Source organism: Pinus tabuliformis, chromosome 2_2 (genome assembly GCF_031772625.1).
Source record: "Pinus tabuliformis cultivar Carrire ecotype Pingquan chromosome 2_2, CPIR1, whole genome shotgun sequence".
Classification (NCBI taxonomy): Eukaryota; Viridiplantae; Streptophyta; class Pinopsida; order Pinales; family Pinaceae; genus Pinus; species Pinus tabuliformis.
The window spans coordinates 1,103,128,804-1,103,200,892 of NC_142300.1; the positions used below are offsets into that span (position 1 = coordinate 1,103,128,804).

Consider the following 72,089-nt stretch of genomic DNA (forward strand, 5'->3'; position numbering starts at 1 on the left):
TACTTTTAATTATTTTATTTTTCTCCAAAATTGATATAAAGTTATGTTACTTAATATGGACATTGAAATATTTTATTTATGGCTAAGAGTGAGAGGGAGATATTTTTACCACATGCTCATACTGGGTTGTAACAATTAATTAAGTGAGCACACTGAGAGTGAGATTTTTTTTTTTTTTTTTTTTCTGAATAAGACTATGCTATTATATTACAAAAAAGGCAAAAATTACATCATCAGTGTTACAACAGAGCCGAAGCCCTGTGATTCCTGTCGAAGGACTGATAGTAAGCTCAGGAATAATCATCTCCAAAATTACAAAAAACTGACACTTGAACCAAATCGACATTCATGAGACCGACATACATGCTTAGCTGAGACTGAAACACATGGAGACTGAAACAACTATAGATAGCCGTCACTGTAACAGAGAAGGACAGAATTACATAATGACAAAGGCCTGACATATATAAGATAGCGGTGAGAGCAGACAGTGAAAAAAATTCCTTGCTCAGAAACCTGTGGCAAATTGCAGAGAAAACTATTCATCATCAGTGGTGTGCGGGTCGTCCTCCGTTTTGCATCTGGGAGGCTGGTAGATGTCCGGTTCGATGGGTAGGTTGCGCTGCACAGGTACACTTGGGCCTGCCCCAGGATCTGGGGAGAAACTGTCTTGAACAGGGCGCAGCATGTCAATGGCGGGAAGTTGCATATCGACTGAGGGAGCCGACCCAGGAATCCGCGGAGGGCTGGCAGGAAGAGCCTCATCTTGACCTCGAGGATTTCTACAGTGCTCCACCGAAACTGTTACAAAGAAAGTAGAATTTGACAGTGTGCATGGAATGCGGTATCTTACCATAGGATGCTCAGAGTGCCCACATTCCATCCGTTCTTGGTGTTCCGCGGCTCTTCCTCCGCCCACTGCCCGTCCCCTGGAACGTCTGCGTTCGGAGGAAACCTCAATTGAGGAGGAGGGGGAGGGGGCTTGCCTCTGAATCGAAGCCCGGCCTCTATAACTCCCACGCCGACTTATCCCTCGTTGGCGCTCTCTCTGCATCCTTGAATTGGGCGGGTAGCAGGTATACTCACGCACAACGTCCCTCTGAACCAGAGAATGAGCCCACACCACCGCCGAGCACCCAATCCTTATACCAGACTGCGGGAGAATGACATACATCCCCGAATTGCTCGAATTGAAGGAATACCCCCTCGCGACCTCAGAACCTCCACAACCACCGTCAGAACCAGAGCAGGAGCTAATACATTGCGCCACCACGACCTCCCTCAGGACCAGAGCATGAGCCAACATGAATTGCGGGAGAATGACCGAGAAGCTTTGGCTTTGAAGCGCCATGTTCCAGTTACCAAGAAGGGCAGTAAATGCCGAAAGGACTCGACTGCCATGAACCATCACCTGCGACCTTAAATGCTGCACGCTGCTACACCTAATACAAATCCTCCTGGTATACGTGTCTCGTCCGGGCGTACAGATGCCCTTATGACGAGCCACGGACCTGCTATGCCGAATAACCACCCGCATCCGGGACTGAGTGTGAGATTATTGATGTTTTATAATATTTTTAATTAAAATCGACCAAATATGTATATTCACTTTTGTTTTTTTGTTGTAGCCAACATTGTTTTTTTTGTAAGTCAAGGTTTTTTCATTTATGAGACAAAATTACATCCACATATTAACAAAATGTTACCGATCTCACTCCTATTAGATTTGTTGGCTAGTAGGAAATTTCCAAAAATGCTAGCTCCAAGCCATAGATAGTTAGCTATCCAAAAACTAAGAGGGACAGAGTACCAGAAAACTAGTAAGCTTAAGATGCAACATATTTAAACTATTAGGTTGGAGAACTAGGGGGAGGTGGATGAAATAACAATGCACATGTTTTTCCATATGACTCAAGTAACCATCCATGTGATCCAAGCTTTCCTTTAGGCATAATTTATTACATTGGAGATGAGCCAAGCTATCTTGCATGTGCCATTGGTTCCATTGGATATCATTCATGAAGGAAATGAGTTCATTTATGTCATCATGTCTTGACTTTGAGAGCTACTCCATGGACACCTGATGTTGCATGTGCATGGTAAGCATTTCTTTGAACATTTTAGAATTTTAGCCATAATTTTTCACACAACATGCAAACCCCTTTGAGCCATGGTTTTCTTCATGTCGATTAGGAGAATCGGGATCCCGGTTAGGGGCAGGTCCCAGTGGAATTGTTGCCTCTAGAGGAGGGAGACTGTATTGACTCCTATCCCCACCACCTTGGCTGGACATAACCACGTTGGCATAACATTGCGTTATTGCCATAAACCCAAGACAACTAGAACTACAAAGAGACCCTGAGACTATCCACTAAGTAGAGAGACTTGTAGCTAGAACATAGTAGGTATTGTAGCCCTTGGGGAATCCCCAATTTTGAATGCGCCCAACCCATCTGATAAACTCAGGTAAGCAAGGTAGTTGAATGTATTTCAAACCAGTAAGAACAAACCCAACCACATCAGAGTCAGGGTCCTAAAAATACCACTGCCAACCTTGATCCCTATCCACCGCCATAGATAATGACTAAACACAAAATATGAATTACTTAATGGGCCTTGTGGTTGCACTTCCACATAGACACTTAGAACCTAGGAAAGTAATGAATTTTGCATTTCCCAACTTCCACAGTGACCTTGAGTGAATGGGTGAGCCTCCCCTTCTTAGATTTACCTAGTGGAACTAAGAGAGGTCTTAGTTAGGATGGGCTAAAGACCCATAATTGTACCCACAAATTTTCCCTCACCACATAAGACTCATAATTCACCAGGCCAAAGAACCTAGAGCGCAACGGTAACCACTAAATGGACTCCAACTGAACACACAATCTACATAACACCCAAATAGAACTAAAGATCCAAATAGAGAAAGGAATTCAGCTTACCTCTAAGACATCTTGAATATGAGGAGAGGAGCACCATTGTAGGTCTGTCACCGATGAAGGGAGTGTAGCTTCATCTCTCTGTAGCTTCCCAAAATGCATAAACCTTCCAAGTTTCAAGTCCCAGTTTTCACTTGCATACACATTTTTCCCTTGATAGTGCATGCAACACGAGCAATAGAATAGGAAAAATACCAATTATGCCAAACCTTAACAATTTTGCGGGGCTTGCATAAGGTTGACCCTTTTGATCCTCTGAACACCAGACCACCATTAATAACCAACAACCTCGACGGAGGACCTCAAACTACCTTCTTGAGCTTGACATGATTGATGTAACTTGGTCACACTCATTTTGTATGGAAGGAGCATGCCATGTCGCCCTACTCCCCCCGACCCTATTAAAGGCCTTAGGATCTAGTGGGGTGGTTGGCGCTCCTATCAATCCCACTCTTCATTTGATTTTCCACCCCCATTGGGGTATGGTAGTCGGCATTATTATTTTACTTAGAGAATATTTTATTTTTATTTAAAAAGGGACATGTGTCAACTCCACATTGAGCATGGACGGAATCACACATCGCCCTCATACTAGGTTGTAGATTGCACCTTTAGGGACATTTATAACTTTATTCTAAATTATTATTATTAGTATTAAAAGGAATTAATATATAACTTAAACATATATACATTCCTAAAACATGGAACAAGATTCTTGTCCATGTAGAATTACCCCCACTTTACCATGGACATTCTTCATCACCTTTGTTACAATATCATGGGCCAATATCGTGGCTTATCAATACCACATGCCCAAAAAATCATAACTCATTTCATATAACACTTGTTCATATGGCATTTTTTTTAACTAACCAATTTAATTAAAGAGCAAAAGGATATAACTACTTTGGAAATAAATCTCAACTTTTGATTTGCTTATACTATTAATAATATTTTATAATATTCCATAAAGGTTAAATCTCTACCATCCACCTAATCATTATTTATAATTGTATTAAAACTTTGGAAGCCCTATTCCAAAATAGACATTCATATCAGCATAATTATCATTAATCATAAAAAGAGTCAATATATAAGTTAAATGTATATACATTTAAGAGTCAATATGCTTTGTTCCAATACCATGACTTATCAATACCACATGCCCGAACAATAACTCACTTCATATAACACTTATTCATATGACATTAATTTTAATTAATCAATTTAATTAAAAGAGTAAAAATGACATAATTATTTTGGAGATAAATCCCAACCATTGATTTGTGTATACTACTATGAATATTCTAGAATATTCCATGGAGTTTAACATCCACAAAATATTTTAGAATATTCTTAATAACAATCACAAATCAAAGGTTGAGATTTATCTTAAAAGTAGTTATATTCTTTTTATGTGTTTAACTGAATTGATAAAAAAACAATGTCATATGGAATGAGTTATGACTTTAAGGCATGTGGTATTGATAAGCTATGGTAATTGTGACAAAGCTTATTTACAGGTTAAAAACTAAATAGTAAAGTGGGGGTGACTCTTCATGGTTAAGAATATTGTTACATGTTTTATTAAATGTATATATGCTTAAATAACATATTAAAATTCTTTTTATACTTATAATGATGATAATAATAATAATAATTTAAAACTAGCATAGATCCATCTTAACTTCGGATCTACCAAGCATCGAGATGCATCAAATATCTCAAGATGCAAACTTATTTTTGAGTGGAAAACTTGAGTAAAGGTTTGCACCTCGAGAGATTTAATTCCTCTCATCACTTGGTAGATCCTTAGTTAAGATGGACCAATGTTGGTTCTTAGTATTGGGCTCTATATTACGTCCATGAAATATTCGCACCAGGAAGATCCACCCAAAGGGATCACATCCTACCGACTCAACCACGGAGCTTGAACCTAAGAGTGTCAAGAGAATTGAACTCGTGACCTCTGAGTAACAAATGTGCTTTAACGATGAGACTCCACTAATTGAATTAACCCTCGAGGCTCATATTGTGCTCTATGTTACTTTCAAACTTTTATTATTTTTTAATTGAGACAACATGTAAATGTTTACAAAAATTACACCACTACAACATGGACCCCATATTGGGCTGTAGAGTGCCTCTTGGCACAATTACTTTTAAAATTTCATTATTTTTTAATTGAGCCAACATGTAAATGTTTACAAACATTTACACCACTACAATATATATATGAATGAAATGTTGTCCTATACATTATAAATTTAAATGTTTATACTAGTATAGAGACACTGCAACATCTCCTCCATATTTGGCTCTATATTACTTTTAACCTTTATTATTTTTTAATTGAGCGGCCAAGTAAATGTTTACAAACATTTACACCACTATAACATTGCCCCCCTATTGGGTTGTAGAGTGTCTCTAGGCGCAATAAAGTTATAATTTAGTTAATTTTTATTATTTGTTTTTAATCTTGGGAATATGAGATGTATCATGAAGTACATATTTTGATCATGAATGAATTCTTATAAATATTTATCAAACATTTAATTTATATAATTACACTAATTTTATTATATAGAAGATCATAAACTATATAGATTTATTAAACATTTTATTTTTAAGTTGTCTGTGATCCTCCAGGCTTGTGGCTTGAGGAGTCGCGACCCAGGGGCATCTAAGCTGTCAAAGTCACCCCGAGATCGCACCTAGCCTGGGCCACACCAGCCCTTAGTTGACTATATTTTTTAGTATGTCTCCTCCCCCTAGCACAGGGCACAACACCTCCTGTGAGGTTTGATCCTGGGTCGCTTTGTTGACGAAGCCCATCCCCAATCGGTTTTGCTAGTGAGACTTGACAAATTTATTAAACATTTTGAAATAATATTCCCCTTTATCACTAATTTAAATCTGATTTAAATACAATTTTATAAGAATAAATTATTATTTTTTCCAATTTCATATTTCAAAGAAAGTATTTTTAACCAAAAGAATTTGATTAATCTCTATGCCACACTTCCAATGTTTCTAATTCAAATCAACATTTAAGTTTCTTAATTTTTAATTTATTATAATAAAAGATACATGAAATATGTTGATTTTTATATAAGTATTTAATGTTAACATTTTTTAATACAAAATTTAAATTCAATGTGAAACCCGCTTGACACGTAGCTACTAGTAAATCTTTGGGGTAGCTTGTCCTCCTCTCCATAAACTGGATCTGGGGGATTTGAACCTTGGATATCTTAGTTTTCTCAAGACTCACATTACTTTGATCACCAATTGAGTTGCCCCCTTGAGACTCCAATTGGTTAGTTTTAATTATAGGCATTATGAAACATCAATAATTCCACTTTCATTATACTCACTAATTTCGTTAATATTACACCCAGTATGAAGGATATGTGGACTCTCAACTAGTATTTTGATGTCCATGTAAAATTACATAATTTTAGATCAATTTTAGAAAGAGATAACACACACACACACACACACACACATAGATTCAATTTTTGAATGTGAAGAGAATGCATATTTCTTATATTTTTAAAAATTATTACAATACTTAGAACTCAAATAAATTATTTGAATATTCATATTAACTAATTTACTTTTAATATTAAATTCATATATACATATATATTTTACTTGGAATGAAAGCACACGAAACCAGAGTACATGGTAAACTAGGTAAATTGTATGGGGCATCGCCCCAAGGGAATCTCTAGCTCTAGACCACCTGAGCTAACCCTTGGGGTTGTACTTTATTTTGGTCTAACCCACTGGGAGTTTGAACCCTTGGGGTTGTACCTTTTTTTTTGTCTAACCCACTGGGGGTTTGAATCTAGAATATCATGGAACATCAATTTATTGACCAATTGAACTACCCAGTGAGTTATATATATCTATATATACAACTTGAGTGGGCCTAATGGTTAAGAGCATGTGTTTCCTCCTAAGAGGTCACAGGTTCAAAACTAGGGGGGTAGAGTATGTATGCCTTTGTAGACTTAGCGGTCAAATCGCTGCATGGAGTTGGGTCCCTTGTCCAAGAAACAAGGGGTCTCATACACCAATTTGGTGTATGTGTAAATTTCAAAAAATCTCGTAGATGCAATGTTTGAATCGTGTTTTTGATGGTGGAAATAGATTCAACACCATCAAAAACATCTAAGACACCTAAAATTTTGAAGTTTAACAACTATAACTTGGATTTACAAAAATCCTTGCGGGATTTTCTCTAAATATGACCGGAATTTCCATAACTTTCCGGGCAACTCCTCCGCCTCGTTAAACTACGCGTAAAAATAATAAGGAGATGTGACATTAAATTCTTAATATATAATTAATATGTGACATTTACAAAATATTAATAATAATAACAAAAAATCAAATGTGATTATAAATAAAATATTCAATGAACAGGTTTAGTAAATATTATATATGGCTATAAAAATTATGCATAATTGAAAAAATATATAATTTTTTTCTATTTATATTTTGGTTTTTGGAGCATATTTTTCAAATTCAACAAAGATTTATTGGGACTATGTATTCTACACAAACCAAGTGCCCAAAGAGATTTTCAAAGCATTGTAGAAAGATATGTCTTAACCATAAATTTATAGAAAGATTAGATCTCTCCAAGTGAAAAAATAAATAAATTAAAAAACATCAAATCTCTAAATAATTTTTTTTACAAATTTTATATTCTTATAAAATTCCAAATTTACACCTCAAAAAATTTAAACCCTTTCAAAACTTATTTATAATTAAAATAAATTTTAAATTAAGAAACTATTATTTAAATTATATATGAGATCTAAGTGCATAATGGCCCACTAAAGCCCTTTAAGACCAACCTTGTGTGACCCATAAAGTATCACCAGATTTATGACTCTTCTAAAAAGTGGAAGAACCTTCCTTTTGAAGAGGAGATGAGAATTTGTTTTAATGTGGAATGGCCCACTACATCGATAACCATCCCAAGGAGCATAAGCCCTATAGATAAAAGAACATAATCATACGACCTATATTTTAGGGGTGAGACATGCGTTTTAGGTTCGAGGTCGTTTTCCATGATTGGTGATGGAAGTAGAGTTGTCAATTCGAAATGTATATTATTAGTCAAACTTGAGATTTCAATAAATTGCTGTTGGATTTTGACCAGAAAAACCCACCGGAAAAACTTCCAAAAAGTTTTTTTAGAAACAACTCCTAAATTATTTATTTAAATAAAAAAATAATTTAATTAATTGTAATTTATGTTTTTTTAATATTTATTTATTTTAATATTAAATATATATTTTAAGGTGTTAAATTTTATATTTAAAATATTAACAAAATTATAATCTTATTTAAAATTGTATTATTAAATTTTGATTAAAAAAATATTTTTTAAAATTAATAATTTTATATATAAATATAAAATTATATTTATTTATTTTTTAATATTTTTATAAATTTAATTATTTTAATTAAAAATTTTAAATTTATTTATAATAAAATATATATTATAAATAAGAATTATACAATAAATATAATTAATTTTTTTATATGATATTTCAATAGATGTATAATGATTATATGTAGTTTTAGAGAACTACATTGAATAATGGAAAACAACTCCAATGAATCATAATAAACCCCAATAATTTGTAATGAACGCTTCCAATTTCTTAAGTTGACCTCGAATGACCTTTTCTTTTAATGAAATTATAAAAGTCATTAAACGAAATGATTGTGATTTGAGTTAAAAGGCAGCAACTTAATCCATTCAACAAATATTAAACATTAAATATATAAGAATGTTTTTTTATATTTGTGGTCAATTGAGGTGAGATGGGAAAGGTTTTAGAAATGTTGGCTTTCCATTTATATGTTTTGTCTCTGTTTTTTTTTTTCAGAGAGAAAATCTATATATGGCCGAAGCTTTCATGATTACAATATGGCCGAAGCCAGTCAGAATACGGCCTAAGCCAGAATACAATAAGGCCGAACCCAGACAGAATACGGCCGAAGCCGACTGATACGGCAAAGCCGTCATATATCGCCGAAAGAAAGACCTCTGCAGGGTTCGAACACGACTGAGGGAGTGAAAGCCATCCGTCCCAGCCGTCATATCATGCACGTTATAAATATATAACGAATAACGAAACGATTAATCCAATTACTAACACACATCATTTTTATATAGTATTTTTACTGAAAAAGTGGGTTTCAAATATCCTAGTCGATATCTTTCTCATAGTATTTTTCTCATCATTTTCGTTTACAGTTGTCCTTCCGAGGTGAGATTTGGGGTGGCAGCCTTTACTTTGATGGGGATTTTTCTCGTTTTGAGATTCTCAAAGAGACCCCTTTATTAGGGTTGCTTTATTGCAGGGAGATCCTACATATTAAGGGTTTCGTAACTGTTAGAGGTTGTAATTGATTTGAGTTTCTTGATGGAGTTAAAATAAAATTAGAAAGTTTGGAACTGATGGAGTTAAAATAAAATTAGAATTGTTTTTGGCAATGTTCTAATCATGTGATTATATTAATTGTTTTTTCCTTTTATTGCAAGTTTAAATTGGATTTACTCACTTTGTACGAAGGCATCTTTTCTCAAGTTTCTATATGATATATTTTAAACACATATTTTCATAGTTAATATCTTAATGGAAGATTCTTTCACCCAATTAAAGTATAATGGTTGTTGGTTAACTAAATCTTTTTTTATGGAAATGTGGGCACATAAGTATTAAGAACCCTTTGGTTATGTTGTTGCAATGAACTTTCCTAAACAATCACCTATTGATTTGTCCTTAAAAATTAGAAGAAGGTGAGAGTAACAAACTAAACATGCACGTACAATGATGTGTGGTTTGACGGTAAGTCTACTTGGGCGAAGCTTGGGAGACCGTAGTTCAAATCTCATTGAGTACACTGGCCTGCTGTGGTGGATGCTCGAGAAGCAGATTCCCCACCCCCGCCTTGGCGGCACGAGAGTCTCGCTTTGCTAAAACCATAGGATCTTAGTATATTGACTTGCAGGTAGTTGGATGTACTCTTGGTGTTATAGTGGCAGCTACGAGGATTGATCCTGGGTCTCCCATAGATTAGGACTGGCAGTTACCGATTCACCATGTGGTTAAAAAAAAAAACAGACCAAACATGCACAATCGCAATTTTTTCTATTAGTATGAAAGCTAAGGACCAATGAAACATGGGCCAAATCAGAACATAAGATCTTTATATTTTTGAAGTTTGTAAAAAAAAAACATAGTAAGGCTCCAAGGGTGAGATGTTCAAGACAAATATGGAGTTCAATGTCTTCACACATCTATTAATAGAGGGAAACACATAGTCTTTCTTGACTACAAGGTTTGCCAGATCTATTTTTTCTTAACCCTTTGTCAATCTAGGCATGACTTGGTTGGTTGTTGGGTTAAACAAATTTGTTGCTATGGGAATTTTAAACACCCCAAATGTGCCTCCATCTTGAGCTATGTTGGTACCCATAATTGTGAGATTGAGCATGGTGATTAAAAGAAGCAATGGCTAGGGTAAAACCGTAGTCATGAAAGGCAACAAGTTCTTACATCATGTTGTCTTTACTTTTGAAAATAAAATTTTAATGGGAAAGGAAAGCAAGCTCCAATAACTTATTCTTTAAATAAATATTAGATAACTCCTCGAGAGGTTAAATTTACATGTGAAACTTTCCAATTTTGTTTTTAGTGGAAACATGGTAAATATACAATTCTTTCTTAAAAATATATTTTTGTTTTCTATCTTTTCGAATTAATACATCAAATTAATAACATAGTTGGTTATCTTATGGGCTCAGAGTAGTAGTTGGAGGGATTGGGAGGTAAGTTTCAAACTCTCCCCATCTAAGATCAATTCTCACAAAGTCTATTTGGCTTGTTGTGATGAGGCTAGAAGAGTAAGCGTCCCCTAGGTGTGCTACCCCCATGAATGTGCCTCTAAATGTCCTAGCCCTTGCTAAGCCATAAGTTATCTCGCTAGTGTTGGCTTCCACATTGTTGGTATTAGCATGGGGTTTCTAATGGGAGTTACTTCAATGATTGCCACTATTAATCCTTTTAAAAAAGGGTTGAGGTGGTTTGACAAGATGGTTGGGAGGTAGGTCTTGCACTCTCCCTAACCATGATTAAATCCTCGACGAGACTCTAGCCCACTATGATAAGGTTAGAAGGGTAGACACCCCCTATGAGTGGGACCCCTTTTTGGATGTCTCTCTAGATGTCTTAGCCTTTGCTAAGTCATTGGTTACTTGCCAGGTGTCAGCTTGAGTGTTGTTGTCACTAGCCTTAGGGGTTATAGTGGTAACCAACTAGATCTAAACCTAAGCCTCATCTAAGAAAACCTAATTAATTACCAATTTTTCTATTTCTTATTATTATTATTATTATTGTAAATAAAATTCTTTGTATTAAACTAATACCAAATTACATAATATCAGAATCCTTTTTCCATGGTATGCCAAACTAGAAACCAAACAAACAACAAAAGTTAACGCCTTTTATCCCAAATGTCCATATACTAACCACATACATACAAAAATGTCTACTAACCAAGACTTCATTATGCCATACATTATTCCATAGTAGGAACATAATTATATGCCTATCTAGATGTACTAGTAAATTCCAAATGAACTAGAAAAACCATAAGTTAACCGAAACCATAAAGGGGACATGGAACTACAAATACTACCTAGAATAACTAGCTAGATTGGATGGAGGTGAAGGATTTGGCTTATTGCGGAGTTGCTCCTCATTGCAAGTCAATCGACAATCTAAGTTGTATAGTTGTGTAGTTATAACCTCATGTTCATTTTGGTTTTCATCCAATTGTTGTTCAATCTCCATTTTGATATCATTTCTCTCCAAGAGTACTCTACCCAGTAGAGATTTGACTTGCCAATACAAGTCCATAGTATGGAGATATTGATTTTGTCTTCCACACATATTCTTAGGACATGGAACCCAGTTTGCCACCTCAACTAGAATTTCCAAATCAGATTGATCATCTCTCTCCTGAATAATGATACCTTCAACATCATGGAGTTCTTCTTATATATCTAGGGGAGTTTGAAGGCGATAATTACAAGTAGAAAAGATAACCCTTACTTGATCATGAGAATCACTATGAGATCCATGACTAGTTGTTCCACCACACAACCTCATGCATTGACATGGCATGATGAAGTGTGTAGCACAAAGGAAGAGGCAAGGAGAGAGCAGGGACAAAAAATGATTGAGAAGTCAATGAGAACTAATAGGAAACCATTGAAAAAAGACTAGAATGGAGAGCAGACCCAACCCTGAATTTGACAGGTAAAATTCAAGGAGCATAACTAAAATCAAGACCAATCATAGTCTCCAACCACAACAAAACAAGAGGTCCAAGAACAAGAAAAAGAGACCCAACTGCCTCTGGAAACTAGAAGAGCTTGAGAAAACTAGAAATACTTAGAATATAATAACAATAATAAGGATAGAACCAAACTAGAAGCTATAACAAATGGAAAATAGCTAGTGAACAAATCCCAACACTTTCTAGTAGCTTGACCCTTAGTTGAAGTAGGACAAGCAAATTCAAGAAAATAAGCCATACCATAGAGTTTTTCCACCTAGTATCAACATAAGCAATTTTAACAGTATCTTTGCATTGCTCCACCTGCAAAATGTTGGACACTTTGTGAATCTTCTCCCCTCTCCAATAGATTAGAATTGATACTACATGCAAAGCCTCCTAGGAAGAAGGAACTATGAAGATTGGGATGTCTAGGCCAAGAGGGCATGAACCATACCCCTCAAATCCTCCAAAAAGCACCCAAAGAGTTTGAGCTTTTGTGAGAAAAGTAGTAAGTACAGATAAGTTGAACGATAACATAACAAAGTGCATAACTAAACTTGCTATCCCTCAATTGCTAGAAAAGAATAATGAAGCAGGGAATATTGAATATTGAGAAGACTGCACATCACTCATTCTAATTTCATTATATTTCCACTTGGTCTTGTAGATTTCCTTGTTGCAGGCATTCATTGCTGAGGGCACATTGATATTAAATACACTTGCCTCGCATGTGGGGGAGGGCGACATTCGTGCCTCCCTCACTTATTCCCTGAGATGACGATGGGTTGAGTAGCGTGCCTTCTTCCTCTTCGTGTTCTTCCACCCCAATGAAATACTAGTTTCTTTAAATTCATAATAATAATAATAATAATATTTTAGAAATGAAAATCTCATTCTATACTTGATTTTACAAATTATATATATATTACTGATTTGATTTGAGATTAATATTTTTATACTTAAATTACACTTACAATGTATTTGAGTAGCAATGACTCAATGTTTTTAGATGGATGAATGCTTTACGCTCACATATATAGAAGGGTAAGATAATATACTATTATTCACCAAATTAGGTAATATCTAGTTGGAAATTTGAATCTATGCAATTGGGGAAACAAATTATTCGCCAAACCACTCAAGTTAAGATAATTTACCTATTTTAACTATTAATCTTCAATTTTATATAATTTTATATTTATATATGTTATTTATAAAATATAAGAAGTTAAATTATAATTGAAAGTAGTATCTAGTTTCATGTATATAATTAAGGTTAAATTTAAAGTTAAATGTTGTTAAAAAGTATATGACTCTTTTGAAAGTGGTCTTTGGGGTGACCATAAGGGATATTGGTTTTTTGGGGATAATATTTAGACTAAAACTCTTTTTTGGTTTTGGAGTAAGATTTGGAACTATCTCTCATTGGTTAAGATCTTATTTTCCTTATCTATAAGAAAAGACACAATCTAACTAACTCATTTGATTTTGCTCTAAATCTAATGCTATATTTTTTCAAGAAGATTTTGAATCTTTCATTGTTTAAAATAATTCAAAAATCTCTAGAACACTTGAATTCTACTAACAAAACTCAAACAATCCTTGCTAAAATTTGAACAAAATCTACCAAAAAGATATCTTTGGGAAATTACCCTAATAATCTAAAATTAAAAAACATATGATAAAGTAAAAATTTACCATTTTATAAAATACCATTTAACTATTTTAAATGATATAATTTTATTTCCAAAAATAAATAATAATTATACTTACTTATAAATAGTCCTGAGACTATGGTCCAAACACTGTGTGGAAGTTTGGTCTTGACAAGTCCCGAGGTCCATTCGCGAACAAAACTATGGACCGACTCTTCGTTGATTTTTGCCAATCCCAAACAAAGCTATGTACGGACTCTTCCTTGATTCTTACCAATAACCAGAAAAGTATATTTATATAAGTAAGTTAAATTACAATTGATTTTTCCCATAATAAATATTTTTTTGTTGTTTTGTTTTAACCATTCTTAAAATATAATTTTATATTATATTATTTGAAATTTTTTGAGATTTAAAAATGGTCGGTAATTAAATTGTAATGATTAACCAGTGATAAAATGAATATCCGAACTTTCGAGAATGGTTAGTAGGGTTTTGTTGGCCAGTTCAAAAAAATTAAATAAAATTATAATTTAAATATTTTATGGTTTTGTTACTTTATTAAAAATAATGTAAAGAAATATTGATTATTTTAATTTGAAACATGGAAAATAGATTTTTTTTGAATTAAGAGGGTAATTTTATTCAAATTGTTTAATCGGACACCTGGTCAACTTGGTATGGTCCAACCACCTCTTATTAAGTAAAATAAAATAAAAAGGCATGCTTTAATGCACATTTTTTAATTTTAAAACTGATTATAGCCGGCGTAACGTCACTTTATTAGATTAAACTTCAATATATAATGCATATAGATCCGGGTTTTGCACGCGAATCATGTGATAAGGCCTTCCCGACCGATTGGTAGGTTGTTTGGCCATTGATTAAATCAAACAGCGAGCGGGCGCTTGCCCACTGAAAATGAGAAGAATTACAGGAGACTTACCACACCTTCTTCTTCTTCTCAGGGCAACGGCAATAATGGCCACCGCCGTGGTGGAGAGTATATAGAAGTTCTGGTTTTGGGGCAATGTAATGTGGTCTGCTTCAATGCCTGCTGCTGCTACTCAGAGTTGCAGTGATAGTATTGATGAAGAGAGCAGTGAGTTGAAAAAAGGAGTAGTGTATAAAGCGATTTTTTGGATATGGATGTGAAGTTGCCATGGATGATCATCATCCATAACATAGCAAAGATAACCAGGTCTTTTGATTTCTTGGCAACTTTTTTTTTTTTCCCTGCGAGGCCAACGCCAGTTTTGCATCTCCCCCAGGTCTGACAACGAACGAACAGGAGTCGCCGCCACTGTCAGGGCGACTTAGTTAAAAATTGAGTGATACCAACCCCCTGCGGCATAATCTTCAATTTGAAATCTGAGCGGTAAGCAAAGCACTGCATGAATTCCCATGCTAGGGAGGTTGGCTTCATGGTGTGTATTTTTCAGGGCTAGTGCTTTGCTTGGTGCTCAAATTTCAAATTTCAAATTAAGGACTATGTTGGAATATTACTCAATGTTTTAATTAAGTCGTCCTGTCAGAACAGCGGGGGCAGCGCCTGTTCGTTGTCAGACTTCGGGGAGATGCAAACTGATGTTGGCGTCTGAGGAAAAAAAGAGCTGCCCAGAAATCAAGAGATCCCGTAATCTTTGCCATGCTATAGATGATGGTCATCCATGGAACTGTCACATCCATCTCCAAAAAGTCGCGTTATAGACTACTCCGTTGAAAAACATGGTGGAGGAGGAGCAGGAACAACACCAGCTACTTCAACAAACTCGTGTGGGCTTGTTTGAAAGAAGGCACAGCAGGCCTTTGAGTGAGGATATGCGCTTGGATTTGGGTAAACTGTCCACGCGCAAAGAAGGTCCCAGTTCTTTGGATTTGGGTGCACAGGCAAACCTGCAACCATTGTTCATCAAGGTAACTGTTCTGTTTCTCTCTATATGTGTCCATTCACACAACAGTCATGTGTTATGCCTATATCCTTCCTGATATTGAATTGTTTGAGGTGGTGTAGCTGTATTCACACAACTGGTGTGTGTTATGCTCATAGCAGTTCTGAGATTAATTTTTTTGAGGTGTAGTAGTTGTTTTTATGATATGTTCAGATAACATTCAGTAGTTTTGCTCAAGTCTAGTCTCTCGTATGGATATCATGTCTCCCAATGTGTTTTTTAACTGTTGTTTTATCTTGTGTTGGCAAAGGTCATTCATATAAGGGAAATCCGTATTCTCACCTTTGCCTGGGAGGTCTGTAATTGCTACTTATCAATTTTCGATCTTCATATTGTGACTACTTATGACTTTACTCATAGCTACCCCAATGAACTAGTGTGCTCCAATTTATCCTTCCAAATCATCTAACCTGGAAAGATGGAACAAAGGCACTCCAGGGAGTGGGCTGTATATGGTAAAAGTCTATTAGTGCACTTTTGAAGGCCTCACTTGTATGACTGTCAATCCGTTGTGTTATGCCCATGTCAACCCTTGATCCTGAGATTGAATTGATTGAGATATTAGCACTGAGAGAAGCAAGGTGCTCTACAGCTTGGGTGGGACTGGAGGGATCCATCAATTGCTCATGTATTGAATACAGATGGTATTAGGTCATTGAATATGGACACTAGCACAGAGGCATTTAAACTTGGCTTTGAATTGCAAATTTACAAGCAGATTATCTGTTAGTTCTTTTTTGATGCCAAATAGTCAGAGCAGAAGGATAGGAGTCAGGACCAGCACACTTCTTTAGAATTATAAGTTGAACAGGGTTAGATCATAATTTAGGGCTATGTCCATTTCTTGAGTGCAAAGAAAATAAGCCTTACAAATCAGCCTACTGTTATCCTTGGAGGAGAGGGGAAATAAATTGTTTCGGTATTGGGTTCTACAACCAAGATGAATACACTTCAGGCCCGAGCATAAGTTAGGGTGATGTCCATTTATTGAGTGTAAAGAAAATAAGCCCTAGAAATCAGCCTACTGTTATCCTTGGAGGAAGGGGGACATAAATTGTTTCGGTATTGGGTTATAAAACCAAGATGAATATATTTTAGGCCCAAGATCTATGACGCTGCTTTTAAGTTTTGAATCTTGGTGTGCAGTTTTTGTTCACTTTGAGTTTTGCGTCAGATGCAGGGGAGGATACAGCAGAAATTGTCAAATTCATAGTAGCAGCCATTGAAACACTAGGCTCTTAAAAACGTGTGTAAAATGACAAATTTACGACGAGAAGGCAAGAGAGAAATAAAAGAAGGGACAGGAAAAGGAAACAATGGAGGGAAGAGAAGCTGTGGAGGTTAAAAGATACTCTGGGATGGTTTACGACAGGCGGGAGAAGGGTTGTAGTGTACTACAAGCAACCTCTTAACTACTGGAAACAGGATGGAGCCAACATGGCGGTTTTGTGACTGCTTTTTGAACTAAAATTTTCTTCAGAAATTTTTGAAGTCGCGATATGTACATTAGATTAAGTCTTCAAAATGTTATCTTGAGCCTTTGTAACCAAGTACTTGTCTCAACATATATATGTTTGCAAAATTTCAAGTGATGGTCCTATCTGCATATTTGAAATTTGGTTCGAAGATTAGATTTAAGCTGTACCCACTGAATAATTGGATGAGTTACACTTTTATGAACTGTCCCATAGTAAGGTTCCAACAGGTCGCGTTTTTACTGAACTCCTTGGCAAGAATCCTCTACATTACGAGGGAAGTATGGGAGACAGGATGAGTTGCAGTTCTTTTTTATGATCTGCACCCATGTAAGGTTCCGACAGGTTGTATTTTCAGTTATCTCCTTCGCAAGGTTGCTCGACACTGGGGAGGAAAGTATTGGAGTCTGGACCTAATGTCTGCAGTATCCAACAGAAGTGCCCTTTTTCTTGTTATATATATATATATATTTATTTATTTATTTATTTATTGTACACTAAGGTTAATGAAGTCAACTGTAGTATGTTAACAACAGTCAACAACAGTCTACCAAGGTTAATGACACTTGACCGTGGTCAACCATGGTATACTAATCCTCCCTATGCACTTCTGCGGTCAACTAGCAGCAACCACAGTTGACAACAACTAATAAGTGGTTGATATATGATCTTGGCCATTAGTTTTTAAAGGTGGAAAGTGTTGCCAATCTGCATGTATCAGTCACCTTTATTTAAGTGGTTATATATATATATAAACTTTGAATCATTTAGAGATTTGCACCCTCTTGATGCCTAATAGATACAAAGTTCAGCACCCTCTTGATGCCTAATAGATACAAAGTTCAGATAAATATATACTGGTTGCAAAAAACCCTCCATAACTTTAGCTTATTTCTTGAAAGTATCACTCTGGATATAGGGCTGCCATAGTAGAACTTGTTCAAAAATAGGATTATTGCCCTTACTACAGACCATAATCAAAACCATACTAACTGCAGATTTCTATACCAAATTGCTAACAACCAAATCAAAATTGTAACCCATACTGTAACGCCCTGCGTTCTTGGGCACGGGCGCGCGACACAACGGAGCTGCGGGAAATGCGGTTGAGTATATACGCGATGGATTGAAGCTTGCAAGCCGACTTGCAAGGAAGTATATTGGGCGCGTTGTAAAAGGTTTTGGGGGTCGGCCATGGGGCTGCGCACCCCATGTAAATCCAAGATGACATGCGTATAAGTAAAGGGAGCATGGAGGCTCATTAACATCAACGAACTCTCTCATCCTCTACGCATAAGAGGGGTAAAAATCTGCGCAAGAGAAAGGAGAGCTGCGCATATCTCATGCGCATGCTAGTTAAGGTGCAGTTTTGGTATTCTTGTGCCGGGTGAGGTGAAGGCTAGTGTGCCGGGTTCAGCGTGGATGCAGTTTTGTGTAGGACTTGACTAAGGGATCTTGGGTGGCTCGGGTGAGCACCTCCCTTCGTGCAAGGGTGCACAAGATGTTGTAAAAAAGGCAGGTGGCCTGTCTGTTGTAATATTTGTTTAAGTGTGAGACTTGGTTCGGCCAAGACACACTATTGTATTGTAAACTGATATTCTTAATAAAATTGTCGGGCAGACTCACATTACGGGGAGTTGCCCCTCCCCTTTATACTTGTTGCAATTGTTGTTCTCGGTTTAATTGCATGATGATAATGAATGAGTATGGGCTTCATTAAGTATAAAGGATAATGCTTTTACTTAGTTGCGAAACACAAACTAAGTATGTTAATGTTGGAGTAGGCGTAGTCCACGAATGTTAGTATTGTTAAAAAGAAAGCGTTCGGTGGTGCCGCACCTCGCTACAAGCGGTTGGAAGACTACCGCAGGTGTAGGGGCGTGACAGTTGGTATCAGAGCTCGGTCGGAGCTGGAGCAAAGGTTTGCTCGTGACAAAGGCGATATGGTGAAGCCTGATAGAGCTGGGTTGCTCATGACAGGTGAAATAGATGCGGATAAGGTTATGAAGAACAGTCTGGGTTACATAGACTTGATGGTTTATGGCAAAACCATTCAAGCTCTGGTAGACACGGGTGCTACACATAACTTTATGACAACACGGTTAGCAAAAGAGGCTGGGCCGACATCTACTATGGAGATCAAGGCAGTGGACTCTAGAGCTAAGGTGGCAGGTTTGGTACACGGTGTACCTGTGCAGATGAAAGATTGGAGAGGTCAGTTGGACTTCATAGTGATGGAGATGAATGGCTTCGATATGATACTTGGGCAAGATTTCTTGAAGGGCAACAAGACTATTATTGCCCCCTTCTGTGATGAAAAAGAGCTTCTTCAACTAGGCCAGGCAGTGGAGCAAGATGAGGCTCCATATTGTGCTAAAAAGGAAGAGGAAGCTGTGATAGTTGAAGATGTTCAAGTTGAACCAGGATCGTGTAGTTTGTCAACATGGTTGAATGAGGAGAAGCCTCATGATGATGAAGTAAGTATTGGTACTTGTGTTTCATTTGGGCATTTGGGAGATGGACCGTGTGCAGGGAAGGGCAAAGTCAGTTTGCCAAGGCAAGAAGACATCTTACCATGGATGACTATGATGGAACCTTGTATGGAGAAACAAGGATTGTCAACCGTTGCAGGGCTTGCTAGGGCTACTTGTGACCTTGTGATGGGAGGTGCAAGAGCCCAGGGCAAGGGAGGAACTTGATGATTGTTGTGGAGGATTGGGTCATGCTTTAGCCACACGAAGAATTGGCTAAGTGCCCGGCATGACTCATGGACAAATTGAGGAGGGCACACACTTGTGATGTTTTGGGTGGACCTCTCATGGTCGAGACCAAGAGCAAGTCTTGATGGACACTTTGGTGGAGGAGCTATGGTGAAGAGACTCATGACATGATGATGATGAGATGGTTGGGTGATCGAGTTCACTAAACCAAAGATTGAAGACTTGGATGAAGGTGACCAATTGTTGTGATGAGTCTACTTGGTTGGACTACATGGGCAACTTAGTCATGGACATCAGGTTGGAGGCATGAAGACATGAAGCATGGTAGACCTATGCAGGGACATTGTGTGGAAGCACTTGTAGAGGTGTCATTATGGACATCCAAGGAGGAGTGCCAAGGCAAGAATGTTGTGCAGATGGGCTTGCTGATGTGACATGGAGACTTACTACTTATGGACTAATGGTGGAGTTGTGCACTTTGGTACAACAAAGCCATGAACTTGGATGGACTTGTGAGCAGCTATGGAGCATTCCTACTACATGGGGAGCTGAGGCATCTTGTATGCTTGCTGAGGTGTTGGTTGGGGATGGCTTATGGAGCTCATGATGACATGAGATTGTTGTGACTTTTAGGGACTTCATGTACGGTGGACTTAGAAGATCTGATGCATTGAGGAACTGAGGTCAGGAGACTTTGATGCAGTATGGGATGCATACTTTCAAAGTACATGTATGGGCATGGCTTGGAAGAGTGACTTGATGTAGAGGATCGATATGAGGCACTTTGAGGTGATGGAGTTACAACGATGATGATGATGATGCTTTGGTGATACACTTGAGCATGGGTTGAGCCGAGACTCAACTACTTTCTACACATGGGAGCTGATTTGATCGAGGATCATGGGCAGCACATGGATAGATGAGACAAGTGCATACTTGTTTCTATGGAGACTTGAGGATGGCACATTGCAGATGATGAAGAGGCTTCATGGACCTGAATGGGGCACATCGAGAGTTGGTTTGAGGAGATGGTCTCTTCACATGGAGGAGACACACATATGGACAACATGTTGCAGATGAGATGGATGGAGTTTCCATGGACCTGAACATGGATTATGGAGATACATACTTTGGTATGGGGAGCTTGGTGGCAGTGGTCACTAGGCCGAGACATAGTGGAGAAAGAGTCTCTACATATGTTGCAAGGATGTTTGCCTTGTGTAGAAAGGTCGACATCCTGAATGACGACGATCTTGGTAGATGGCTACCGGGATGGTATGTTGTCGAGGACGACAACGATTTTCAGTGGGGGAGAATGTAACGCCCTGCGTTCTTGGGCACGGGCGCGCGACACAACGGAGCTGCGGGAAATGCGGTTGAGTATATACGCGATGGATTGAAGCTTGCAAGCTGAATTGCAAGGAAGTATATTGGGCGCGTTGTAAAAGGTTTTGGGGGTCGGCCATGGGGCTGCGCACCCCATGTAAATCCAAGATGACATGCGTATAAGTAAAGGGAGCATGGAGGCTCATTAACATCAACGAACTCTCTCATCCTCTACGCATAAGAGGGGTAAAAATCTGCGCAAGAGAAAGGAGAGCTGCGCATATCTCATGCGCATGCTAGTTAAGGTGCAGTTTTGGTATTCTTGTGCCGGGTGAGGTGAAGGCTAGTGTGCCGGGTTCAGCGTGGATGCAGTTTTGTGTAGGACTTGACTAAGGGATCTTGGGTGGCTCGGGTGAGCACCTCCCTTCGTGCAAGGGTGCACAAGATGTTGTAAAAAAGGCAGGTGGCCTGTCTGTTGTAATATTTGGTTAAGTGTGAGACTTGGTTCGGCCAAGACACACTATTGTATTGTAAACTGATATTCTTAATAAAATTGTCGGGCAGACTCACATTACGGGGAGTTGCCCCTCCCCTCTATACTTGTTGCAATTGTTGTTCTCAGTTTAATTGCATGATGATAATGAATGAGTATGGGCTTCATTAAGTATAAAGGATAATGCTTTTACTTAGTTGCGAAACACAAACTAAGTATGTTAATGTTGGAGTAGGCGTAGTCTACGAATGTTAGTATTGTTAAAAAGAAAGCGTTCGGTGGTGCCGCACCTCGCTACAAGCGGTTGGAAGACTACCGCAGGTGTAGGGGCATGACACATACCATCGAGGCCTGTGAATTTCGATTGGCTCTAGTCACTGACTAAAGACAGACTGAACATCAAGATAATTATAGCAGATTGTAATAATTGAAGAGACTGATAGGCAGGAACTCGCGGTGCTGACCCACTTGACTGGTTGCTTTGAGCTGCAGGAATTTCTTCCTCGATGTACACCAGCTTGTCATAATATTCCCTCAGAAGGTTGTGTAGTTCTCCGACATGGCAAGGCCCTTGGCCCTGAGCACTTCGTGTGTTTTAACTTTTGTGGTCTGTTCTTCTCTGTCCCGTGACCAGGTCTCCAATGGTATCTAGTAGCCTGACTCTTTACCTTTTGCTTGCAGCCTCTGCCTCTTCCAGTTTCTCAATCTTGTGAGGAATTGCTTTGAATTCCCCTTTCAAGTAGTTCTATACATGCTCCAGCAGATGGTATCTCCCTGTCTTCCTTTCTACTGGTTCCTGCCATTGCTTCATGTACCTCTTAAGGTCACTGCTAAAACAGAAACATTTTTCCTGGTCCTAGAGCTACCAGGTTCTGGGGCAAAGACCCCTATTCCCTCTATCACCGCTCAGGTCATTTCTACTGTACCCCTGTACCAATCATCTCCTATTTGTGATTTACCCTCCAGTAACACCGAGCTCTCAGCTCTCCATAGAGAGTAAAAGTGTCCTTTTGAATGCTGTACCCCATTTTTTCTTAAAAGTTACCTTATTACTTTCTTTTGCACTTTTCATTGTTTTGATGCTTGCTAGATCATGAAATGCCTAGTGCACAGACATAACTAGGTTTGTTTGTCCTACAAGAAAACTTTTTCCTCTGGCTCATGTATAAAAGAACCAGAGACTAACTCTGAGAATTGAGTCAACAAAAGACATATTAGTTGATACAATCTCTAATTTGTTTGATCGTCATCTATATAGAAACGATTCAATAGCCAATCCACATTAAGGATGCCACAGACCACGCTGCGAGCATTCTTCTTAAAAAACCAAAATTTAGTGCATGATTAATAGCATAAATGTCTCTTTCTAAACATGACTAGATGACGAGACAATTATAAATTATAAAATTACTAAACAGTTGCATTCCTTATAATTTCAATTATTTTTCGTAGATGTAACAATTTGTAATCCTGTTTATTAACCAATATAAACCTCTGTAGCTTTGGTCTTTTAATTCTCCATCCGATTTTGCAGCATAGCAGTTCAACTTACAAATTTAACATTTTCATTTAGGACACTTGACAACAGCTATGAAACATAGTTGGATATTTTACCTAAAAGATCAGCTATCATTATAGGGTCAGAACATATGCTCTAGGTGATTTTAGGTTGAGGACCGCTGCTTTCAGTGCCTTGTTTGTGCTTGGAAGGAATTGTGACAAGCATCCAATACCGTTTATTTTTCACTGTCCAATACTTGCACTTCCCCTGTATGTTACCTCCTCGATCATGCCTTTAAACTTCCTATGTTCGGAATTTTCTAATGGGTCTGCATATGATCACTTATAAAAGTTTATAATTCTGTTTTTGTAACGCTCGGGGAAACAAATCAATTTTTGGGTTAGCATATTTTAAGCTGGAGGATGAAACTCATGATCAGCTCTCCCAGTTGTGGGTCAGATTTTAGTTTATACAAATGCATATACAATGATACATCCTATTCGAATTGTACAGGTTCTTAGGAATCACGTCTTCTTGTGTGTGCGCTCTGATAATCTAACAGATTTATGATATTTCGTTTCGCAATTTCGAAACGCCCTTAATTTCTGAAGGCCCATGTTTTGCAATTTGTAGTGTTTGGAAAAATGGGGCGAAAAGGAGGCTAATCTATTTTTGGGTTAGTGTATTTTGGGCTGGAGGATGAAACTCTAGTCAGCTGTTTCATTTTTGGAACAAATTTTGCTTTATAAACATGTATACAATTGTACAAGTTCTTTGGGATCTCCTGTTCTTATGTGTATGCTCAGATAAACTCAACATCTTTATGTTATTGAATTGACGCTTTTGTAATCCATATCAACTTTACGATAGATTTTTCGGTGTAAATCACATGGTATTTCATTTGTCGACGCGTTTCGAACCAACCAGTGTGGTTCATCGTCAGGACAAGTTGAGGAGCAGATCAAGCTATGCATGTTAAATAGACAGAGCAGACCTCCAACAGCTATAATTCAAGATCAGGCAATGGCTATAACGGCTAAATTTCACTGGGGAGTAGTAAGATTTTTTACTTTTATATTTTATATATTTATTTATTTAATACCTTTTATAACTAACTAATAACTTAATAATCATTACTTCATATATATATATATATATGTTTATAATTAAAATTCATATGCCCCTTTGACTTTTTATGATAATATAACTTCTGATTTGATAAATTAAATTAACTTATTTTACTCCCCTAGTGACTTTTATATTTTATATATTTATTTATTTAATACCTTTTATAACTAACTAATAACTTACTAATCATAACTTCATATATATGTTTATAATTAAAATTCATATGCCCCTTTGACTTTTTATGATAATATAACTTCCGATTTGATAAATTAAATTAACTTATTTTATTCCCCTGGTCCTAGTCCATCTAACTACTCCCCAGTCAAATTTAGCCGTTATAGCCGTTGCCTGATCTTGAATTATAGCCGTTGGAGGTCTGCTCTGTCTATTTAACATGCATAGCTTGATCTGCTCCTCAACTTGTCTTGACGATGAACCACACTGGTTGGTTCAAAACGCGACAAATGAAATATCATGTGATTTACGCCGAAAAATCTATCGTAGAATCTTTATGTTATTTATTTTCTCAGTTTTGGAGGAACACCCTTGTTTCGGTAATTTTTCACCATGTTTTATTTCGAAGGCCTGTGTTTTGGAGCGTTGCACAATTACATAGACATTGAAGTATTAGTTATAAAAAGAGTTTTTCCCACATGCTTTTGATATGAACATTTATTTGTTTACTGAATTATATCTTTAGTAACTTCGATTGGTTGAAACTTCTGTAAACTAGTTCAGTGGATCTAATTTGGTTTTCATTTTGGCGTTCAGGAAACCAAACATGTGAGTATACCTAAAGCACATAAAGCATTAAAGCTGGATACAATTTCATCTGGCAAGGAGTTTGGAGGGCCTGCACCACCAAAGCTGGATGCCATTTCTTCTGGCAAGGAGTTTCAAGTGCCTGCACAGACGAAAATGTTGGTTGAAGTTCAACAAACAGCACCGCTACATAGGGAAAGGAAACGAAGCACAAAAAGTTTGTCAGATCTGGAATTCGATGAACTTAAAGGATTTTCAGAACTTGGTTTTACATTTAGCAAGGATGATTTTGTCAGGCCAGGGTAACTCCAGACTTGGCAGAAAAGACTGATTGATTATTTCATTAGGTAACTATTGTTTATATACATGAATGTGACTGATCAGTTCATCTTCTTGATGACTGTTCACATTCCAGTTTACCCAACCGCTGAGGATTAGGTGTCAACATTCCCCCCCTTAATCTGAAGGGATGTTGGTGAGTCCAAGCATCGTTCTGAATCTTTCAAGCTTTTCTCTTCCAAGCGCTTTGGTGAAGATGTCTGCAATTTGTTCATTTGTGGAACAATGACGGAGATGGATTGTTTTGGCCTCAACATGATGTCGGATCAGATGATATTTAGTATTGATGTGCTTAGTACGATCATGGAACTTTGGGTTCTTGGCCAACTTTATTGCAGAGGTGTTATCAATCATGAGTGGAGTTGATTGTACTTGTTTTACCTGCAAATCTTCAAGAATTTTCCTGAGCCACACAATTTCTTTCGTTGCTTCAGCTGCTGCCACGTATTCTGCTTCTGTTGTGGAATCTGCTGGAACTGATTGTTTGCGTGATCTCCAGGAGACAGCTCCTGATCCAAGACTCATAGCATATCCTGAAGTAGATACCCCAGTTTCTTTGTCTCCATCGAAGTCTGAATCAGAGTATCCAATCAAGCTGAAGTCGTCCACCTGTGTATACTTGATTCCAAGGTCTTGAGTTCCCTTCAAGTACCTTAGAACTCTTTTTGCAGCAGACCAATGTCCCTCACAAGGCTTTTGCATAAACCTGGAGAGGATTCCAACAACAAATGAAATGTTTGGTCTGGTAGTAGTGAGGTAGATGAGACTTCCTACAAGCTGTCTATACTTTGTTGCATCCTCAAATTCCTTTCCTTCAATAGATGTGAGCTTCAAGTTTTGTTCCATTGGAGTAGAAAGAGGATTGCACTCTGTCATGCCAAATCTGTTTAACAAATCTCCAATGTATTTCTTTTGAGAAAGAAATATGGATTTTGGATGTTGGGTTACTTCAATGCCAAGATAGTAATGAACATAGCCCAAATCAGTGATTTCAAAACTTTTTCCTAATTCTTTCTTTATGGATGCAATATAGCTTTCATTGTTCCCTGTCATTAAAAGATCATCTACATATACCACAAGATATACAACTGTTTTGCCAACTTTCTTGACAAATAAAGTTGCATCATCAAGATCAAAATGATTGAAGTTGAGTTTCAGAAGATGCTCAGTTAGTTTTTCATACCAGGCTCGTGGTGCTTGTTTGAGGCCATACAAGGACTTCACAAGTTTGCATACTTTATGTTCATGTCCTTTCACAGCAAATCCTTCAGGCTGGGACATAAAAACATTCTCTTTTAGATCTCCATTCAAGAATGCAGTTTTTACATCCATTTGATGGACTTTCCAACCGTTTTGAGCAGCTAGTGCAAAGAGTGTCCGGATGGTGGCCCATTTTGCTGTGGGGGCAAAAGTTTCCTCATAATCGACCCCTTCTTTCTGTGTAAAACCTTTTGCCACAAGCCTAGCTTTGTGCTTGTCAAGTGAGCCATCAGCTTTGTACTTGTTCTTGTAGACCCACTTGCAGCCAATTGGTTTAGTTCCACATGGAGGATCAACCAGCTTCCAAGTGCCATTCTTTATGAGAGCATCATACTCCTTTTGCATCGCTTCTTTCCATTCATCATGAGAAGCAACTTCTTTGAAGGAAGTTGGTTCAAAATCTGTAGACAAGTTCAATTCACAATCATAAGTAACATCCATATCAACAGGTGAATTAGAGTCATCTACATCACCTCCATTTTGTCGGTTTGAATTTCTGGTTCCTGTTTTTCCAATTTCATCAGGATGAACACTTTCAAGTGTCTTTGTCAGCCACTTTGGGGGACCTTTTTGAGATGGTCCTGGCTGCTCTGTTGATTGAGTTGGGACTGAATCAAGATTGAGTCTCCCAATTCTATCAATTACATCACTTAAAGGATCATCCGATGTTGAAGTTTCATGCAAGGGAGATTGTTCTTCAGAAGAAGATTCCACATGTTGATCTAGTATAGGAATCCCCCCTTCAAGATGTGGAATCTGATTATCAAACTCTTGAAATGATTTCGTTTTTGTGAATCTATCCAAGCGATCAAGTTGCCGCTCAACAACACTGTCAGATTTGGATGATTCAAGAAAAATGACATCTCTAGATACAACAAACTTTTTATTTACTTCATCATAGAGACGGTATGCTTTAGAGGTATTTGAATACCCCAGGAAGATACACTTACGACTTCTAGCACCAAGTTTGTTTCTATGTACCTTTGGTATTAAAGCATAACAGGTGGAACCAAAGATCCTGAGATGTTTTACCGAAGGAACATGTCCATACCACAATTCATAAGGAGTCTTGTTTCTTATAGCACTAGATGGACATCTATTCTTTATATATGCAGCACATAGAACAACATCAGCCCAAAACATTATCTTTACATTTTTGAAGAAAAGCATGGATCGTACCATATTCAAGATTGTTCTATTCATTCTTTCTACTACACCATTCTGTTGGGGATTATAAGGTACAGTTGTTTGATGTTTGATCCCATGTTGGCGAAGATAGTTTCCAAATTCATTTGATGTATATTCTTTTCCATTATCAGTGCGAATAGACCCAATATGAGATTGTGCATCATTTTCAATCCACTTATGAAAATTCTTGAATGTTTGAAAAACATCAGATTTGTTCTTCAATAAATAAACCCAACACATTCTGGTGTAATCATCAATAAATGTCATGATATATTTATTTCCATTTGCAGAAGGAACAGGCATTGGACCACATAAATCTGAATGAATGAGTTCAAGCTTCCTATGTGCTCTTGAATGTGAATCATGAAAAGACTGTTTGCTATGCTTTCCTAGAATGCAAGCATCACATTGCTTATGTTTTCTAGGAATTGTAGGCAAACCAGCAACACCATTTTTCTTTAATAAGCGGAGACTGTCATAGTTTAAATGTCCAAATCTAGCATGCCATAATAAACTTGATGGAAGTGTACCTTCTTCATGATGAGAAATACATGAGAAATGTTGTGCATGAGCAGAGGTTCCTTGCAGTTTAAGAAGTCTTTCTTCTTCTATTCCCCTCATGACAAGTGAGTGATCAGATGATTTTCTTACCTCAAGCTTGCCATCAAACATATGAATGGAGTGACCTTGCTGGTGGATGTGGACCAAGGATAGCAAGTTTCTCTTGAGCTGTGGGAGATATAGAACATGATCCAGAAGAAAGTCTGGAAGACCAGGCAGTTTAAGCCTGATTGTGCCAAGCCCTGATGGCTTGATTTTTGACTGATCTGCAAAGTATACTGCTCCATCAACATTGTCAGTGAAATCTTCAAAAAAATCTTTCCTATGAGTCATATGACAGGTTGCTCCTGAATCAAGCAACCAATCATTTTTCGAAGAAGCAAGTGAAGCATTAAACAAATCTTCATTTACTCCAATGTTACATTGTGCCTCAATATAGTGAGCAGATTTAGGTGCTTTACCTTTGTCTGTGTCATCAGTTTTACCTTTCTGCTGGTTTCTTCTCTGCTCAATTTTGTCCCATGGTAGCTTGCATGTAGAAGCATCATGTGATCCATTTCGTTTGCAGCGAATGCAATGCAGATCTGCCTTTTCTCCTTGAGAATGTCTGCCCCCCTGCCTCTGAAGTATCTTCCTCTTCCTCTTCGTCCACCTCTTCCTCTTGTAGAATCTTGAGCAAGATGCTTTTCTTTATGAGCAAGGCAAACAGTCTCTTCAGAAGATTCAGGGACTGTCTTCTTTCCAAAGGCTTTCTCTCTTTCAACAAACTTTTTCACAAGAGAGTCAAATGTTATATCTTTAAGATTTCCATTTGCTTGTAATGACTCAAGATAATTGGAGTAGGTAGGATAGAGTGCCTTGAGAAAAGCAATAAGAGGGATATCCAGCTCAACCTTAGTGGATTTAATATCATGCATTATAGACTTTACTTCAAATGCAAGAGCAAGAGGATCATTATTTTTCAGTTCAAGAGTGAAGAGTTTAATCATGAGCTGAACAACTTCAAGTGCAGAATGTGAGTCATAGAGTTCTTTCAGCTTTTGTAAAGCTTCAAAGGCAGTGGAATAAGATGAAATATGACGACTTACTTCTTCATTTACAGATGCTGCGATTAATGCATAGGCTTTGCTGTTCTTATTTTCCCAAATGGCGAGTTCTTTGTCTGATGTAGGCTGCACAGGGTCTTTGTCTTCTTCTCCGACACACTCCTTTCCACAACTCATTGTAGATGAGGGTGTGTTTTACCATCCGGGACCATTCAGGATAGTTCTCCTTGCCAGTGAGAACTATTCCTACCATAGAGATGATTGAATGCATTCTGTAAAAAATACTTCTGCTAAAAAAAAACTTTTGCTGATAAAAAGAACTTCTGCTGATAAAAACTTTCTGCTGATATACAGTGAAATTGTACTCAAAAGGGCAACAGATTTCAAATTCTTTATGCACTAAGTTTTCTTCAAATGTCTCCAAAATTTTATAAAATATCCTCCACAAAATATTCAAACAGCGTCCAAAACTTATTGAAACAGCGTCCAAAACGCATTCAAAACTTATTCAAACAGCTTACAGCGCATTCAAAACTTATTCAAACAGCTGGTCAATATATATATGCTGGTCAATCATCAACAAGGCATATACATGCGGTTTAATACCAAACTTTATGGAAACATATACCACTCGGACGATGCCAATAGTTCTCTGACAGGAGCTTTCAGGCCTTCGAATAGTTGTAACCTTCGATGGATTGAATCGCTATGTGCCTTCCAAGAGTTTGGCATTGAGCACAGGTCGGAGGATCGGGTCAGGGCACTCCAGCAGAAGCTGAAACACCTCGTTGACGCCGAGGAGGCAGCAAAAATTCAAGAAGCCGAAGCTGCTGCCTTCAAGGAGAAGACAGATATCGAAGCAACTGGCAAATGATTTCTGCTGGATTGACCTACTGACTGGACCACTGGTTCTTTGAGTGCTTCATTGCCGTCATAATAAGGCATTTATGGTCATAGTCTCCGCGTCCATATTAACATGAAGCATTGGCAAAGCAAGTCTCAATTCCCATGTTAAAATTGGCAAGTTTTGATTTCATCATAATGTTCTCATGGTTCGGGAAACAACGCTTGAAGCAACCATGGCGGCGGCCATTGGCACGCGTAAATAAATTCCCCACCTCGAGCTTCTGTGAAATTTCACTTGACTAGCCTTCTAAAGCATATCAATATCTTAAATGTCAAGAAGTAGAAGGCAAATCATACACAGTCACCCTTGATTGGACTCTGTGCTATTCAAAACCCACGAGTGTGAAGACCAGAGCCGAGGCGCAGAGCGGACTTCAATAGATCGAGGTAAACGTAAAAATATGAATTGCTGTATAACAAGGCTTTTAGCCTTTTTGATACAAATAACCCAGCAGTCCCAGACCACCATAAAGCATATAACTCTTATGGAGATACGGTTCCCAATCAAGCTTGTAATGAAGAACAATGTACATCAATTAAGATTTGCAATGCAAAAACAAAGATTTGTTAAAAATCGAAAACCAGGAATATACCTGGTAGAAAGCGTCTTGCGAAAAGATTTGAATCTGATACGCCGTTTCCTTTGAAATCTCCTCAACGGAAGGATTTCAGAGCCGGTGCATCAGGTGTTGACAGAGGCAATCAATGCGCAGAGAATCAATGACTTTTAACGGATGCGCAGAGAATCAATGACACGCAGGACAGACGCAGTGCTCAGGTATTCATGGGCAGAGAATCAATGAGAGGAGTTACAAGGAATCTGGGACCTGCGCTCTGATACCATGTCAGGCCAGGGTAACTCCAGACTTGGCAGAAAAGACTGATTGATTATTTCATTAGGTAACTATTGTTTATATACATGAATGTGACTGATCAATTCATCTTCTTGATGACTGTTCACATTCCAGTTTACCCAACCGCTGAGGATTAGGTGTCAACAGATTTAACTCCTCGAGTTGTCAATATTCTTCCTGGATTGCAAAGATTAGGTAAACAGGAGGAGACAACTTGGGAACCTACTGTAAGCAGGCCTTATCTTTCAGAGGCCTGGTCGGTATGTAGACAAGATGCACCACTGGTATGTAGACAAGATGCACCACTGCTGAAATGGCACATGCCTCCTCCACATGAGGAAGGAGTGGACATGAAGGAACATCTGAAGTTTTGGGCACATGCTTTAGCTTCTACTGTGAAAATGGAATGCTAGCATAAGAGATTCTTCACATATTTCAAGATAAATCGTGTTTCTGTAGGATTGGGATGCAAATCATCTTCATTAGGATGATGTTTGGTGTGGTTGCAACTATTGGTTGTACTCACTAAGCTGAAGAACTTTGATTTATTAGAAGGTTGCCTTGTATATGGTTTGGATGCAAAACATATGAATTCCAGTTGGAATTTGGTGTGTTGCAATTATGGCTGTATTCAGTCAGTCCTTAAAGTTTGATTTGTATGAGGGTCATCAGGCAAGGGCATTGGATGTCTTGACGTCTATGCAATATTTTGTAACATGTAACGGTGCTGTCATTGATAATTTTGCGTCCTAGATCAAAGTCACATGACCTGGATTAAGGCAACACTTGGCATATACTACTAAATTGGTGAGCCTAGTGGACTAGCCAATGTTTTGGTGATTCTTGTAACAATACATTAGATCAGGATTATGATTGCTGAAGTAGTTAGGTCAGGGATTATGAATGATCAAAGTTTTGGCGATTCTGGTAACAATACATTAGATCAGGATTACGATTGCTCAAGTAGTTGGGTCAGGGATTATGGTTGATCAAAGTTTTAGCGATTCTTGTAACAATAAATTAGATCAGGATTATGATTGCTCTAGTAGTTAGGTCAGGGATTATGATGGATCAAAGTTTTGGCGATTCTTGTAACAATACATTAGATCAGGATTATGATTGCTCAAGCAGTTAGGTCAGGAATTATGATTGCTCAATTATGATTGCTCAATTAGTGCTTCATTCCGAGGATAAAAATATTTCAATAGGACGAAAACTTTCCATCTGGTGGCATGGTTACACATTTTGGTATTCTGTGCTTTAGAGCATATATGATTTGGTTGCTGAAGCATTTTCATTCTTTTACATGACTTAATACAGAAGTTCTTTGATCATTGCTTACAATAATTTTACCCCAATATTTCACGCGATATGATTGATTTTACTCCAAATTCCAATCTTCCATGCAATATCATTGATTTCAGTTCCAACGGAATACTTTCCAAGAAATCGTTGAAATGCAACGATCTGATTCTAAAACTTAGCTTTAGGCTTATTTAAGAATCTCAATAAATGGTTTTAAGAAAACATTAATGCTTTCTGTAATAAGATTATCCGTTTAGATTTTGCAGAAATTGTAGTTAAGGGTCAGATATTTTTCAAGACCTAATTGATATGACCTGAACATGTAACTTACCTGAATTGAATTTCTATAGGGAGTATACCATGACTACTCCCACTCCCAGTCACCTAAAATAAACCCAATTAACATATTATATATATATATATATTTATTTATTTATTTATTTTTTTGAAATTTTCATTATTGTTAAGATATTTATATTTATATTGTAAATATCATATATTGAATGGAACAACCTGTGAGAAATTGACCGAAGCTCATGAGAGGTTAGACACCTATTGAGATAGTTTAATTCCCAAAAAACACCCATTGAGATAGTTTAATTCCCTAAACAATCAATAGTTAGCAACTAGTTAGCATGGCTATTAAAATGAAATGAAATTTTGTCACTTGTAATGAAAGGAAGGCTTATGAAACTTAGGAGTTAAGTTGGGTACATATAACAAACTGCGTGCTTAGTACATCTTCTGAAAAGTAACAACTGTACAGGGTAAATTAAAGGGAAAGTGGAATTATAACCAGTGACGGAAACACTGTACAGTGTAACAGACTATTTCAGAAAAAATAGAAACTCATTTCCTTTGATTCAAATATCCACTGGGTTTATCGAATGAAATTCAAACAAATCAGTCTTTCTATAAATTCTCTTATAATATGATCAATTTACGTTGTTCGATGTAACATGTCTGAAACTTTGCTAGAGATGTAACATGTCTTAATCACTCAGAAACTATTTAACGCATTGTGGCATGTGAATTTTTTTTACATATTCAGCATGATACAAATTTTAGAATATAGATTTTAGTGATTAAATATTTTATTTTATGTTTAATAATATTATATGATGGGTTTGAAGTATCAGGAGTGAAACCTTGTTTCTTACGGACCCACCAGTAGTATTTGGCAGGAGTGAAACCTTGTTCCTTACGGACCCACCAGTAGTATTTGGCAGGAGTGAAACCTTGCTCCTTACGGATCCACTAGTAGGTTATTTCAGGGCGTGGTTTTCCTTGAATAATGGTGATGAGTCAGCCTGTATTTGCACTAGTAAGTTATTTCAGGGCGTGATTTTCCTTGAATAATAGTGGTGAGTCACACTGCATTTGCTATTAATAATTCAAGATGACTATCCTTACTATTAGTTTGACAACTAAATTATGATAAATTTTCTCACTTATAATATAATAAATAAATATATTATTTAAATTTTTATTTAGAAAAATTAAAATCGATTAAATTATTTAAATACCAGCCTGGGTAAAATGGTTTACATCAATTAAAAGTTTTAAAAACCGTAAGATAAAATAATCCTTCCTATAGTATGGAGTTGTTATTATTATTAGCAATTGTAAGTAAAGATTTTTTTTAGAAATATTTTGTCAATATCCAGATTCATATACATCTTTGAACTGTCAATAAAGATTTTAGAATGCTTCTTCACTTCCTGAATCATTAAAAGTTATTGGCGCTTGGTTATTGTTTATTTTTTTTAGACTTCTTTACTTCTTGAATCATTAAAAGTTATTGGTGCTTGAGGCGCTTGGTTATTGTTTATTTTTTTTTAGACTTCTTTACTTCTTGAATCATTAAAAGTTATTGGTGCTTGATTATGGTTTATATTTTTTTTTTCTTCATTTTATTTTAGCGATATTTTTCATTCATACACTCTTATCAACCTTTTCAGGATAAAATGTGAACAGAATTGAAAAGAAAGAGTTGTAGCTCTCAGGTGTGGCCTGCACCTGGAGACTACACTCACAAAACTTGAGAGATCACTCTTGTCCACTCTATATCAATCAATGAAAGATTACATCAATAAATACAATACTAGGAAATAGGAAGTTGCACCCAAACCCCATAACTATAGGAACTAATCCTAAACTAGGGAGAAAGTTACAACAACGTAACCATTTTCTCCATTAATAACAAAATAATACTAATTATTTTTAACTCCCCCCCTTAATGGAGAAAGGGTTCTCCTTGACTCCTAGCATATTTCTAAACAATTCAAATTTCACTCGAGCAAGAGGCTTTGTAAAAATATCAGCCACATTGTCACAAGTTTTACAATATTCGACAGCAATTTCTTTTGACTGTATTTTTTCTCTAACAAAGTGAAACTGGGTGTCTATGTGTTTGGTGTTTTTATGAAACACTGGATTGTATGCTAATTTGATAGTGCTCTGGTTGTCGCTTTTGATAGAAGTGGGTTGCTTCTGTTCTTTTCCTGCATCGTTAAGAAGTCTCCTCAACCAGATTGCTTCACATGTTGCTGCACACAATGCTTGATATTCAGCTTCACATGACGACAAAGCTACAATACTTTGTTTCTTGCTGCTCCATGCAATTACCCCGGAACCTATGTTGAATGCATAACCTGTGATGGACCTCCGATCATCCAGGTTACCTGCCCAGTCTGAGTCTGAGAAACCTGCTAGAGTAACATCAGATACATCAGTGTATAAAATACCAAAATTAACAGTACCACAAAGATACCTCAACACGCTTTTTGCTGCTATCCAGTGACTTTCAAGCGGTTTTGACATAAATTGGCTCAACACACTAACAGAGTATGCCAAGTCAGGTCTGGTTGTTGTAAGATATATCAGGCTGCCAACCAGCTGTCTGTACATTGTGGCATCTACCTCCTTAGTGCCATCGTCACTGCTCAATTTCAGATTTTGCTGCAAAGGTGTCGCTGCGGTTCTACACTGATCCATGCCAAACTTTTCCAACAGATTTCTAACATACTTCCCTTGGGTAAGAAAAGTTTGCCCAGTATCTCTAAATACTTCTAATCCCAGACAATAGTGAAGGCTTCCGAGATCCTTCATTTCAAAAACTTGTGCCATCAGCCTTTTGATTCCTTTGATTAAGTCAGCTGCATTTCCCGTTATAATCATGTCGTCCACATACAAAGAAATCAAAACAATCTGCCCCTGATCATTGTACTTGGTATACAAATTTGGGTCATTTAAACTTCTATGGAAACCATACTTTATAAAGAAAGAATCAACCTTTTCATACCAAGATCTGGGAGCTTGCTTTAAACCATATAAAGCCTTTTTCAATCTGCAAACAAGATGTTCCTGCCCCTGCGTTACATATCCTTCTGGCTGTACTAAGTAAATTTCTTCTTTTAAATCACCATTTAAAAATGCAGATTTAACATCAAGCTGGTGTAATTCCCAATTATATTTAGTAGCTAAAGCAATAAGCATTCTGATTGTATTTAGCTTTGCTACAGGTGCAAAAGTATCATCAAAATCTATACCTTCCTTCTGTGAATATCCTTTTGCAACCAACCTAGCTTTTAACTTATCTATACTTCCGTCTGCATTAATTTTGGGTTTAAACAGCCACTTGCATCCTATGGGTGTTTTGTTTTTAGGCAGTTCAACTAAATCCCAAGTATCATTTCTAAGAATTGATTCCATTTCTTCATTCATTGCAGCTCTCCATTCCTTAAATTGACTAGCTTCTTTGTAATTAGAGGGTTCTACAATGTTCAAAACTTTTGACATCAAAGCATAGTTTCTCAACTTCAATGGTAATTGAGTCTTCCTACCTGACCTCCTTGGTAGGGGACTTACCTCAAATTTGTTTTCCTCTGCAATAACTGGGCCTGCTCTTTCACCTTCTTGCTGTTCTTCTTCATTTTCTTCTTTCTGCTCCTGTTCTTGCTCCCTTTCATCCTCGCTGCTTTCCTCCAACAGCAATGGAATGTGCCAATCATCTCCAATATCAGCTTTCTTTTCCTGCACCTGTTCATGAAAGACTACATCTCTACTTGCAAATGTCTTACGCGACTCAGGATTGAACAATTTGTATGCTTTAAACTCTGTGCCATAACCAACAAAGATGCATTTGACTGCCTTAGGGTCTAGTTTCTTTCTATCAGCTTTGGGTACATGTGCAAATGCCTTTGACCCAAAGACTCTTAAGTGATTTACTGCTGGTTTAAATCCATGTAAGGCTTCAAAAGGGGTTTTGAAGCCAAGAAACCTAGTAGGACTTCTATTTTTCAAATATACAGCAGTATTTATCGCTTCTGCCCAAAAGGTATTAGATAGACCCTTACCTTGCAGCATGCTCCTTGCACATTCCACCAAGGTTCTGTTTTTACGCTCTGCAACTCCATTCTGCTGTGGTGTATGTGGCACTGTATACTGCTGAACAATCCCGTGAGATTTGCAGTATTTCATGAATTCTTTTGATTTGTATTCTCCTCCTTGATCAGATCGGAGAATTTTAATACTTTTTCCAAACTGTATTTCCACCAGGGTTTTGAAATCTATAAAACATTGGAAAGTCTGACTTTTCTTATTTAAAAAATAAACCCATGAATACCTAGTGCAGTCATCAGTAAACAACAAAAAATAGTATGTTCCCCCTAGCGATCTTGTCTGCATGGGACCACATACATCAGTATGCACTAGTTCTAAGGTTTCTGTTTGCCTCCTCCTATCATGCACAAGAAACTGTTCTCTGTGCATCTTTCCTAAGGCACAACCATCACAGTTTAACTGAATGTTACGAAAGATGGGTAGACCTTCGACCATACCTTTCTTTTGTAACATCATGAGATCCTGCAGATTCAGATGACCAAACCTCTGATGCCAGAGTTGTTCAGCTGTCGACTCTCCTGCAACCATGGCTTGCTTTGCTATACTTTTTGCATCCAACCTGTATAGGCTTCCAACTCGCATGCCTGTTGCAACAATTTCATTCCTGCAATCCTTTATCACACAGTGAGTCTTGAAGAATTCGACATGCATATCTTGATCAGCCATCATGGATACAGATATCAGGTTTTTCTTTATTCCAGGTACATATAAAACATTTGAAAGGTGACTAATTTTTCCATTTGGTAACTTAACTGAGATCACCCCATGACCTTTAATCTGGTATCCATTATCATCTCCTAGATATATTTTTGATCCATTTATAATTTCTTCAAGACTGTCAAAAAATTATTTATTACCTGTCATGTGAGAGGATGCTCCGGAATCGACATACCAGATGTCATCTTCATTTGATGCAGAAAGGGCACAGTCGACTGTGAACAGTCGAAATTCATGATTGAAGTCTTCTTCTTCAACAAAATATCCTCTGTGTTTTGGATTTACCTGTCTCCTCCTTGCCTCATCAGCCTGCTTCTTGTAATAACAATCTCTCTCTATATGACCCTTCTTTCCACAATAAAAGCATTTCTTTTCAGAATAATTTGCAAGCATACCTTTATGAGAATGCAGATTCTTCTGTGATGTTCCTCCTTTCTGGACTGAATGCTGCTGTGACTGCTTCCCTTTAGATAATTGTCGTTTCACCACCAGCGCAAGATCGTCACTTTGGGCGTTCAGATTCAGGTTCTGCCGTCGCTCTTCCTCTTGTTGCAAGATTGCAGTGAGATCATCAAACGAGGGTGTTTTCTCCCTTGCCGAAATTCCAGTGATGAAAGTTTGGAAATCATCACGCATCCCATTCATTGTGATTGCAACAAGGTCTTCATCAGCCACCGCCACTCCAATGGCCACCAATCCTTCTTTGACATCCTTAATTCGCGCGACAAATGCAGTAGCAGACTCCCTTTCGTCCATCCTCATTGAAAATAGCTTGCTTTTCAGAGCCAAAACTCTGTTTGTATTCTGGGTCTCATACAGATTCTTGATTTTCGTCCAAATCTCTGCGGACGTTTTACAGTCTCTGATGTGTGCAATGACATTGTCTTTCACAGACATTTTCAACAGGACTTTGGCCTTGTTTTCTCGTTTTTCCCAGTCTTCCTTCTGTGTGGTTGCAGTCGGCTTCTGCTCATCGCCTGTCACTATAGACCAAGCATTCGCACCTTCGAGCAGAGTCTGGATCTTAAACTTTCAGTTCGTGAAGTTAGACCCGTTGAGTTTACCAGACTCGTTAAGATAAGATTCCATCGTATTACTCATTGTGAATCTACTTAACAACAACAAAAACAATACCTATCAGATCGATCTGTCACCTCTGCCACCGATCTGCAGTGTCTGGCACTCCCGCTCCAATGAGCAAATTCGGCGTTTCTAACACAGTCGAATCAATGATCCGATCACAATTGATCCGATTCACCTCTCCCGGATTGATCTGCCACTTCGCCGATCCTGCTCTCCTTGCAGATCGCCAAACGAAGTCGAGGTTTCCCGCAGATCTCCTCTGGTGCTTTCCCGATCTGTCTCTGCCGGATGGATCTGCAACTCCGCTGATCTGCACCACTTACAAACCGCCAAACGAAGTTCCCTCTATTCGCAGATCCCTTGGCGCTACCCCGAGCGAAAAATCCGCGCCAATCAGAAATCGGTATGAGTTAACGCTAATTGGCGCGATTTTCCTGGAAAAATTCCGCGCTAATCGGGCTTTTGGCGCGTTGGCGCGATTTTCTCCTTAAAAACCGCGCTAATCGGGCTTCTGGCGCGACTGTCAGCGCAAAATCCGCGCTAATCCGCCTTTCCTCTCAGAAAAAAAAAATTCCTAGTCCGAGCCAGGTGTTCTGCAGTCCTCCTGCTCAATCGAGCACAGAGCTCTCGTGTACACACAGCGACAAAGGCACTTCAAGCCACACAGGCTATTCCAGCCACATAGGCAATTCCGCCACAGGCAATTCCGCCACACAGGCAAGCTAGCTACTACAGGCACTTCAGCACACAGGCAAGCTAGCTACTACAGGCACTTCAGCCTCACAGGTGACAAAAGATCAGGCTCACTCAATCTGAGCTCTGATACCAAGATAAAATGTGAACAGAATTGAAAAGAAAGAGTTGTAGCTCTCAGGTGTGGCCTGCACCTGGAGACTACACTCACAAAACTTGAGAGATCACTCTCGTCCACTCTATATCAATCAATGAAAGATTACATCAATAAATACAATACTAGGAAATAGGAAGTTGCACCCAAACCCCATAACTATAGGAACTAATCCTAAACTAGGGAGAAAGTTACAACAACGTAACCATTTTCTCCATTAATAACAAAATAATACTAATTATTTTTAATTGTAAAATGGTTTACATCAAATTAAAAGTTTTAAAAACCGTAAGATAAAATAATCCTTCCTATAGTATGGAGTTGTTATTATTATTAGCAATTGTAAGTAAAGATTTTTTTTAGAAATATTTTGTCAATATCCAGATTCATATACATCTTTGAACGGTCAATAAAGATTTTAGAATGCTTCTTTACTTCCTGAATCATTAAAAGTTATTGGCGCTTGGTTATTGTTTATTTTTTTTAGACTTCTTTACTTCTTGAATCATTAAAAGTTATTGGTGCTTGATTATGGTTTATATTTTCTTTTACTTCATTTTATTTTAGCGATATTTTTCATTCATACACTCTTATCAACCTTTTCAAGTCGTGAACTTCTAAAGTCAAATAGTTCAAAATCTCCAGGCTATTTATATGAAGCATGATATGTCTAAAGTCTATAGATTGTTTTCTTGTTTGTAGAATTGGCGCTACATATGATAAAGGTTCCTATTAGATATAACATGTTTTATGTAAATACACATTTACATCGTTGTAAAAAGAGTTTATTTCCTATTAGATATAACATGTTTTATATAAATACACATTTACATCGTTGTAAAAAGAGTTTAAATCGGGTAGTATATAGGATGTATTATTACATTATTAATGGATTAATTTTTGTTGATGTTATATACTGGACAGGTGAGACTATTACAAATCGATTTCAAAAAAAATTCAGAGGTCAGACTATTGTTCATTCAGAAATTAAAGATTATGTCATCTTTCACCATAGCCGGAGGACGGCTGGAGGACGGGCAGTGGAAAAGAAATGTTGGCTGCCCCCTGTGAGAGTTTGTTGAGTGGTTTTTCCACCTCCGCATCCCTGTAGTCTAAACTGGCCTGGAAAACAATAATAGAAAATTTAATTTGATTTTGAGAAAATTTAGTGGAAATTTTTGAAAATCTAAATTATAGTTGTTAAACTTGGTATTCCAGAATTTAGATAATACCAAATCTATTTCCATCATAAAAAAATTTAAACACTTTCACATTAATTTTTTTTTTGCTAAATTCCTTGAAAAAAAAATGAGCAGCAATCATAGCAAAAATTGTTTGAATATTTTGGAAATTTGATGTATATTTCGAAAATAATCCACTTTGCTTATTGCGTCCCATTGGAACTTTTTTCAGTAAGGTCCCATTGGAACTTGATATCGCATATTTCTGGGAATATGATGTGTATTTTGAAAATAATTTACTTTGTTTGTTAGAATACTTGTGGGATTCTTTGTAAATCTCTTTGCAAATTCATTTCAAACACCAAAACTCTGGAGGCCGCAGTTGGTGATGGGACTTGTTTTTTTATTGCTTGTATCTCTCTACACTACAGGTGTATGGGTGACGCCTCCAGAGATTTGAACACGGGTCAGACTCTTTGCAAATTGATTCCAAACACCAAAACTCCGGAGTTGTTGATGGGACTTGCTTTTTTATTGGTTGTACAATTTTTTTTCAAGAGTTTATATTATTTAAATATTTTATGTAGTTATTTAATTTTTTTAATTTATATATATATCTTTTTAATTTTTATTTTGGCTGAGCAAAATTTCAAATTTGTTGAGTCTATATTATTTAAATGTTTTGTATAGTTTTTTTTTTTTTTTTTAATATATATATATATTTAATTTATATTTTTGCTTGACATGAACAAAATTTCAAATTTGATTACGAAAAAACAAGGATACACAACTTTGATGACTGTTTTGTATAGTTATTTAATTTTTAAAATTTTTATTTTTTTATTTTATTTATTTTTTATTTTTTGGAAATTTGATGAAGGACAAACAAGGTTACACAGCTTTGATGACGAATAAACAAAATTATCTTGTGAAATTACACATCATACTGGGATGTAGAATGAGCCACCAATAAACAAAATTATCTTGTGAAATTACACATCATACTGGGATGTAGAATGAGCCACTCGACTCAATCAAAAATGTCTTGTGAAATTTTAAAATACACAACTTTGATGATTGTTTTGTATAGTTATTTAATTTTTTTGATATATATATATATATATTTTAATTTTTTATTTTCGAAATTTGATGACGGACAAACAAAATTACACATCGTACTAGATTGTAAACTTCTCAACTCAATTAAAAATGAAATTTTAACCCAAACTAAAACTTAATTGAAATTCTTAAACAAATTCCCCCAACAAAACGATACCTGTCATTTTTTTCAGGGCAGAAAAAGCGTAATATTATTTATATAAGAGATATAAAAGAGTCTGCATGGTACAAAATAGGCAGGATATACATATGTTGCTTCAGAAAAAGCAACAGTTCGACAAAAACTAGAAAGACGTAGACTCCGATATATCAGTAGATCATGGATCAACATATATCGGATATGTTCAAGAACAAAAAAAACTAGATCAGAGGAACCATATCATCCTTCGCCAGGATAATTGAGATAAACTTAAACTGACTGCCATACCCAGGAAAAGATCAGCGGGATGAAAGGACCTGTACATAAAACCCAAAAATCTCATAGCATATGGAGTATAAAACCTTTCGACTGTTGAAGGAACAAAAAACATAAATAATACATATGAAAATTGATGACTAATAGAAAGGAGGGAGAAAGTCCTGTATGCAGATATTTATGCCATCTGAGAAAACCTGTAAGTGCCACAACTCCGGATCATCCAAAAGGCCTTTTTTAGAAAGACAGTCGGCTTCTTGGTTTAGCTCCCTGCGAATGTGATTGATAGAAACACCATTTAAAGAGTTCCATAAAAAACGGATCCGATCCAGCCAGCCGGCGAGATGAGATTTTGAGATGGAATTTTTTCCGGCAACAAAATTAATTAGCACTTGGGAGTCACCATATATAGAGACATCATGGAGATCTAAAAAGAGACAAAAACACAAGAGACCAAAGAGGGCCATCACTTCTGCCACCATGATGGTCCATCTTTCTCCGTTCCAATGAATGGAGAAAGAACATCCTTTGTCAGACACTATATGAAAACCACAGCCGCACATGCCTTTCTGTTCGGCCCCATCAAAAAAAGCCCTTGGCAGAGAGGAAGGAATCTTTTGAGGAGGTGAAACTTGAGACACATTTGACAAAGGGGAGGGAGTAGGAATATCTTCGAAAAAAGCGCAGATATTGGAGAAAATATCCATCAGCGGAGATCTTTTATTGTTGAAAATATAGTCGTTTCGCCACCTCCAAATACACCACAGTGCAATAATAAAAATGGATCGCCAAGGAACTTTTTGCCTACTACACCAAAAGAAAGCATCCCTGATCGTCGAGGGAGGATCGAAATGAAATCCATAAAACTTTTCCCAGAGCATCCAAATCCGCCGAGCTTCCTTACAGAGTAAAAAAAGGTGAAGGTTGTCCTCCTCTGCAGAACTACATAAGGGACATATACCAGGTCCAAGCCAACCACGTTTTTTTAAATTCTCCCATGTCAGATTTTTTTTATGAAAAGTCAGCCAGGCAAAAAACACCATTTTAGACTGACAACCAGATTTCCAGAAAATGCCCGGGAAGGCATTGTTACACAGTTGCCGACCCTCAGATAACAAAAGCCGATATATATCCTTAACACAGATGGAGTCCATCCTATTAGAGATCCGCCAAGTAAGGAAGTCGTGGTCAGAGGATCTAAAAAACCCACCATTCCTGAGCTCAGATTTAATATGGTCCCATGATAAAGCAATGTCCGCCTGCATATTCAAACAAGAAGCCTCGTACCAGATGGGAAAAGGGCCATTCCATTTGTTTATGAGGCCATCCCAAAAGAAAATGCCCTTCCTGTGTCAATCTCCTCCTTTCCACACAGAAAAGAGTCTCTTCCAATCATGATCCTGTCTCCCGTTTGAAACCGCCATATCAGATTCTTCTGGATCAATGCCTCGACTTTCCTTAGACTCAACCAAATCGGAGATCCATGAGCCGGCCCAATGCTTCCTTTTCTGATCCAATATGAAAGGTCTTTTCTTCCTAGATATTTGTCCCGAATCATCGAACCCCATATGCCATGATCACATATACCCCTCCAAAAAGACTTGCAGAGCAAAGCCTTTCCAAAAGATCGCATGTCTAAGAGACCCCAGCCACCAAGACTTTTTGGAGCTGATATAAAAGAGAGCTTCGAGAGATGATACTTCCTTTTTCCATGCTGTCCTCCCCATATAAAATTGGCAGTGAGTCTGTTCATCGATTGAATGATGCTTGAGGGAAGATAAAAAAGGTGAGCCCAGTAAATAGCCAGTTGATTTAGAACCGATTGCGCCAAAACAACCCTTCCTGCCAAAGAAAGACATCTGAATTCCCACGATGAGATTTTCTTGAAATAACGATCGGGAATCCATAGCCAATCGGATCTGGAATAGCAGTGGGTTTTTAACAAGAAACCCAGATATTTGATACCCAAGCCAATAGGTTGCACTTCGTAACCAAATAGATCCGACAACCATGCCAAATCTTCTTGATCAATATCACTGTGATATATAACAGACTTCGATCCATTTACCTGTAATCCCGAGACCTTTTGTAAATTGAGCAGAATGTCGAAGTAGCACATCCATGTGATTCAACCCAACCACTCATGGAAAATAACTTGTCAATCAATTTTATGGTGTATAAGGTTACATCAGTTATGAATTTTATAATGTATAAGGTTACATCAGTTATGAATTGGAAGTGGCAGAAATTATTGCAAAACGTTAAAACAAGTTCACTTTCTTAGATTGAATTGAGACTTGCACGAATCATTGCAAGATAAAAGAAAAGGTATGCGATAGTAATTTTTTCATTCATCTATACAGATCTTTCCACAACACAACGCATCACATGATCGAATAGTATCACCGAAATGAAGGTGACACCCTTACAAGAATGGTCGGATTGGTTTTTTAATGTTTGTTTTTTATTTATAATATGGTACTGGCACTATAAAATATATAGTAAAAAGAAGTTTATGTTATTTATAATTTATTTATTTATTTTATTGTTTGATTTAGAGTTAGTATTTTTGGAGTTTAAGGAAACAAGTTAATTGTTCTTCAATGTTCATATATATTTAGAAGAAGTGAATACTCGTATTTTAAGAATTATTTGTAGATAATTTTTAATACTGTGGTTTTTATTTTATAATGATAAAAAATTGTATTTACTTATAGTTTAATTATGGCAACTATTATTTTAAATGTCAAATTTAGTCCTTTTATTTTCACTTTGCATCAAAACTAATTATAAATATTGAATTTAATATAACCTTGATGTTAAACAATTTAATTGATTTTGTAATAATATGGAGAGAATTAATATTTTGAGATAAAATTATTTTGTACATTGTTTTTTCAAATTTTAAGGTTTCTTAAAATTAATTAAAATTCATAAAGTCAAATTTTTTATCAATTAAAATAGAATTATAATTTTATGGAAAATTCCTATTTATATTTAAAGGAGTATTTGAGTTCACCACCTTTCTTATGGAAGATTCTTAGTAAAATAGACAAAATTTTGAGTTTTCCAGCAATTAACTTTTTCTATAATAATATTGGTTTTATATTTTTCAATCACATTTTAATTTCTCACTTTTGACATATGAACCTAAACAAATGAAATTTATTAATTGGATCCTTTATGTTTACTTTCTAATTATAGAATGTATTATTTAGATTCTTTATATTAAGTTAGTAGATGAACATATTTATTATAAAGGGGGAGAAAGTCAAACATGTTCAAAACAAAATATGTAATACATTAATTAGGTTTGTTTTGTTTTTGTTTTTGAAGTTTTTTTATATCAATAGTAAAGAAGTTAATAGGTAATATATTTTATTGTAGATGAGAGACCAGGGAAAATTTGAGTTGCTAGAGAGAGTAAGCTTAACATATATCACATTATGTATTAATGGAGTACATGTTGAATGACATGGAAAACATGTGGTGGTATGACATGACAAGTCATGAAGTTTATAGATGCTTGATTTGGTAGAGGGTAATTTTCAAGTTGACACATGACAAGTGGTGGTTGGATGGGTAGATGCAATGGGAAAATTTCCAAAGAATCTTGCAAGTTATATCCCTTTATAACTGTTAATTCACTGAAGTTACTTGAGATTTATACTAGGGTCAATTCATTGGTGGCCCCATTGTGATACCTACAGTGATCTTACATAGGGCCCAACTATACTAGTTGGGTTGATCTTACCCAGTCTCAACTATTCGAGCTCAGGTGATCTCTTTCAAGGTTGAGTTTGACTAGTTGGAGTAAACCTCGCCGAACCCCAACTCATGCCCAACTACATTGGGTAAATGGAGTTACTGTAAGGTACATGTAGGGAAATTCAATGAAATCCATGTTACATATATAAAGAGTATGTGGGGTACCAATGGGAGATTCCTAGCTCTAAGGTGAAGGATTAGGGATAAAAGGAAGAAATATGGAAGGAAGTTAGTGCTAGGAGGTAAGAGAAGGACATGGACCAATCTCATAATACAACATGGTAATTAAAAGGGGAAATCAAATATATGCCCAAGAAAGAATAAAAAATATAAATTCCACAAGAAAGTAGAAGATGACACAAAAGCAAAACATTCAAGCAATTGAATTGTTAATAGTTTTACAGGGGGAAGATATTAAAGATGTAGTTACAAGAATTATGGAATTGATCCGAGAAGATGCAGTGTTAATTTGTCATAGAAAATGCTTACAATTTGAAGGTAATAAAATGGTGGAAAGGAGAGAGTTCTCCAAAGGTGAAGGTTACATGTAAACACTACCATGGCTTATAATGTAGCAACTAAGTGGAGTTTGTACTAACAGACTGAGTCAAAAGTAAGGATGGGTGCTTATTAATGCAAATAATACACAAAATGAATGACAAAAGTAATGATCGAGCATTGGGGTGGTTTTATCTTTGAAGGTTTTGCACATGAAATTCTCCGAGTAATATGAATGTTGTGTTGATGACTGGTTGATCAATTGCATGGTTATCTTTGTGTAGTTTAGTTTAGTAGAATACAAATGGATTATGTTCTATGCTTTGTTATGGCAATGTGGTTGACTGACCCCTTTACACCAAGTGGTATTAGAGCTACTAATAACACTATAAAAGGAGAGATGATGAATTGAGAAGAGTATAATAAAATTGGGAAGATGAGTGATAGGCCTTTTAATCACCTTCTTCATGAGGTTCATATGGAACTTGCAAGTTAATGATGCATTGTATATGTAGGCTACTCTCTACTTCCAATGGTTTGTTTTATGGTTGTACTATCAATTATTACTTTTGTACAAGAAGTATAGACACTTCATAAGCTTGACAAGGTTTTGCAAATTCATAAGCAACTAAAGCTACTTGCATGAAAGTAAACATGCTTACCAGAAGTCAACACAATTGTAGGAAAGTAAACATAGTTGCAAGAAATTAAAGATCACATAATTTTCAAAATTGAAATAAAACACTTTTACCTAGTGGGATTAGGAAGCTTAACATTGTAACCCCCAACATAGGTAGAAATATTAATCTACTTTTGTAGGAAAAGAAATGCCGCACTTTCAAGAAATAAAAGAGACACACATGCTAGAAATAAAAGAAACACATTTACAAAAAAAGGGGATGGGTGGCTTGTGCCACTTTCAACGACTCGCAAAGAACGTTCCATAATCCTTGCCAAAATGTTTACTATTTTCTATTTGGACTAACAAATACAATCATTGTGTTTAAGCTCACTTATTCTAAAAACATAATGGAATGCAAACCCAATCTAAAATGCAAGCACGCCAAGTTATAATAAACATGAATAATCAATTGTATGAACAAATTGATAAAGAAACACATACATCTAACACACTTTAATTAAATAAAATAATTTCTATGTGAATAAATAATTGAGGAATTAAATTATACAATTAAAACGTAAGGAAGCTATCTAAAATACACATCACTTTGTTCTATGAGTGGGCCCTTCCTCAGAATAGAGTGTTGATATTACTTTATAAAAACACCTGTTTTTTTTTTTTTTTTCCTCGAAGGAGAAAACATTGTAACTTTTTATTATATAGAGAAAAAATTACATTTTGCAGATGCAACAAAGTGCATTTCATCCTGTCCATATAGTCCAAAATAACATAATACCAACATACAAAAAGAGGCAGGCTCATGTAAAACATAACCCCCAGATCAGATACAAAACATCAACACATACTAATGTTTGTCCAAAAAAGAACTCTCAAGATACACAATAGCTGCAACTATAATGTATGTAAAAAAAAGTGATTAGTATGACCATATAAAGAAAGTCCTTCCTGTATGCAAACATGCAGATCGAGTATATAACTATGTCCATAAAATTTGTTAGCATGTGTGTTATAGGCTATTTTGTCACATCCGATCAATTAACCTCCTAATGGGATTATTCACATCTATTCCCCTTTACATCATCATTACACAGAGCCCTATGCATGAATATCTTATTCCCCACAATTTCTTCCCTAAACTGCATCATCTGAGCCAGTTTTAGAACCAATGTACCTTGGCCTCTTCTTAGACAACATTCACCTACAGTTTGCTCCAATGTGGCCTACGTTGATCACGTATAGGTTGCTCCCATTTGCACCTGTGTTGGTTCTAGAAATATGGGAAAAAGAGAGAGAATCCTGAATCCTCCATTTCTAGAAGTTTCCAGGATTTGTTATAACCATTTACCTCAGATAAAACTCTGGAATCCTATCCTATCCTACGTTGGAGTTTCCATCCCTTATCCTTAGATCTCATCCTCCCATCAAGAGTGGATCTCAATCGCAAGATTGGTAAAAGGATAAGAACTCCCAACATACCTCACTCCTCTATATATTTACAACCTTCCATATGCAAGGGATTGGCTTTTGGAGAGTGATTCTACCCTTATGTTATTGTTGTGAGAGTAATGCTTTCATGCATTTAGGGTGATTGGAGGTACACTTTGTGATGAAGGAAGGACAAGTCAACAACTTGAAGGAGCTCTTTTACAAGATTGACACCTATTTATGGTTGTAACTCACTCTATTTATATCAATACAAAGAGTTCTTTTGTTTTCCTATATGTGATGTCATTATTTCATATATTTCAATAACATGTTGATCTGTTGAATAAAGTAGATAGATGATCCTACATAGATTTTGTACTTTATTGGCTTGTGTTTTTTGGTTGTGTAGGTTCTAATTTTGGCAGTTGGAGCTAGGATTGGAGCATTCAAGATGTTGACTGTGTTGGACCTGCCAACATTCAGGGAATCTCTCCGGTATGAAGTCCTAACTAGACCTCACACCATTTGGTGTAGGAGTCCCATCTGGTACGATGGCCCAGTTGCCATTATCTTAAAGATATGCCCTAGCTCTTGCTTGTTAGAACATGAGAGTGGTTTAATTAGTCTTCGAACAACGAGGTTCGCGTGCCTGGTGAGTGATTAGTGTCGCTTGTGTCAAGGTTCTTTCACTGCAGAGGGAGAGGGTGAGAGTGAGTCTCAAGTCAAAAGGGAATAGTCCCAACTCTATTAGAGACACACAACACAACAAGACATGTGCAACTTTTGACGGAGTAGTCCACAGGGATGCGACAATCCAAACATAAGGTGAAAATATAGCACGTACAACACCCAGCGGAATAGTCCACACGAGTGCGACAATCGTTATAACAAGTTTACGAGAATGAATCTGTCGAGTGTCCAATGGAATAGTCCACACAGGTGAGACAATGTTGACAACTGATACAACACATTTCCAACAACATATGCAATAAAACAACCGAAATAGTTCAACTCTCTTAATACAGGTTAAAGTAACATGCATTACAAGCTTCCAAAGAATAGTCTTACAAATGAATACAATACATGTGTGAAAATGTGCTGGTCTATTAACAAGCTTCTGAATTAAGCGAAAGTTCCAAGACACATTCGTACACCATTACATCACTAACCTCGATAGCGGGGCATTGGATCCACTGCACGCTCCTCAAAGAAAAGACTACAGACTCTCAAGGCTATGTGGGAGGAGCCAAGGTGAAAATTCCTTTGCATGTACAAATGAGGGGTATATATAGCTAAGGGTGAAACTGACCCTTGTGAATCTTCGACTTCCCTCATGACTTTTCGACTTACATGACTCGTTAAATTCATCCGTGGGTCTCTTGGAATTTCATGTTACATTACATTCATCACAACAAGTATGACCCAAAGTAGTGATGTGGCCGAGGTGACTCATGACACAACTCGACATGACACTGCTGGTATGCACATGTTGGTTGTGCTATTCGTGTTGAACTATTGTGCTGCTGAGTGATGAGTGTGCTTGTGGTGCACCATAGTTTCACCTCCAAATGGAAAAGTGTGTAAAGTCTTGAATGGTCTTGGTGTTCGCTTGATAGTTCATGCATGCGCATGTGTCTCCTTAGCTTGCTAATTGGTATGCTTCGTGTGTTCGTCCAACCGCAAGCAAGTCTTCTAGCATGCGCTCCTTGTTCATCCCGTTCGTAATCGCGCCACATCTCATCCATGTACCTATTTTAGAAATCACTCATGATGAGATGACATCAAATACATAAATCCCCTAGTATACCATGATGCATTGTCTTTCGTTTTAGGGTGCTGGTGATTGGGAGAGAGGACAAGGCTCTGAAACAAAGCATAACATATGTCAAGCCAGGATGTGAGGCTCCGGGGCACTGTCAAGAAAAATTACGCAGAGGTCACTAGGAGGCTGAGATGATCAATCTAGAAAAATAGTGACATTCTGCGAGATTTGGCTCCGCTGGGAGGCAAAACTGTGCAATTTTCCCTGGGAAGGATGTGTAGGAAACAAAGGACATTGGCAGTGAAAACTGCGCATATTTTCATGGGAGGATGGGAGCGGGTTGTGGCAGCTTGTATACATGACCTTGCAAACACACACTCAACATGACTTGACAACAAGACATCTCGAACCAAAAGACAACATGTATTAGTGTGACTGACTGCGGGACTATCTAATGGTGAAACCAACAAGTGTGACACTTCAGATAGACCTTCAGACAACCGTGTCAAAACTTGTGACACAGGGCTTGCAACATTGTGTGTGAGTGCGATAGATGTTTACATAGCGAACACAACTCATACACAAACTTCAACATCGCCAGAACGAGGTCGCAAGCATGACATAACAATCAACATGCCGAAGGCGATAGTTGGTCAAACAAACAAAAAGGAAGCAAGACATGTAGAGGAAACACATGAAATTATTTTTTGGTGTTTGCACACAAGCATGATTGTTATAGCTCCAAATATCACCTTATGTATTTGTGATGCTTGGCTAATGGCTTAGGGAAACCCCTCCTTCCAGAATTGGTCCAAATATTTAAAAAACAACGTTTTACTCCCTATACGCGACTTTGCCCTGTATTAAATGCGTGTACACGCGGGTCAGTCTATACCCAACCCACGTATATATCTTAAAACACTTTAAAATATTGAATTTCCTTAATTATGGGCAGAGATCATGGTTTTTACCTGTTGATTACCTATTAGTGCCCGTGGCCCAGCTGTTCCCAACTAAAAAACTACTTTGGGTGAAATATAAATAGACTTCAATGGGAAGGCCTTAAGGAGGAGAGAAAATAGAGAATTACTCTGCTGAGATTATCCCTTGATCAAGTCCGAAGATCCCTGTGCTTCAAGCACTTCCCCAAGTTCAGGAAACCCTTGTTTCCTTGAGAGTTGATATCCTTTCACTTGTGGGAGATATCCTTGTGTTGGTTATGGAAGGAGCCTTTTGAAAACCGGGATTGGACGAACTTGGGGGACGGTTCCACTTGAAGCCAGAAGGGGAAGACTCAGGTGAACTCTTTCTATGTTTTTATTATAGTTATCTGCAATAAAAGAAACTCTGTCTTGTTCCTGATATCAACTTTGTTCATGCATCGGATGTTGTTGTTATGGTTTATGTATGAATGAATATTTCAATGTATAACTAACCATCTACTTATATGTTATAAAGTTGATTTCACTATAATGTTTTATCTATATGTTGTTGTGTGTCTTTGAATTGGTTGTTTTTCAGGTTCAAAGATCGCGAGGAGTTGTAGAGGGTTTGAACTTTGGCTGGAACTACTCGAACGAAGGACCCCTAGGTATGTACGTCCTCGCATAGTTTGCTCATTTAAGCATTTTGCCTGAGTTATATGCTTGTTTTTTGTTGTATATTATTCCTGCTCTGCTAGGGTTTTGACCCAAAGCCCTAGGGGACTTTATCCCTTAACAGAATTGGCAACTCCATTGGGGACAACAATCTTATTGTTCCTAGTTTGGGTTATTTAGTGCCAATTAGGGCTCAACTTTCAGTTTGCTTGCTATGATTGTACTGTTTACTTCTATAGGAACTCAGACTTCAAGTCTGATCCTTTTCATCAGGCCTCATTTTTTGTTTTTTCTTGTAAACCTTTATATACGCAACTTTGTCAGGTTATAGAAGTGTATACACGCTAGTTTCTCTGAACTGAAGCCGCGTATACGTGGGTTTCTTTTGACTGAAATGTGTGTACACGCAATTGTGTAGAGACACAGTCATGTATACATTTGTTTTGCATGATTTTTTCAAATCTTTTTATCTGGAAATATTTGTTTCTTGGCCTGTGTGCTTCCTGAGTGGTCAGTTTCTGTTTACAGGTTTTAGTTTTTCAGTGAACCTACTATTTCGAGTTCTCTTGCTTTGAAGAGTTTTTGGTCTCGGTTTGCTTTACAGTGAGTGTTATCATTTGTGTTTGAACACACAAGGCTTCTTGTAGAGGTTCTTGATTGTTCTGGTTTTCCGGAACATAATATTGCTTGCAATCTTTGTGTCAAACTTCATTTTTATGGTTTGCTTGCTTTGCTTCTTGTTAAGTTTGTGAGCATTCACTTCTTCTTGCTTTTCGAAAGTTTTTGTTGACAAGTTTGAAAGTGTGCCTTTCCTGATTTCTTGATCAGTGTCTCAAACCTCTTTTTGTTGCTTTTGGATCATTTAGCATATCTTGAAACACCTATTTTGTTAAGTTTTCATTCGTGTTGAATGGACAACTTGCAAAGTTTCCTTGTGATTTGATTTGATATTTGAGTCTTTGGTAGCATTTTGAGTACTTTTGAAAAGTTGCTTTTATTGCTTTTTTGAAAAAGAAAAGTCCTTCAAAAACATTGTTTTTTCTTTCTTCTCTGAATTTTGTGTTTGGTTTCTTTTGGTTTTTTAGAGTGATTTGGGATTTTTGTGTTTAGTCCTTTTTGTTTTGGGAAAGATTTTGTGTTCAAAATTCTTATTCCTTTCAAAACACTTAAGTTGGATTATAAAAAAATTTACTTTCATTTTCTTTTTAGAGTAATCTAGGATTTTTGCGTCGTCATGTAGTCTTTGCATTAGGGTAGTTTCACATCATTAGAGCATCAATAGTTTTTTAGTTTTTGTGAGTGTGAAGTCTGCTACAAGAAAAGAAAAGGAAAAAGTTTATTGCTTTAATAGAAGTTTCTTAGAACCCAAGTAGAAGTTACTTTACATCAAAGAACAAACAAGTGCATTGCATATAAGTTAGTTTTTCATTGATTTCTTTTGCGTCAATGAATACCATCAGTTTCACTTCCGTATTGTCCCTTTGACTTAAAAAGAACAACCATTTAAAATCAAGCGCTAATAAAATAAACTAGAACTTTTTATATTGTCAATAAGTACAGCAACAAGTTTTAGATTATTAGGGGCCTTAGATTAGGTGAGAGGAAAGTAAACTCTCCAAGGCCACTCTAAATTGTCAAATGTAGAACTCTGAATAGAGAGTGAAAATCCAATAGCATTAGGGAGACCGGGAAAGCTCCATGACTGGGAGTTAAGCACAAGGGTTTTTGAAGATAAGGATGAGAGACACCCCCTCTCTTACTTGTCGGATCTTACCTCACGATTGTTCCGCCCAGCTTCTGACATGAGTTGGTATCTTCTGACACGAGTTGGTATCTTTAGTTGCCTATCCTAGGGATCTACATAGGTGGCTGTGGAGGGGAATCCCATGGCACCTAAGGTCGATGTTGCATCACTTTCAACGGTACTTCTGGAGCGCACCCTTTCGAAGCTTAGGGGCTTGCACCGACAAACGCTGTTGTTTGGAGGTCAGCGTAACTTCCTCTGATACCTTCGCTAGTAGACTTGGGGTGTAATTACCCGAGTCTATTTTCGGAAGGCCCTTATTATTAACTTTCTTGTATTTTGGTGTCCGGTCATAATCACCCAAAGCGGAAATACTTGGAAGTTGCTTGACTGCTGAATTCTTTAGGGACATTTTTAGTGTGTGTTCTGTGCTCCTAGTCGGCCTAGCTTTCAAATTTCTTGAGTCTTTAAATAGATCTTATTAAAAAATTCAAAGTGGCTGATCGATCACTTAGACGGTCCCGTAGACTTCGTGGGCTTTCACCTGCGAGTCCAGAGCCTTCTCCTAGAAGGCATAGGAGCGATTCTACCAGTGGTTTTCAACTAGTGGCAACTGGCACATCAGAGATTGATCCTCCGCTTGGGGGCATCAGTGTACAAGGTAGACCTGGTACTACCACAGAGACAGAGAGGAACAAACCAGTTCTTTCTGAGGTACTCTTCTAGTCGGAAGATAATATTGAGGTAGAAGAGCTCTCAGAGTCAGTTGCGGCTCTGAATTTTCCTCTCCCTTCTGATCATCCAGACGTATTATTATACGTCGGAACTCCAACACACAGGCCTTCAAGCCCAGGTCCACACACAAACATCCCTTCGATGACCATTGCTGGAAGCATGGCATCCACCACGAGTGCTACGAGTATGCAGACTCCTATATCAGTACAAGGGGGAGGAACTATTTCCATCCCTTCTACATCGTTATTTGGATCTACTACTAGCACATCCTTGTTTGGGTCTACTTCCATTTCGTCGACGAGTGGAAGTTCCCAAGCGCATGCATCCAGTTTTGGATTCTTCCCTTTTGGAATGCCCTCTCAAGGTATTCCTTCAGTTCCATTAAGTGTACCATTAACTGCCTCCATGTCCATGATGAGTGGATCGACATATTTTCAGGGTTTTCCTTTTGGAAGTGGTCATATACCACATTCCAATCTGACGGTGGGGTCTATGCCTTTTCCTTTCACAGGTCAAGGTACTAATCCTTTTCAGAGTTGGACTAACCCTACGGTTAGTGGGATCAGAACTGGGAATCTGTTTTTCGGCCAACAAGGGAATGTGTTGTACTCCTCGGTCAATTCATTTCGAAGTTTTCCACCCTTAGCTAATGCTTGGAACCCTTACCAAGGGTTGTCCACTCCATATAATAATTTGTTAGGGGGAAACTTTGCCGGTTATGGAGGTGTTTCGGCTAGAGTTGGTCAAACTCCGAGTTTTGCTGGACCACAAGGGTCACCTTTTGGTTCAGCAGGTTCTACCAGTTACTTCGAGCAACCTGGTGCCTTTCAAAATCCAGGTCATTCTTTTCAGACTTTCGGGAACCCCGCCCAATCTGGGTGGAATCCCCAAGGTCCTCTGAGACTTCCTTTTCTGGCCACGCTCAATCTGCCAGACTTGACTAAGTTAACGAACGATCCAATCAGATACAATCCGGCTTGGCCTCCGATCCCAACCAAACTTCCATTAAATATCCCAAAATTCAAAGGAAGAGTGGGGAAGACCCGAGCGACCATGTAACCACATTTCATTTATGGTGCTCATCGAACTCCCTCATCGACGATTCGATTAGGTTGAGACTATTTCAACGCACCTTAACTGGAAATGCTACTAAGTGGTATATAGAGTTTCTAGGGGACACCTTTACATCTTTTGCCGATTTTGCTAACATTTTCTTAAACCATTTTCAGTTGCTTGTCCGTTACGAAGCCGAAACTAAACTTCTAGCCAGTTTTCATTAGGACACGGCTACTCACATTTCTGATCATATTCAGGAATGGAGACAGAGAAAGAGGCTCATCAAAGCCAAAATTCCACCTGAATTCTATCTCGAATGGTTTTTAAAATCATTACAACCTGAGATCTCCAAGGATGTTTCTATGTCTGGAGTTTGTTCCCAAGAGCAGGCTATTTTTCACACCCAGCAGTTAGAACTGATATATTCTCAGTTTGGGACTCTTCATAAAATATTTCTTGATGCTCCTAGATCCACGATTGATATAGCCAAACTGAAGCCAAGTCCGCATGCTGACGGTATTGTTGGATCGATTGATGCGAATGCAGTGAACCTTTTGAGCCAATTGCAACAATTGTCTATACAAACTGCTTCTTCCAATCAGGCTGCACTGTCTACTACTCCACCTTCTCAACCTTCTTCCGTAAACGTCGTTTAGACTTCTAACCCCAAAGGAAATCAAAATTCCTATGGGAAGAAGAAAGGACGAGGTAAAAATAAGAATCAAGATGGGAAGGGTAAAGCGAATAAGCCCGGCAATAACGCTGGTGAGGGTGGAAAGGAGTCTAAGAAGAAAGCTAAGTTTCCATGCAAGCTATGCAATGGAGACCATTTGACTCATCTCCACCCAAAAATTCAAGATGCTCAGTGCTTGTTAGTGCAGCAAGGGTCTTCTAGCTCCCAAGCTGTCTTAACTAACCCTTTCCCCGAAGGGCAGCAGTTGCTTGCTGGCGCGAATTCAAACCCTGGTACCTCTGCAGGGGGCAACCAGGAGGGGGAAAATTCCTCAAATGTTTTCATGATGGGTTCTCATGTCAATGTGGCCACATGGTCACATGATTATGGTGAAGCTAAAACATCCAAGGATTAATCTGTTCCCGGAACTATGGATCCACTTCATATTGAGCGACCCTCTATTGAGTCTATACCTAAGATACCGAAAGGTTCCACCAAACGCGCGACTATCAACCGTAATGCTAGGGAAGCCCAGAACTACTCCATTGTGGAGGATCTGGCTCAAAGTCCATGTGCTATGTCTGCTTTAGAGGTACTCCAGTCGTGTCCAACTCAACGAAGTGCTTTGATTTCAGTGATAGGGGCAATTGATCCAAACAATTCTTTAGTGCTCACTCTTGACATGATCAATGTCAAAAAGAGTCTCCCTCATCATATGGCTTTTAAAATAAAGTATACTTATAGGAAAACTAACATTTTTTGAACAGTTATAGATGAGGGAGCTTCCACGTGCATCATGTCGATGTCATGTTGTAAGTCCATTAGGTCGCCTTCGGCTGTTCCTTCACCCACACTCTTGACAAAATTTGACGGTCATTCTCATAGGCCACACAGGATTATCTTGACCTTTCCTATATGTGTTGGAGGAAAGGTCATTAATATCGAAGTAGAAATCATTGATGCCAACCTAGATTACAATCTTCTCTTAGGACGAAATTGGATTTATGAAATGGATGCCATTGTTTCGACTCTGTTTTGAGTCCTTTGTTTTTCTCATGAGGGGAAAATTGTTAAGGTTGATCAATTGGAATATTCTCCAGTTGACCGTCGTGCAAATTAGGATTCTACTGTTCCATTGGTGGATAACCCCCATCAACCTATTGAGAATCTAGGAGTTGGGATGTATTCTTCATTGATGGGTACATTTGATCTTCCCACTCCTATAGCTAGAACTAATGTCATTTCATCTTCCAAAGAGTCTTCACAAGAAAAGTTCTTGTAGACTCGTTATTTTTTGGACCCTTGGACCTTGCCTTCACCTACAACCACATTAGATGAAGGACAAGTTGGTGGAATGGCATTCCCTATGTCTGCAGCAGAGCTTAGATATCAGTCTATCATTAACTCTGCAGATGACCATCCTACTCCTTTTTCAGAGGAAGAGTTAGATGGTGATGTGGCTCCAGCTTGGACCCTTGACTCTTCTTCTACTATGGATTGCTTAGATATGATTTTACCATCTAAGGAAGCAATCTTAGAAGCAATGATGGGTGTAGATCGACCTTGGGAAGACTTACACCATCGTTCATATTTTCTTCCTCCATTGCGAGAAGTTGAGTCCAGGTTCTCCAATCTGCTTACTAACGATGTTTGTATAGTTTCAAATCCTTTGGCTCCAGCACACATCCATGCCGAAGGTAACATGTCAATCATTTCAAAAATCGTACCGATAAACATCTCTAGAAACCCTAATATTATAGAAAATGTCTTCATCGGAGCCGAGTGTTCCCCTGAAAAGATTCAAATTTACACTGACCTCTTTAAAGAGTTTCGGGATGTATTTTCTTGGTATTATGAAGAAATGCCTGGTATTGATCCATCCATCATTCAGCATGAGATCAAGACATAAAAACACTTAGCCAATTCGTCAGAAGCTTCGACCGGTCAATCCTAGGAAAGTAGCAACTATTGAAGCTGGCGTAGAAAAGCTGCTCAAGGCGGGTTTCATATACCCTGTTCCTCTAACAGATTGGGTTTCTAATCCAGTCCCGGTTGATAAAAAACAAGGAACGATCCGTGTATGCATTGACTTTAGGGATTTGAACAAAGCTTGTCCGAAAGATAATTACCCCACACCGTTTATTGATCAGATAGTTGATGAATGTGTGGGTAATGAGATTTTTTCCTTCATGGATGGATTCTCCGGTTATAATCAGATATCTATCCGTCTAGAAGACCAGCATAAGACAACTTTCATATGTCCCTGGGGTACCTTTGCGTACAAAAAGATGCCTTTTGGTCTTAAAAATGCTGGAGCCATGTTTCAGCGGGCCATGTCATACGCTTTCCATGACATCAAGCACATCATCGAAGCATACTTATATGATTTAGCTGCTCGTTCTTGAAATAGAATCAATCATCCTGGTCACCTTCGATTGGTTTTTGAGAGATGTCGATTTTACAAGATCCGGTTGAATCCAAATAAATGCATTTTCATGGTTACATTTGGTTGGTTGTTAGGGTTCATTGTGTCAATTGAAGGGATTCGAGTTGATCCCTTCAAGGTAGAGGCAATAATTCAGTTGCCTCCCACGTCTTCCATCCAACAACTTCAAAGTCTTCAGGGGAAGGTAAATTTCTTGAGACGGTTTATAGCGAACTATGCTGAGATAACTAAAGGGTTTATGCGTTTGCTCAGGAAAGGAGTTCCATTTTTATGGGACGACTTTGCACAACGATCTTTTGATGCCTTGAAGCAGGCGTTGATCTCTGCCCCGCTTTTGAGTCCACCAGATTATGGTAGAGATTTCCTTTTATATCTTGCAGCTGCAGAATCAACCATAGGTATGGTTCTGGTTCAGGAAGATGATGCTCTCACAGAGCATGTCATTTACTACTTGAGTCGAGGCTTGGTAGGCCTTGAACTACGCTATTCTCTGGTTGAGAAATTAGCCTTGGTAGCTGTCCATGTTGTCCAGTGGCTTCGCCATTATATTCTGCTACGCAAAACATTTGTCTTAGCGGCAGTCAATCCTTTCCAATTTGTCCTCAGTAGGCGAGTGATTGGGGGCAAATACAATCAATGGATTGTTATTTTACAAGAATTCAATCTCGAGTTCTTGTCGGCCAAGTCTAAGAAATCATTGGTTTTTGCGGAATTAATTTTCGAGCTGCCTTGTGGAGAAGATACTGTTTATGAGGAAAGTTTTCCTGACGAACATCTGTTCCTCATCTCTTCACAAGATCCTTGGTATGGAGATATCATAATCTATCTCTAGACTTCGAAGTTCCCTCCTACTGCCTCCAGGGATGAACGTTGAAAATTACGTCACCTGGCTAAGAACTACGTCATCATTGGTGATACATTATATCACCGAGGGGTTGATTAAATCCTTAGGCGTTGTTTAACCTTAGAGGAAGCTGAGTCTGTGCTTAATTATTGCCACAATGGAGCTTGTGGTGGTCATCTTTCAGGGCTTACTACAGCCCAGAAAATCTTGCGTGCCAGCTACTTTTGGCCTTCGCTTTTCAAAGATTGTATTGAAGCAGTAAAACGTTGCCACCCTTATCAAGTCTATACTCGGAAGATGCGCGTGCATCTAGCTCCTCTTTTTCCTGTTATCAATGTCGGTCCCTTTACAAAGTGGGGTATTGATTTCACTACTTGTAATCTGCCTTTAGTAGTGAATCACAAGTACATTATAGTGGCTGTAGACTACTTTACGAAGTGGGCTGAGGCCTTGCCCACTTATAAAAACGATAGTGAAACAACAACATTGTTCCTCTTCAATTAGATTATTTCATGGTTTGGTATCTAGAGAGAGATTGTCACTGGCCATGGAAGTCATTTTCAGAACCAACTGATGTCTGAATTGGCTCTTAAATTGGGCTTCCGGCAGGAGCATTCGTCTCCGTATTATCCTCAAGCCAATGGCCAAGTAGAAGCCATGAATAAGTCCCTTAAGACAATCCTACAAAGGACAATTGACAAAAATTGCTCCAATTGGCATCTCATGTTGTATCCGGCTCTCTAGGCGTACCGAACTTCAGTAAAGACTGCCACTGGTTTTACACCGTTTCAGTTAGTTTAAGGGATGGAATCTATATTTCCTGTTGAATGCGAAATTCCATCTCTTAAGCTAACTGTTTAGCTCCTTCCAGAGACCTCTAGTCTCGAAGAGCGCCTCCTTCATTTGGAACATCTCGATGAGCAGCGTCGAGATGTCGCCACAATCAATGAGGCTCATAAGAAAAGGGTTAAAACTCAGTACGATAAAGTTGTCCGTCCTCGAGTCTTTTCTGAAGGTGACCTTGTCCTGGTCTATGACCAAGATAAAGACGCCTTGGGGGCAGGAAAATTCAAGTCTATGTGGTATGGTCCCTTTATAGTGAAACGAGTTTTAGAAAAAGGGGCTTATGAATTAGTCAATTTTGAAGGGAACAAGTTGGCGGAGCCCCAAAATGGGCTCTACCTCAAGAAGTACTTTGCCTAGGTTATGGCTGAGCAATGGCTTCTTTGTATATTTTTTATTTTTGTACATATCTTATTGGGAGTTTTTGTGATATCCACAATTTTTTGATCTGCTTTGGCAAGTGTTGATGGATGACTTGGTCTATTTCGGATTCGCTGATGGTGCTAGTTAGCACACTCAGAACCTCACTTTCGCAGCTTGGGTGATATATTATCCAATTGGTGAGTTGATGGTATCAAGGGGAGTATGTATTGGTCCCGCGTCAAATAATATGGCCGAGTATACTGCCGTCATTAATTTACTATCCGAAGCTATTTATTATGGAATCGATTCGTTGGTAGTCTATCTTGATTCACAACTGGTAGTGTCACAATTGAATAACATTTATCGGGTTCGGGATCCTTATTTATATCGCCAATATTTGAGAGTGAGGGTGTTGCAAAGATCATTTGTTTATATTACTTATTTGCACATTCTACGATATGATAATTCATTAGGAGATTCTATCGCTAATCAAGCTTTAGATTGGCACATTATTCATTCATCAAGATAAAATCAAATATAAAAAATCTAGAACTATATATATATATATATATATATATATATATATATATATATATATATATATATCATAAAATCACCCGTGTGTACATAAAGTGTTTCAAAAATAATATACAAAATTGGGACTAAAATGCCCATAATCATGTCCAGTACATCTAATGACCCGACTCAAGATGAGCGGCTAAGTAGGTGACCACTACTTTGGCCACACGCCGAAAAAGGTGAACCCAGTCGCATGGTACTCCTACCATGCGGTGCTGCATATCCTTTGGTAGATCTTCTATGGCCTCCATCGGTACTCGGTGAGTCAATCTCACCAAGTTTTGCTAGACTGCGTATAAGACTCTCTCAGTCTCCGCAGTTGCCTCTTCGGCACCTCTTCTGCGACGCCTATGTTGCGGAAATCCGTTTGGTCGTACCGGACCCACATCTGGAACAAGATCATTATATCAGTGATTTAATCCCATCAAAAATATATTTAAGTTCATTTTCATATTTGAAAAACATAAAAATCATAAAAATTGACAAAACTTAAAAAAATGGTTACCTATCTCTCCCCATGCTGTGTCTGGTGGCAGCACCAGATCCGAATCTCCCCTGAAATCCATGCCAGCATAGGGATAGTCGTCCATAGCAATGATTTGCTGCTCCCACCAGGAGAAGAAATCATCGTCAAAAGCAGTCCTCAGTATGTCTCCGCCTCCAAGGCATTTCATCAAGTCGGCCCACCTACCCATCCGAGGATCTCGGGGGCTACTGATAGGAACTGATACTCTGGGACGTAACCCTGGAACCTTCTCGAAGAAGAAGGAGCACAAAATGGTCCCATATCTGAAGTTCTTGGTCTGTCCTTTCTAAATGGAGGATAGCTGACTCTTCATATTGGTCAGAAGAGGTGTACACTAGTCAAACACAGTAGTGAGACAATCTACGACCAAGCTCATGGATATTCATGACACTTGGTGCAATGAGGCTGATCCGTTTACCTTGGCTATGGTGAACAGTATGATCCTCAAGGACAAACTCTCTACATGTTTTATTGGAATTTGGCTTCCAATCTTCTCCAGATGCCCCAGACAGTATATATGCACGTAGTCTTCCACTGAAAGACTACCTCGTGTTCATCTAGTCGAATGCACCACTTCTCCTCTTTGGGAGAGTCCAGTGATAAAGTAAATATCTTCTATCTCTATCCTTAAAAAGGCATTTGATCAATAATGAACGCATCATCTTCGATACTCCAATAGCGGATTAACGTTTCAAGCAAGCGGGTATTTTCCTTCATATTTGGCATTTTGAAAATTTTTAATAAACCACATCCTCTTAATGCATCCAAGGCCTGTTGATCATTCATAACCTCATCATCAACAGTAGCATGCTCCCTTTCCCTCCAGGTGATTGTCATCCTGAAAGAAAATCAAGTTTAACCGTTAGATTTTTATGTTTTAATTTCAAACTACGTATACGCGGGTCCATTTCATACATAGTCGCGTGTAAGGCCTGCGTATATGTGGGTTTCTCATAACCAACCCGCATATACGCTGCGTTGACATTTTTAACATAATTTCCAACAGTGAAACCTCAATTAAAATTTCTAAAAACAATCACAAATTGATGCAAGCTAGATTTGGGGGTTACCTGGTGATTTTGAGCCAATTTGAATGGTCAAATTCTTTGGGAGGCAAGATTGCTTCTTTTTCTCCACAACTTTTTCTCTCAGCACAAATGGTAACAATGGTGAGTCAAAAAATCTTTTTATAAGCTTTGAAAATGTCAAATTTTTTCAAAACTTGATTTTGTTTCATCTCATGAATCTTTTAACTTGGGAGCTTGGATTTTCGAGGATAGGTTGTTTTTTCAGGACATTTTGGACTCTTTTTCGGAAATTTCATGTCGGTTCCATGACTGTTGACCCATCATGGCAGGAATCGTTTACTCACTGGCATATAGGTTAGGGAATCCATTTTTCTGTTGCATTTTGCATACTAGCCTCCATTTGTCGATACACTTTCCATAGGGTCGATCCCATCGTGTTATGGTTCGTAAACCATTTTCACTCACCGAATTTTTAAATAATGACATGATGGTAGAGCCATCCTTTTCATGGGAATCATAGTTAGCACCTCACTGACATTGGTTGCCCATGCTACTTCATTGAGTAGGCTTAGGAGTCCTCTCTAGTCCCGCCATGACTTATGCGTTGAAGACTCATTCCTCTTTGCTTCTTCGCTTCATTCTAGCCTTATACCCTAGAGGCTCCTTTGTGTTGAGTTGTACTACTGCATTGCATTTTGACCATTTGCACCTTTTGGCCTTGAGCCAGCTTCACTTAGATTCGTGTTTAAGCCACTTTTTGACCATGTCTTCTGCAAAAAAATCAAACTTGCAATCCCTTAGCTTTTGCAACTTGACACACCCTCAAACCCGTGGAAGGAACATCCCTTTGAGTGTCCTTGACCAACTTCGCCTCCCTGCATTGAGCATAGGAATGTTCCCATCCCAGGAACTAGATCATTTGTTTCACTGACACTCGTTCTTTCCACTGTACTATAGCATTCTTTTATTCTTTTTCCAGCTTAAAGAAAAAGACAAAAAAAATTACATATTCCAAAAAGAGCGGGAACGGGACAACATTTCCATTTATTGTTGGCAGCTAGAGTCAGTTGTGTCGCCCTTGAACAAAGCACTCAAACAAAGCATCTCCTCCATTTGGGTGGGATTTAGCTTGACTTAGGTACACCTTAACCTTGTTATTGAGTCAGTTCTCCTCTGATTGGTTATCTCTTCCAATCATATGGAGAGTTTGTTCGTGCCTCCTGCATGGCGAACTTATACAGAGTCATCATATGCTGCCACATGGTCATCATTGAGTCGTGCTTTTGTTCAAGGGAAGTAAGCCTGAGTCGGCCTCTTTGCGGTGTCTCTTGACCTATTTTTCAGTCGACCATCCCTGGTTGTCAGTGTCTTGTCTATCATCACATCAGTTATATTGGTCCTTTACTCGTGTCGGTTTGAGAAGGTCTCCATTGACTTCTTGCTAGCGGGTCTTGTCCTTATTAACAACGACATCTTGCTCTGAGGATAGGCCTAGAGCCACACCCTGGCCCTATTTTCATTATTGATAGGTTACCTTGTGCTCAACATCGATCAGTATCATGGGTCTTTGACTGAGTGGTTTCCCTTGTGTTCGACATCAACTTTCATTATCACACATTGGGATTCGTGCAGTGCCTTTGTTTCCATTTGACCATATTGGTGGATTCCTCGCCTCTGTGTCAGCTTTCATTATTGGTTGGTTTAGAGGGTTTCTATCGTGCGCTAGCTACATCTTGTGTATGCCAGAAACGTGCTTCGGTTGGGTTACTACATCTTTTTTCGTCCGATTCCTTCCACATTATTGGCCTACGGGTTACACTCGCGCTAGATTGATGAAAGATGCCTTAATTCCTTCCTTCTAGCGGATCTTTCCCTATTGACTACAACTCATTGCTCTGGGGCAAAGGTCTATAGTCCATTTGGAAGTACCTTGGGGTTTACAGTCATCAGTGGCAGATCCTTCACTATCAATAGTGTGAAACCATCATTGTCTCCTGATTGATAGATTCTTACAGGTGTTTGACTTCAGCTCATCTATTCACACTTGTTAGATTGTACTGGGTACCTTGACTCTCATTATCATTATCGGTGAGTAGTCTCGCGTTTGTTAACGGTATACATCAATGACTGGTAATCAAAAAATTTCTCACATGGTCGACTTTAGATCATTTATTCCCATTGTGTAGAAATGTACCACGACGGTCGGTAAAGACCTCAGATTGCATCAACGTTCTTTGGTTAACTTGTTAGTTGCTCTTGTTGTTGCTAGTTGACACCATTCCACCTTATATGTTGCAGTCCTTCACAGCGACATCCTATATGCTGGCATCCGAGTTGCGATGTAGTACCATCTTATTCCATCATGTTCATTTGGTACTATTGGGATCAGTTTTTGACATCAATGATCAGCTCCATCTTTTAGCCTCATTGATCATCTTCTTATATGTGATATTCAGACATGTACTTGTTTGATTGTGATTAGATGATCCATTATGTACTTTCAGTTCCTTATACTTGTATACATAGTGGATCCGCTTGTACTTAATATGCATACATTCTTTACTTTCTCTGAGCATGGGTATGCCCACCTCAGACAATTATTTCTTTCTGATCTTCTTTTGCTGGCTTGGTAGGCTGAAATCTGGTGAAGTCTGTCTCAGTTTTTGACAGGTTTCCTTTCCATGTACTTAATACATTTCGACCATCATGTTCCACGTCTGACTTCATATATTAGGGGGCATCTGTTATAGCTCCAAATATCACCTTATGTATTTGTGATGCTTGGTTTATGGCCTAGGGCAACCCCTCCTTCTAGACTTGGTCCAAATATTAAAAAAATAGTGTTTTACTCCCTGTACGCGACTTTGCCCTGTATTAAATGCATGTACACACGGGTCAATCTATGCCCAACCCATGTATATGTCTTAAAACACTTAAAAAAATTAAATTTCCTTAATTATGGGCAGAGATCATGGGTTTTACCTGTTGATTACCTATTAGTGCCTGTGGCCCAACTGTTCCCAACTAAAAAACTACTTTGGGAGAAGTATAAAAAGACTTCAATGGGAAGGCCTTAAGGAGGAGAGAAAATAGAGAATTACTTTGAAGAGATTATCCCTTGATCAAGTCTGAAGATCCCTGTGCTTCAAGCACTTCCCCAAGTTCAGGAAACCCTTGTTTCCTTGAGAGTTGATATCCTTTCACTTGTGGGAGATATGCTTGTGTTGGTTATGGAATGAGCCTTTTGAAGACCGGGAGTGGACGGATCTGGAGGACAGTTCCTCTTGGAGCCAGAAGAGGAAGACTCAGGTGAACTCTTTCTATGTTCTTATTATAGTTATTTGCAATAAAAGAAACAATGTCTTGTTCCTGATATCAACTTTGTTCATGCATCAGATGTTGTTGTTATGGTTTATGTATGAATGACTATTTAAATGTATAACTAAACATCTACTTATATATTATAAAGTTGATTTCACTATAATGCTGTATCTATATGCTACTGTGCGTCTTTGAATTGGTTGTTTTGCAGGTTCAAAGATTGTGAGGAGTTGTAGAGGGTTTGAACCCTGGCTAGAACTACTCGAATGAAGGACCCCCGGGTATGTGCATCTTCGCATAGTTTTCTCGTTTAAGCATTTTGTCTAAGTTATCTGCTTGTTTCTTGCTATAGATTACTCCTACTCTGCTAGGGTTCTGACCCAAAGCCCTAGGGGACTTTATCCCTTAACAATGCTAATGAAGACATGATGACATGACAATGACAAGTAGTCTTGCAAATTCAACTAAGAGATTTACTTAGAAAGGTTTTATTTACTTACCATCCTTACCTTTAAGATGATCATGCATTCGACGGAGTTTGCATGTGGTCTTGACCTTTACCATCACTTAGTCTCTTGCAAAGAAAATTTGAAGGATGAAAAATTATCTTGAAGTTTAAAAACATTGGCAAATCTCACTATTCCCTAATATGTAAACTATAAAATGTTTATTGATGTATTTGTAAAATTATTCAAATTTATAATGATTTTATATATACTCTCTATATAATATTGGTGATTTTTAAGGTAAAATAATTTTATAGTGTAAAATTGGGGCGAATCATTTTGATAAAAAATGGAAATTGGCGAATATTGTTTTTGGAAAAATCATGGAAAATTTCCCACCTACGAATATTAGCCCCTAAAATTTTCCATGGTCTCTTGGTCCTTCTCCTCGACTCCTTGGGGTTGATATTAGCATGTCACCTTTTCCTATAGTCACTGGGCGATGGATTAACGTGGTTTTAGTGGGAAGTGACTGCTGCCGAGATGAGGCCATAGGAGGCCCATCTATGCAGTTTCTGCATGTAAGACCGATAAGACAACTTGGACAACACTGCGCAGTTTTGAGGCACAGGACACTGTTGCGGGATGGAGGCCCTAGGAGGACACCTCTGTGCAATTTTTTAATGCAAGGTGGCCTGACTGCTCTGCGCATTTCTAAAGAGAAGTGTTGGCTACCTGACTTCTCTGCGCATTTCTAGAGAGCAGTGCTAGCTGGGGTCTCTGCAGGCTACGGGGTTTCAGTAGGCAAGGGAGGAAGCTTGATGGTTGCAGAAGCAAAGTGAAAATTTCCAGGAAGCTGAATGAGACTAGTTTTCTTGGGAAATGGCTAAGTGCGAGATCAATGACACATATGTAAACAATGATAGGACTTGACTATGATTGCATACAAACACTTAGTGACACAACGTAGACCATACAGAATGCATAAGACATACTTTTCGTGATGCAAAAACTTTCGTGACAAGAGTGAATGAAGTGACTGTGAAACATGTCTATGTGATGACAACCGCTCATACACACACAATTCCCTTGAAGCAAAAAAACATTCCCTTTGCATGACAAACAACAACCCCTATGCCCAAAGATGACACATGCTGCATAAAGATGAGAACACAGACAATTCTTAAGATCAAGGAGGGGAGCTTGAAATAATCAGCTTACCAACAAGTGACCAAGGATGATCAATTGCAAGATCTAAGGTAGGCTCCGAAATTTGCATGTGAGCCAAAATTTTTGAGGGTGGTTGTAGCCGCTACAACACTGGCGACACACTGGTAGAACTCTAGCTCTCTATATGGACCTTGTTTCGTGAAAAGCGAGTCTAACCCTTTTGGAAGTATTGTTCAATTCCTTGATCATGATTCCTTCCACACTAGCTTGTGTGAAAGATGTATTCCTTACCATTCTCTTTATTAATCACCACATATTCCAAGCCAAGTCAAACTAGTTGTTTCGATTGTGGATGAGGGGTGTTAGCGCTTGAAATTTCACCTCAGGCTGAGAAAGGTAAACCTCAAGGCCACATCAAACCACTTAGCCTCGTAGCTAGCCCTACGGGGCAGGAGAGGGCTCTCTCCGGTCTATCAGTAAGATCTTAAATGGGCGAGATGACCAATAGGGAAACAATGATTTTAGGCTAGTAAACTGATCAAAAAGGTTGATTTGGGGTTTTTAGGGTTTTTGGTGGCAAATTGAGGAGAGGGAAATTTTGGGTGCGGGGATTGGACACAGTTTCTGCAGGGGGTTCTTTGGGGCGAGGTAGGAGATAGTATTGATGCCTTTGATTGAGGTGGATGATCAGGGATGACAGGTGAGGAGCTAAGGAGAGCAAACAATAACTTTGAATTCTCCTTAGATAGTAGAAAACATTGAAATTAAACAAACTTAAAAGCAGAGCATGAAAGTCATGAATTCTTACTTTAACACTTCATTTGTTTAATGTGCAGAAGGAAAAGAAAGGAAATGGTTCACATAACACACTTACAAGTACATAGAGAAACACACCATCAATACATGTAACCACAAGAATCCCAAAAAGCACTGCAAAACCCTGGTCTTCCTTAGCCAAAAATTGCAGAGATACAGTGAATAATACAATGATAGCTTCTCCCTCAAGAGTCCAACCATGAAAATGAGCAAGAAAATACATAATATAGATCATCTAACCTCTTTCCCTGCCTCTATGGGTCGAGCTCACTATCCTAGGAGCTGTTTCAACCACTTCTAAAGTAAGCACTACAAACTAGGCAGTCAAAACAACTTGCCTCTATAAGTTAGGAAACCAATTCATTCATTTAATTTTTACCTTTTTCATGAATGAATCTTCTAGAAGAGATACATAAGTGTAAAAGTGTCATAAAATCACATTAATTACATCAAGGAGGATAACAATTCACTCCATAAAGTCAAACAAGGTCAAACTGCGTTTTTCTGAGCTGTACACTGAATTTTTTGGAAAATTTGCCTGACGGGTCGCGTGCCTCTGCCTGACAAGTCGCGCGCCTTTGGGGCCGCTTTTGGGGCACTTCCAGGTGTCCAAATGGGGCAATAGTAGGCTTGTTGGAAAGGTCTGTGAGTCTACTTTCCAACCCAACTGGAATTTCTGAATTTGGTGGTCATTTGCCCCTCCAAAATTGCAATCTCCCAAGAGTGCTTTTTGTGTCTCAAAAATGTGGCAGAAAGTCAAATTTTGCTTGTTTTTTGACTTTTTGGAGGCCCAAAACTTCACAAAATCTCTTGTCCATGGATGAGCAAATGTAACTTTGTATGACAAATCTGGAAATTCTGAGTTTTTGCAAAATGGAGTTGCCAAGATGAAGGGTCGCGCGGGGGGTGAGACCCATTAATGGACAAAACCTGTAAATTGCCTGAAAAAACCAAAATTTACTCAAAATGCTCAAAATTTCTTGGGATTTGTGTTTTGGCTAGGCTATTTAGTGCCTTGGTCCTTCAGTGAAGCCTCAGCCAAGATGTGCAGGGGATCGGGCCTCTTTCTCCGTTTTAGTGCCTTGGTCAACCGCCTTTGAAGCACCTTCATCTTTGCCTTGCACACGCGCATCCGCGCCCAATAATGGTTCATCATGTTCCTTAGCAACTTTTTATCTTGGTTGGCCTTAGCCAACAGCCTCTCCAAGTGTGCATTGACCTGGATAAGCATAGTCTCCCGCTCAACTGGCACTAAATCACCGGGCCTCCTTCGGTTCAAGATGCGGTCACTACGAATCCTCCACAACTCATCAAGAGTTTTCTCATCCTCCAACTGTTTGTTGCGCTGCTCCAGATATGAGATTTTCCATTGTGCCCCTTCTAGTCTCTTTTGTAATACATCATTTTCAACTCTAAGGTGCTGAATGTTCTCCTTTGCCTCTTGGCTAGGAGAACTGACCTCAAGATCAACAAGCTCTATATATGGAACTCCTGATGGCCCCTCATCAATCTTGGGCTGCTTGCCCCTCTGTACTGCCTGTGCTACTGAAGAAAGTGAGGCCCCTTCAACCTGATGTGGAGATAACACTCGCTGAGCTGATGATGAAGGCGAGACCCCTTCCACATGCTGTGGAGAAAGTACTCGCCGAGCTGCTGCAAATAAGGCCCTCTGGCCTCTCTGATAAGTAACCAAAGGTGAGGAGCTGACATGTCTAGTGACGGGGATGTCATGCTGCTGTGATGGTCCTCCCTCCTCGTGAACAACCTCAGGATGTGGCGGGGGTGGTGCTGTGAAAAGCTCACGAGAGATGAACTCCTCCCATGAGATGCCCTGCTGAGCCAACTGATGTAATACTACAAGCTGAATCAAACCATAATGGTAAAGGCTCCTATACTGCTGTGCCGGGCTCTTCCTCTGCATCATGGACACCATCCTCACAATGTTCTGATAGAAGAAAACAGGGATGTTCATCATCCGTACCCGTGTGAAGTGCATCAATAGGCGAATATGGTACGAATATATCTGTGAAAATCTGCCCTCACAGGTAAAATAGAGCATGATGAGCCTCATCATGGGAGCATACTCACTCCTGAGAAATCTGAAGGGAAACACACCTGTCAAGTATCTCATGACTGCTGGTCTAACAAAAGGCTCAAAGTGAACACTGTCCAACACCTTGCGTTTATTCCACACCTCCCCGACATTAGGTATCCCTGTGGCCTGTGCAATCACCTCGGGTGTCAATGTAAAGTCCACCCCGGCAAGGTTGACATGTCCATCATGCAAATGTAAAACAAATAGGCGAGCCAACTCTCTGTGATGCTGAATCCGAGAGATCCTCTCGCAAAACTCATAGCAAGACATGTACTGGAAACATGAGACTGCCATAGGACAAGCCTGTAAATCTGTCAAAGAGGTGGGCTCCTCTTGCTTATGATGACAGCCCTTTCCACCCTTATGAGGCCTCCTCTGTATCTCAATCTCTGAAGCTGATGACTGGTCATCACTCTGCTCATAGGTTTCGGTTTCTGACATTGTTTAAGGAGCAAAGTGGACAAAATGTACTGCTGTTTCTGCCTTGCAAAATGCTGATCTATATGCTTAGGCAATTTGGCGATTTCGGAGGGTCCTTGGATAAATTTGCAGTCGGTTTGGTAAGGAGGGCGCTGACGGGTCGCGCGCCTCACCCAACGGGTCGCGCCCGTTGAAAAATTACACTGCCGGAACGCGCTTGACGGGTCGCGTGCCTGGTCTGACGGGTCGCGCGCCTGTCCAGCTCCCAAATTCGCTCAAACTTTCACTCAATCACTCTTGCAAGTAACTTGGATGCACAATGAGGGTCAATGGAGGGAGATTGGGCCTTTATAGCTTTGATTTGAAATAATTTCATGCCCAAACCCACTTTATAATGTTTTTCTTTGACACTTTATAAAATTGACTTTTTGGTTTCCTTTGTCCTGAAATTGACTGATTTAATGCTTTTGCTCGATTCTTTTTGCAGGGATAATATCTGAGGGATCTTGGCAAGGGAGCCAGGGTTACATGCTGTCCTTTGAAAACTTTTGAATTTTTACCATTTTTTACAAAATTTTGAAAAATGACCTTGGCTTTAAAAATAGAGTTTTTAAATCCAAGGTGAAAATTAACTGTACAAGATAGAAATTTGTGAAGAAACACCATTAAAATCATCCCTCTGGCTTGCTGAGCACTAATTGACCTTCAGAGACATGACCTTGTAAACAAACTTGAC

The 72,089-nt window shown here is 38.3% G+C and overlaps 1 protein-coding gene across 1 annotated transcript; it reads left to right on the plus strand.

The window, feature by feature from the left end:
- Nucleotides 1–14,830: 14,830 nt before the first annotated feature.
- Nucleotides 14,831–25,642, plus strand: LOC149197235 (uncharacterized). Its single transcript, XM_089405785.1, has 2 exons — nucleotides 14,831–15,889; nucleotides 25,339–25,642. The coding sequence occupies exons 1-2, from the start codon at nucleotides 15,701–15,703 to the stop codon at nucleotides 25,633–25,635; spliced, it is 486 nt and encodes a 161-aa protein (XP_089261911.1). The 5' UTR covers nucleotides 14,831–15,700; the 3' UTR covers nucleotides 25,636–25,642.
- The last annotated feature ends 46,447 nt before the right edge of the window (nucleotides 25,643–72,089 follow it).

Coding starts and splice junctions, on each gene's coding strand:
- LOC149197235 (XM_089405785.1), top strand. CDS start 15,701: ATGGTGGAGGAGGAGCAGGAACAACACCAGCTACTTCAACAAACTCGT. Junction 15,890..25,338: donor TGCAACCATTGTTCATCAAG/GTAACTGTTCTG, acceptor TTTGGCGTTCAG/GAAACCAAACATGTGAGTAT.